The sequence below is a fragment of the Mya arenaria genome, chromosome 10, assembly GCF_026914265.1.
Source record: "Mya arenaria isolate MELC-2E11 chromosome 10, ASM2691426v1".
In the NCBI taxonomy this organism is placed as follows: Eukaryota; Metazoa; Mollusca; class Bivalvia; order Myida; family Myidae; genus Mya; species Mya arenaria.
Genome location: NC_069131.1, coordinates 68,652,673 through 68,716,708, shown reverse-complemented (window position 1 = coordinate 68,716,708; position 64,036 = coordinate 68,652,673). Strand labels below are relative to the sequence as shown.

The window sequence follows — 64,036 nt, the reverse complement described above, 5'->3', positions numbered from 1 at the left end:
GAATGATCTCTTTGCCGGTGCAGTTATGATCATTCAACACTATCAACATCATTTAAATCCATTTAATATGTTGCGATTGTTTGTAAACACTCGTGATCTTGAATTTTGACCTGTGTACTGTACTCTGACTTGCGGAATAATTGTTACATCATCAGATAATGTTCAAATTTTGACCTGTGTACTGTACTCTGACTTGCGGAATAATTGTTACATCATCAGATAATGTTCAGAGACTGATCCATGCTTATGCACGTTTAAAAGTATTTTTATGTTTTGAATTGATATTGACGTATTAAAATGCAATGACTTTGAATATAAACGTACTAAAAAAGTTGAACAGTTTTACGAACTATTTTGGGGCGATTTAAACATGGATACCGAGTGTGATGACGTCAACAGGGAAAAACAGTTGCCCCCCACCCCCCTTACTTTTAAAGATTCTTATTAATTTTAAGGTTTTATAGTGTTTAATTAAACAAAGAAACAGGATAAATAGAATACTAGGTTAGTGCCGTGGATGGAGAAAGTTTATCTGGCTCGGCTGCGGATTTTATCGGGTTCGCCTTCGGCTCACCCGATAAATTCCTCCGCCTTGCAAGATAAACTTCCTCCATCCACGGCACTAACCTAGTATTCTCTATTTACAGTCTTAATATTCCCATTGCCTTGTTACAGAGTAAAATTTAAAATTAGATGTAAAAGGTTATCTCTTACAAGGTCAATGACAGAAGCCAATCACATAATGTTGTTTTGATATAAAAGGTAATCCCTCACAAGATCGCTGACAGAAGCCAGCCACAAAGTGTTGTTTTAATATAAAAGGAAATATTTTACATGGCAGCTGGCAGAAGCCAGCCACATAATGTTGTTTTGATATAAAAGGTACCCACTCATAAAGTCGCTGACAGAAGCCAGCCACATAATGTTGTTTTGATATAAAAGGTAATCCCTCACAAGGTCGCTGACAGAAGCCAGCCACATAATGTTGTTTTGATATAAAAGGTAATCCCTCACAAGGTCGCTTACAGAAGCCAGCCACAAAGTGTTGTTTTTATATAAAAGGTAATCTTTTACATGGCAGCTGGCAGAAGCCAGCCACATAATGTTGTTTTGATATAAAAGGTACTCACTCATAAGGTCGCTGACAGAAGCCAGCCACATAATGTTGTTTTGATATAAAAGGTAATCCCTCACAAGGTCGCTGACAGAAGCCAGCCAAATAATGTTGTTTTGATATAAAAGGTAATCCCTCACAAGGTCGCTGACAGAAGTCAGCCACATCATGTTTTTTTGATATAAAAAGTAATCCCTTACAAGGTCGCTGACAGAAGCCAGCCACAAAGTGTTGTTTTTATATAAAAGGTACTCACTCATAAGGTCGCTGACAGAAGCCTGCCACATAATGTTGTTTTGATATAAAAGGTACTCACTCATAAGGTCGCTGACAGAAGCCAGCCACATAATGTTGTTTTGATATAAAAGGTAATCCTTCACAAGGTCGCTGACAGAAGCCAGCCACATAATGTTGTTTTGATATTAAAGGTAATCCCTCACAAGGTCGCTGACAGAAGCCAGCCACAAAGTGTTGTTTTAATATAAAAGGTAATATTTTACATGGCAGCTGGCAGAAGCCAGCCACATACTGTTGTTTTGATATAAAAGGTACTCACTCATAAGGTCGCTGACAGAAGCCAGCCACATAATGTTGTTTTGATATAAAAGGTAATCCCTCACAAGGTCGCTGACAGAAGTCAGCCACATCATGTTTTTTTTATATAAAAAGTAATCCCTTACAAGGTCGCTGACAGAAGCCAGCCACAAAGTGTTGTTTTTATATAAAAGGTAATCTTTTACATGGCAGCTGGCAGAAGCCAGCCACATAATGTTGTTTTTATATAAAGGTAATCTTTTACATGGCAGCTGGCAGAAGCCAGCCACATAATGTTGTTTTGATATAAAAGGTACTCACTCATAAGGTCGCTGACAGAAGCCAGCCACATAATGTTGTTTTGATATAAAAGGTAATCCCTCACAAGGTCGCTGACAGAAGCCAGCCAAATAATGTTGTTTTGATATAAAAGGTAATCCCTCACAAGGTCGCTGACATAAGTCAGCCACATCATGTTGTTTTGATATAAAAAGTAATCCCTTACAAGGTCGCTGACAGAAGCCTTCCACAAAGTGTTGTTTTTATATAAAAGGTAATCTTTTACATGGCAGCTGGCAGAAGCCAGCCACATAATGTTGTTTTGATATAAAAGGTAGTCACTCATAAAGTCGCATACAGAAGCCAGCCACATAATGTTATTTTGATATAAAAGGTAATCCCTCACAAGGTCGCTGACAGAAGCCATTCATATTATGTTGTTTTGATATAAAAGGTAATCCCTCACAAGGTCGCTGACAGAAGCCAGCCACATATTGTTGTTTTGATATAAAAGGTAATTCCTCACAAGGTCGCTGACAGAAGCCAGCCACTTAATGTTGTTTGGATATAAAAGGTAATTCCTCACAAGGTCGCTGACAGAAGCCAGCCAGAAATTGTTGTTTTGATATAAAAGGTAGACCCTCACAAGGTCGCTGACAGAAGCCCAAAAATGTTGTTTTGATATAAAAGGTAATCTTTAACATTGCAGCTGACAGAAAGCAGCCACTTTATGTTGTTTTGATATAAAAGCTACTCTCTTACATGGCAGCAGACAGAAAGCAGCCACATAATGTTGAATTGATATTAAAGGTAATCTCTTAAACGGCAGTTGACAAAAGCTAGCTACATAATGTTGGATTTAAAAGGTTAACCCTTACAAGGGCGCTGACTGAAGCCAGCTACATAATGTTGTTTTGATATAAAAGGTAATGTCTTACATGGTAGCTGACAGAAAGCAGCCACATAATGTTGTTTTCATATAAAAGGTTATTTTACATGGTCGCATACAGAAGCCAGCCACATAATGCTGTTTTGATATAAAACGTAATCTTACATGGTAGCTGACAAAAAGCAGCCAAATAATGTTGTTTTGATATAAAAGGTTATCTTAGATGTTAGCTGACAGAAGCCAACCACATAATGTTGTTTTGATATAAAAGGTAATCTCTACACGGTCGCTGACAGAAGCCAGCCACATCATGTTGTTTTGATATTAAAGGTAATCTCCTACACGGTCGCTGGCAGAAGCCAATCACATAATGTTGTTTTGATATAAAAGGTTATCTCCTATCCTACAAGGTCGTTGACAGAAGCCAGCCACATAATGTTGTTTTGAAATGACGTATATAGCCTACAAGGTCGCGAGAGGCATTTCCGCCCCGTGCACTCGCTCGTAGGCGCTTTGTCCGGCGTCTTCGCTGATGATTGAAACCCTGCTTAAGCAGAAGGAACGAAATCGACAAATACGGTTTAAATTTACATAACAATTTAGAAAATAATTGTTTGTTTCTGAAAGATTAATTTTTCTTTCACCGAATAAGAACAGCAAAGTTATATTTCTCAAATGGCGTAATATTTACTTTTAATATTCATGAGGTGAAACATTTTGCGAGCTTATTTTGTTTTATGTCTACTGGGCTTGTTCCTTCGGATTCCGTCTTATTATTAATTTATTTCGCAGGGGGGGGGTCAAAATCAAAACTATTTTCCTGTTTATTAGTTTGAATATAAAACATACAAGATACACATGGTAAGTATCAAATACTCACAACAAAACATTAACTATTAACACTCGGGCAATATGTAATAGCTCTACAGATCAAAGGATGAATATACATTAATTGTATAGTCCTTATTCGCATATATCGTTTCAGCCGGATTTGTACTGAAATCGTTTGAAAGATTATCCATTTCTTGAATGTCCGAAGCATGTCATATTATAGAATCACCAGGGAAACAACACAGTGTAAAATGGGGCAACAGATGGAAATACATTGTATTCTCCTATCAGCGGTTTCTTACGAGATGTATCGTGTTTTATGTACAAGTCATTTCATATGACTTCAAAGGGCCACTTGTATTTGCTGATGCTGCCAATTAACTGAAATTGATATTACAGTGATATGTTGAAACACTAGTAAAGGATCAAAGTTTAGGATAAAGCACGGTGAACCAAATAGGGCACTTCATCACAAAGTGTCATTTTTCAGTACAATGGTGACGATGGGGTTATTTGGATACTTCCGTGTGCATGGCAACTTATTTACTCCTTGCAGTTATATCTTGCCTGTAAAGCCACTTAAACACTAACGCGTTAAAACTAGGTCCTCGGTTTGTAAAATTCATGTTATTAATTCTGCTTAGCCTTATTGAACGATGCCATAGAAACTCCAATGATACACACAGAAGATACAATCCAGCTAAATTTAAACATTGGAATATAAACAACGATACACGATTTACTTACATACATACAAATATGTAAGCCTGCAATTATTGTTATTAATAGTTCATACTATTAACTTTGCAACATAGAACGGCACATTCATTACAAAAGTAAATGAATAGACAAATGCATTTTTAGCAATCCATATTTAATGTCCAAACATTGCAGGTTCAGCAACATATTTAAATTGATAGATATATAAAAAGATACATTTTTACATATTTATGTAATTATTAACAATATATTTAAAAGCAACAACATCTGCACTGTAAGTATCTCAAATGTTCATATTATTCACTGTAATCAATATGTTTAATATGAACATACATTTAAAATGTTAACAATATAGTTCAACCCCGACTGCTCGAATTAACTTGGCTCGAATTCCTCGATGGCTCGAACTGCATGTAAATGACGTTTTTATACTGTATGTAAGAATTCCCGCTTGTCTCGAATTTTTCGAGGCTCGAGGTATTTTCGACGGTCCCTGTGAGTTCCAGCCAACGGGGTTCGACTGTATATTCCAAATGTTTAAACGCAGTCGTAAATCTTTAACATAATATTGGCGTTGTTGTTCCCCATTTGGTTATATTCGTGTTCTGATCTTACTGTGAAAAAGCCTGGTTCCCTCTTCACCAAACCCTTTGTTTGACAAATCAGCAGACACTATTAAGACATTACCAAAAAGTTCTGCTCCGACAGATAAGGCCTAAACATTGATATTTATAGTAAATATCATCTACTTGAACCTTCACATTGACAAGAATGTGCAGTATTAACAGTATATATGAAAGGTTTTATATACATCTTAAACAAGCAGCACGGCGACAAACAGGCATTTATTTTTTGGGCAAGTGAGCTTCTTTGCAAAAGTTTATTATCTTCTGTGCCTCAACTCCCTTCATTCCAAAGTCACTCATCAGGTCATTCTTTGTCAACCCTGTAAGCAGAACTCCATCTACATCATTATCTAAGAATTGTTCTGCATAACTACTTAGATTTAATCTTTTTAAGTAGCCAGTAACTTCAGGCACTGTTAAATTACATACATCTTCTGGAATTTTAACGACCGGCAGGCCGATTTGGGTATCCTTTTCGGGAACTCTTGCTACAATGTACTGAGCTTCCGGTATCTGAAATTTGTGTTCGCTTGCTTTCTTGTCAACAGTGATCGGAGCCACCATTGCTGAAGGACGTTCATTACTCGGAACCGCCGTGTTATCTGGACTGAACAATTTCGGTTGCTGAACGTTTTGTGCCAATTTTCTACTTTTCAAGTCCGACTTAGGAAAATTTGTTTTTCCGAGGTTTTCTGGAGGATCTGAACTTTTCAGCCACCCTTTAGGCTTGATGGAAATTTTTGGTTTACTTCCAGGTGCTGGTGGATTCTTCGGCCTAGCTGCTTGAGTTTTCTTTTTAAGCTCAGCTCCTGTAAACATATTGTATTTTTCTTGTGCTGTGGTGTTGCTCTCTGGCTTCGCTTTCACTGGTTTCAGTCGTGCTTTTGCAAGTAGTATGTTCTGCTCAAGGTCGCAACTGCCATCTCTGTTCGGCTCTACATCGCCATGTTTGTTTTCTTTGACTTGATCTAATAGATTCTCGCTGTTCTCATAAATATCAATATCGGGCTCTTCGGCAGGTAGCGGCATAAATGGTTTTGGCTGCTTAATCTGCTGTGAACTTAGTGTCTTTAACTTACTTGTGTTTGGCTTTGTAAAAATCTCTATAGGTTCATAACCATCCATGCCATCAAATGATTCACCCACGCAAATAATTTCATCTTCTTTTTTTGCAGAATTTACGTTTGCGTACGGTTTGTGAACAAGTGACCAGAAATTGATGTACGAACATGGTTCAACGTAAGAATACACAGCCCAATCCTTTGCTGAGAATTGTTCTTTATAGTGTGCCATTTCTACAAAAAAACGTTTCTAAATTAGTTTGTCTGTAATATATACTTTTCCTTGTGCTATTTTAATTTCATGCAATAATGATTGTATTTATATTATTTTGTTTGTTTTTTCTATACATGTATTACACAGGGAATCTGAGGATAATTTTTTTAGCAAGACTGAAATGTTGGAAGTTTGAAGTACAAAATATAATGTTTGCAAATTATGGTTTAATTGAAAAGTGCATTGACAATAATACTTGTCATATAAAATACCTGGATTCCCGTAACATGTATCATAGGAAAAAAAGTCGCAATGATAGGCAAGGTCCTTGAGAAAGGCATGCCATTCGTCTTCAGATTTATTCTTGTGTCCCGTCACAACGGCAAGGCGAAGCTGTGTGAGATATAGTGGCACATGAATCACCACGGTCTCTAGGGTGTCTGAATCTGTTGAGTGGGACAAAATAAATAGTAAGAAATTATAGCTTCACTGTTGTTTCCCATTATTTATCAAATTATTATATTCATTTTGCATATCATTTAGTATCTGTTGTGCACTGCTAATTAACTGCATTGTTTTACGCAGCCATCATTCTCCCGATAACTTTATGTTCAACTCTGTTCATAAATACGCGTCTTTGTCTTAAAACAATTACTCCATCTCTATAAAAAAAAATATGTGTCTAATAATTCCCAACCAAAACCGTGTACGCGCCATCTGGGTTTAACGTGTCCATAATTATACTTTGCCATCTATTAATCATTGTTGTGATATATTTCTAAGGTGACTTCTATAACCGTGACTACAACGTGTTTAATCATGTAAAACTTATATATTATATACATATTATTGTGCTAAATTTCCCGAACCTATGTTGTTTCCAAGTAGGTAAATCTCATCAAATGTGCCTGTAAGGTCAATTTCAGGAATGTTGTCTGTATTTATTATCCGGTTTCCAACTGTTATGCTTTTCTTTTTAGGAAACTCAACCACGCATGGTAGAGTTTGCTCTTGGAGAATTTCAGCGATCGTCCTTTCCTTTATAACTGAAAGTTAATGTAAATTAAAAACTCATGCTCGTCGCAGGGTTTGTACAATGATTTTAGTCCAAAGAAAAGACCAAGATGGCCACAAGGAGCCTTCCAAATCTTTCATCCGCCAATACATTCATAATTACATCACCCATTCACCCATTCATCGATTCATCCACCTTTTTATAAACCCAACCAACCATTATTACACCCATCTATTCATCGACGCCTCCATTTATCCACCAATCCATTCATCCACTAATTCCTTCATTCACCCACCCATTCAAATCCATCCATCCACCATCCATTCATCCATCCACCGACCCATTCATCCACCCATCCACTCGTCCATCCATCCATCCATCCATCCAACCAACCAAGCATACATCTATCCATCCATCCAACCACTCACCCAACCAAAATCCAACCATTCACACATCCACTTAACCATCTATTTATCCATACACCCATCCGCCCATCCATCCATCCATCCATCCAACCGACCAACCAACCATCCATCTATCCATCCATCAAACCACTCACCCAACCAAAATCCAACCATTCACACATCCATTCAACCATCCATTTATCCATCCATACATTCGTTCACCCATACATCCGTTCACCCATCTACCAATCAATTCTTTCAACAACCCATTGATCCATCCTGCCTATTACCCATTAACCCATCTCTCACTTTATTGATCAATCCATTCAGTCATACTCCCACCCATCCATTCATCCACTCTCATTCATCCATCCATTCATCTTTCAATTCATCCATCCACATATTTATTTAACAACCCTCCCATTCACCATTCCCCTATTCAGCCATATACCAACTCCACTTGGAAGTGGGAATTTAACACACAGCATATGCCCAAGACATATGTTTACCAAAATATGGATTTGAATAGATTTTTGAAATTTTACAAAAGAACACAATATAGGCTACGAGTATGAATTTTTCTTTAATTAGATTACCGAATATGATACTATTTCTCTAATTGCACAGATTGATGTGGATGGCGTGATGGGCAGTTACAAAACAAAACAATTTAGTCTTCGAGTAGTACCCCTTTTTAGATCCATGTATATGACATGTTCATATAAATACAGTTATTATTAACTAACGATACCTTTTTTGCCAGTGCCTTTGACACAAACCGGTTGCTCAAATTTCTGTGGAATGCTCACGTGCATTATATTCCTACCCAATCTAAATTGAGCAATGACCCTCGGTTGCCTAGATATGGTCTGAAATCGAATCACCTGAAAAGTAATTATGAATGTTGTCGTAATTTATACGGAAAACATTCGTCTAAGTGAGTGCCCGCTTCCAACACATATGCAAGTTTGTGATAGTATCTTACTTTGAAATGTGGTTTGACAAATACTACATGTTAATGCCTTTCGGTCGCTTAATGTTTAGTGGATGATTTTTGTCGGCTGAGTTTCGAAGGGGAAAGGTGAAACCCGCCACGCGTACTTACAAAGTGATGGCAAAAGCCACTTATCATGTGTTTAGAATAGTATAATCAAAAACCTGCTTTTGTGAAGAAACAATCTACTCTTAACAATGATATATGCTATATTTAATTAGAAAAGCACTAATTTGTTAGTAAGTTAATTTGATTTCAGGTCTGACCCAACATAGATCCAGTGCAACCACATTGGCACAGTCGCACATGCAGCTATTAGAACAATCTCCAGTATTCAAGATTCTATGTGTGTATCGCCAATGTTAGCATGTTTCTACCTCTTAGTTCATATTTCATCATCAGTTACTTAGGAATATAACGTAAGTATCATGACATTATTTCAAATGATAAAAATAGTCTCAGAAAGAAAAATCAAACATTTAAAACAGTGTTTATGTGCTCTTTCATACAACGGGACTTAAAACAGTTTTACCTACGGCGTATTTATGGCGGGCGGCTTATAGTATGTTGTCTGATCAATCACTTTAGAAACCTTTGTAAAAGCATCATCAAATGTCGAAAACATGTGTATAGGCATAACATCTAGGACAAGTTTGTCAAACCAGTCATATTTCTTGATTCACTCAAGACTTTTTGTCCATTTAATTTTAGAAATTGCCTAAAAGCGGTCATGTTTAACCAATAATTTTTTAACAATTTGTCAGACCATAATCAAATTTTGGGAACATGCGTATGGGCATAAAATCTAGGACAAGTTTGTTAAACAAGTCATATTTCTTGATTCAATCAAGAATTATTTTCCATTCAATTATATACATTACCTAAAAGCGGCCATGTCCAACCAATAACTTAAGAGTCCATTAATAAATCATCATCGAACAAGGTCAGAATTTAAATGGGCATAATATAGTAGACAAGTTTGTTACAGGCCATATCGTTCAGGTCACTAGAGAGTCAATACCCTTTAATTATAGAAACAAGCTTAACTCGGTATGGACAGAAGATCTCGGTCAGGTTAAAAAAGGGCTATGACTAATTAATATTTACATCGACGTCCGCTCTCTAAATTTGGCTTAACGAACACCCACATATCACCGCATTTTGTTTCTTTGAAATAGAAAGGCTTATTTTACAATAATTGGCACTTTTTTAAGCTCATGTTGTATCTGGTCAACTCGCTTAGACTAAGATTGTTGGTTCTTCTGTGTCATAACCATGTTTCACTCATGTGCAGTCAAAAACATTAAAGAACCTTCCTTCTTGAACATATTTGTTACTTCCCTTGATTTTAATTCTCTTGATATACGTCTATTTGTTCGAAACTTCCATTTTAAAATCTCGAACAGGATAAAATAAAGTATTGAATGACAACAAATATCAAATTTGTATATAAATATTTATGCGAAAAGCTACAGAAACAAGCTCAGTAGCAAAAAGTTTAAACATAAACCCGGTTTAATGGCACTGGGTTGCTTTTTTTATAAGTTGCTTTTGTATTAATGTGTTCTTATTAATGGTCAAAACTATAATAAACTAAATTTCCTTTAGCTTAAGCGTCTGGCACAGCGCGTTAAGTCCACTGTAGAAATAGTGCAGAGAAATCTGTTGAAGTATCAAACGTTGCCAAGTATATGTTTACATTAGTTGATATAAATATATCATTTATGGTAAGCCATAAGTTGTCTGAAAAAAATGTCAAACGATGACGGATCAATGACAGACAGCTCGATATCGGTCCGACAAGATATCGGCCAGACTCGTATCCGATGGGCAAAGCGATATCGGATCGATATCGTGTACGATATTTATCCGATATATATCCGATATGGGATTGCTGGTTTGGTAACGCGTGTGACACATGTATGGGCTTTCACGTACGTTAATGTATGATGAATCATATTGGCGGCAGTATCTGCTAGGTATTGTGAAAGATGTTTGATCTGATAATAGATTTTAACAATTCAAAAGTATTAATTTGAGTATGTCGTATGAACCCCTTTACCGATACTACCACCTATGGTATGTGCAATGTTCTGCGTTAAGTATTATCAGAACATAAGGTAACAGACCCTTGTGTACGTAAAGGGGTATGTCAGACCTGAAACAGGAAATGTATAATAAGTTAAATCTGTACAACAGTTTAACAACAACTAACTATGATTCTTGAAATATATGTATATAATGCATGAATGTTATTCGCTGACTACTAGTTGGTAGGCGGAGCTAATCAGAACTTGCAGAGCATATCAGAGACCACTACAGTATGTTTTGAAATTGATACCGAAAAGCATATTCATCATTGATCCGTGCTTATTAAAAATATGTATGGATTTACTCTTCGTATAAAATGAGCAAAGCGAACGGTTACATAAATGTAAACCTTATATTTTCAGTATCGGCTGTATCAAAGATTTGTTTACATCCTGTTTCAAATACGAATATATTACTGTGTGTTAAGTCAGACGTTAAACTGCTTTAACGATGTTAATATCTCGTATAATATCGCTGTTTTCGGCTTTACCTTAGTTGCCGTGTGATATGGGTTATTTCCCAATACAAAAGTGCTCATGTGAGGGCATGAGTCAGACGACATGACAAAGACGAAATAAGCAGACGACTGACTGAAATTCCATTTAGTCTTAATAGACAGCAATACTTTTCAAGTCTGCCATACAATTATTTTGGTTTAATATCAGCTAGCTATTTCAAGTTATGATCAGATGAATCAGTAGATGTTAACTCGGCCAATTGACAAAATATTATCCCAAACACTACGCTGTTAATAAGGGTTGTATTCATTTAAAAGCGTATCATTCCATTTTTAAGTATATTCTTTGGTATTGTTGATTATAATAAATTACAAGTGTTGTGCTGTTTAAAATCATGTATAATTATGGTCCCTTTTATATGTGCTGGTTTGATCAATGTGTCTGTTCTCTCTTATATATGCTGATTCGATCCATTTGTACGATCTCTCTAATATGTGATAATTTGTTCCATATTATTGGTATCTCTAATATGTGATGGTTGGATCGATGTGCATGGCCTCTCTAATATTTGGGTCAATTTGTATTGTGTCTCCTATACGTAATGGATGGATACCTGTGATTGGTCTCGCTAAAATGCGATGGTTGGATTCATTTGTATGTTCTCTCTAATTTGTGCTGGTTGGATCCATGCGTATGGTATCTTTGATATATGCTAGTTGGATTGATGTGTATATCATATCTAATATGTGCTGGTTGGATCCATGCGTATGGTCTCTCCTACATGTGCTGGTTGGGTCCATGTGTATGTTCTCTCTAATATGTGCTGGTTGGATCCATGTGTATGGTCTCTCTAATATGTACTAGTCTGATCCATGTGTATGGTCACTCTAATATGTACTGGTTGGATCCATGTGTATGTTCTCTCTTATATGTGCTGGTTGGATTCATGTATATGTTCTCTCTAATATGTGCTGGTTGGATCCATGTGTATGGTCTCTCTAATATGTACTGGTTGGATCTATGTGTATGTTCTCTTTAATATGTAATGGTTGGATCCATGTGTATGTTCTCTCTTCTATGTACTGGTTGGATCCATGTGTATGGTCTCTCTACTAAATGTTGCTTTGATCCATGTGTAAGTTCCCTATAATATGTGTTGGTTTGGTCCATGGGTATGGTCTCTCTAATATGTACTGGTCGGATTCATGAGTATGACCTCTTATATCAGCTGGTTTGATCCATGTGTAGTGTTTCTCTTATATATTCTGGTTGGATCCATGTTAATCCATGTGTATGGTCTCTCTAATATGTACTGGTCGGATCCATGTGTATGGTCTCTCTAATATGTACTGGTCGGATCCATGTGTAGTGTCTCTCTTATATGTACTGGTCGGATCCATGTGTCGTGTCTCTCTTATATGTGCTGGTTTGATCCATGTGTAGTGTATCTCTTATATATCCATGTGTATGGTCTCTCTAATACGTACTGGTCGGATCCATGTGTATGGTCCTTCTAATATGTACTGGTTGGATCCATGTGTAGTGTCAATCATATATGTACTGGTCGGATCCATGTGTCGTGTCTCTCTTATATGTGCTGGTCGGATCCATGTGTAGTGTCTCTCTTATATGTGCTGGTTTGATCCATGTGTAGTGCCTCTCTTATATATCCATGTGTATGGTCTCTCTTATATGGACTGGTCAGATCTATGTGTATGGTCTTTTTAATATGTGCTGGTTGGATCCATGATTAGTGTCTCCCTTATATATTCTGGTTGGATCCATGGGAATGGTCTCTCTAATATGTGCTAGTCTGATCCATGTGTATGTTCTCTCTAATATGTGCTTGTTGGAACTATGTGTATGTTCTCTCTTATACGTGTTGGTTGGGTACAATTCTAATACTAATACTAATACTTATATCAAATCAAATAATAAGAAAAAGAATAAGAATAATACATATTAATAATAATAATAGTACTTATGTGGAAAACTACAGAAACAAGCTCAGTAGCCAAAGGTAAACCCCATTTAATGGCAAAGGGTAAACGACAAAGACATAGAACACAAAACCAAAACAAAATCACAAACAAGAGACCTCACATGCCGGAACATTCCGAGCCAGCCTAAGACGATTTTAAAGATAACATGAATCTGCAAAATTTATAAAATCAAAGGACTGAAAGTTTAGTTATGTAAGGATGCAATATGCAACCTTATATTTTGTTTCAGGAATTCAACTTCAAAAACTAGAAGGCAAGTAATTTTCAAAGAATTGTTTTTATATCCACGGTTTGAATAAAGTCCTAGCAATTCATTGAGTCTATATTCCCAACTACATGCTGGAAACATTTTATTTTTACGAATTTTCTTTAGACATCACCATAAAAATTGGGATGAGCACCCCTAATCAGTCAGCGATTTAAGACTACTATTGTACTTTGATATAATATTTTAATGACCATAAACAAATGTTGAGAAAGTTCTCTTTAATTTATACTATCTGAAACCCGTTTTTTTCGTCGTAAGTTTACCGCGATAGCAGAAATGTTTGACATCTGTACATATTCTTGCGAATCTCCTCAACTGTGCAATAAAAACACCATATAATGGTGAACTAGGAACATCTCCATCTAAAGAAAGGTAATTAATCATTTTAAAATTAAAATCATCACGTTTATCATAAAGATTGATATTCAATATATCTTCCCTTACTTCGAGTTATTGATCTAAATATAATGCTTTCAGATTGGATGTGTTAGATTTAATAAGTTGCTATTGTGAAAGGTATATCGATTTAATATTATTTGTAAATACCGGATTATCGAAACTTTGAATATAATCAATATATCTAAAAGCGCTATTGAAATTATCAACACGGGCGAGGTCTCCAGACTTAGATAATTATATTCACTTTCATAGCTTTGTATATTTTAAAATATTTACTCTTTTAGGATGTAATAAACAGGCTAGACTTCATTAAAATTCAGCCAATTGCATAATCTATCAAAAATGTAAATGCAAACGACACTTCCTTTACTTGTGATACCATATCCTGTTATTAATTGTTAAAACTATAATAATGTAAGTTTCTTTAAGCTTAAGCGTCCGGCACAGCGCGTTAAGTCCACTGTAGAAACAGTACAGAGAAATGTGTTGAAGTATCAAACGTTACCAAATATATGTTTAAATTAGTTGATCTAAATATAATATTTATGTGAAGCCACAATATGTCTGAAAAGAAAATGTTGAAAAGAAGACGGACCAATGACGGACAGCTCTATATCCTGTGCAAATTAGGGACGAAAATGCGCCAGTTATCACAAAGTTGTTCCTGTTTACTATCATATTAAAGTTTAAAGGTAGTCAATCCTTCATTAATTTAAACAATTGCTGCTGGTTAATTTCATTTTGCAGTAACAAAAAGTGAAGTTTGAATATTTGTTTCACCGAGAACTTTTATATATACCCATTATGTTATTCAATCACAATATGAATATTGCTCAATAGTTTTAGTTTATTTGAACTATTTAGTGTTCCAAAGCCAATGAAAGCCTTTATTTTAGCTGGTTGTTTGCTATGCAATACATTAAGACCTATGATAAATGTTTAACATGTATAGTTAAGACGTTCATGGACCACAACATGGCCAAGGCGTTGGTTTTTTTCGAAAAATGTAGTGGTGTTTAAGCAATTGGCAACGCATTTTGAGTTCAGGCACTGCTTAGTGTCTGTCAGAAGACCATATGACATTTGACAAGGCTGCCGTATTGAAACAGCTATGGAAATGCCTGAAGATAACACGGCCTATCTCCAGCCATAAGGAGGGTTGGTCGTCGTTGCATCTGAAGTTACAGTTTTGCACAAAGGGGAAACAACAGAACAGAAAGGCAGCAAACAGGCTAACAGTCAATCGAAACGTTTTTGTCCGTTGAGCGATGATCATGATCATGAAAAATGCTGGCTAAAGAGTCGTGGTGCTATAAATACATAGGGCATTTGGCCAAACGGTGTATGTCGATTAACGAACGGCAAAGACGTTACCTCGGAAAGGGAACATATTCAAATGTGAGCGACTTAATTGGTATATATATCTGTCTTCATATTTAGGTCTGTCCACAAGGAAAATCATTGTGCCGCTTATTCTATGAGATACCAAAGAGATTCTGAGGTATCAATTGAAAATGCAAATGCAATATTGAAGTCATTTTCTGAGAAGAGAATGGAGTTGCTTGGGAAATGCGAAGTTCCGGTGGAATATGAAAGCCAGAAGTAAAAGCGTTCGCTGTAAGTGGCCAAAAGAAAATGACCAGCGCTTTTCGGATGAATGAAATGTGTATGTGACAGGAGTTTGAGCACCTATGGAATAATGATAGTTCACGGAATCTACATATTAAAGGTTTTAAGCCATTTTTCATCAAAGACACAATATAACGCGAGTTTGAGCGGATGAAAATAATAGATTCTTGACAAGTTGAAAAACAGCGAGTGGGCTTTGCTGCTGGTTGTAAGCGAGGAGCAGTATCCAATTCCTAATACAGAGATTCCAAAGATATTGTAGAAATTATTCGAAAATATCCGCTTATAGAGAAGTGTACGAGTACATAGTAATTAAATTTCCATTTGCGTATCCCAAAATGGTTTAAGGTCATTTCCGAGCTATAGTAATGCGAAAAAGTCTATCCAGAACAAACGTCCTGAATTGCAAAAATCAGAATGTAAGTGGTGGGTAATCAAACAAATTACTGAATGGGCATGCGTGAAGATAAACTATTAACAGCTAGACGTAAGTCGACACTGTATGGAAAAACACCCGACAGATTAACATTTATAAATAGGAGGGACATTAGATGTAATGTCCCATGATTTTCTAAAGGTAGAGATGATATACTCGCTGTGGTAATATGACACTACCTTGTGCTTCCAACGTAAAAAGTTTCTATAATAGAACTTGACGTTAATACAATGAACACTCATAGCACCAGAAACGTCTTTTCTTAACAACTGGACGTATACATTAGAGTTTTATATCTACAGAAAGTTCTTGAATCTTTTTTACTGAAAGCAGATACACGAACACATTTAAAACATGATTTGTAAAGCCTTTCTAATGTAAGTAGATATCTTAATACCAAAAAATATCAATAATGTAAAATTGAAATAACTAGATTTAACTGTAAATCGATTTCCATATTTCTTGCCAACAAATGATCAATAAGCTTAGATCAACTCGTTATGTGTAATTATTTATCTTCTTTATTTTCCATTTGTTATGTAGCTCTATAAAATGTTTTTAAATCAAATGTGGTCGAGACATACATGAATATAAAAACTTTGATTGCCCTTTGAAAGAGCATTTTAACTATTCCCTGTACAATATAACCTAAACATTGAGCTGGTGTCAGTTGAGCGTGAAATGGTCTAGCAAAACCACAAAATAATATTACAAAGAGTCCCTAATATGAACATTATTTTACACCACTGTGTAATTAACGTTTGCTCTCACTTGATAGCAGTTGTATATGTATGGTTGACCTACCATTCCCCTGTCAAACGTATCTCCCTGTATTTCCCCGCAGTAGCCTTGTGTAATCATAACAATTATCGGCAACTTTTTGCTGAACTTCTCGTAAAAATCCTTTGGGGAGTATTCCTTCTTCTCAACAATATAATCATCCATGGTTGAGTTGAGATGAGGTGAGCCAGGTATCTTAAAACTCCTTTGAATATCGTAGTGTGAATTAATTATCTATAGGCAAGTATTCGATATCGTTAAAAGTTCAAACTAAAGAGGGTCTTCGTTTACATGCCCTTCAAATGGCCAGACATCATATAACATCTGTGCCAAACACTGTTTTACATCTTCGAAATATCTATCACTGGAAGGATTTGGAATCCAGACAGTGAACACATACAATGTAAACTCCATGGAAAACTCTTAAACTGTCATGAATAATTTCGACATATATGCATGCATTTACTTTATTGTCCATTTTCTTCCTTTTCTATTGAAAGCTGCATAAACACTTTGCATGTCCTATCAAAATACAAAATATGTACATCGCATAGTCTTGAAATCGCCACAGAAACGTGTGTTGAAATGGTTTTTTTTAAATATTTGATAGATGTTAGTCAAAAATAGTTCTACTTGTTTTTGCGCAAAGTGCAAATAGTTGGGTGTTACCCCGTTAAATGCATCGTCTGATACACACGGTTTATTTAAAGCTTTGCTCCGTTAGTTGCAATAATGGGTTAAATGTTTTACAGCGCAGCAACTGTTTACAAAATGTCCGGCCTTCAAGTTAGTAGTAGTCAGTAGTTTACTCAATGATAGCTAAGCTCAATTTCTCGAAATAACCCATAAAAAACCTTCTTTTGTCTTACACATTTTTCCTTCTATTAATATTTAATATAATTCTAATTAGTGTCTTACAGTACAGATTGCATTTAAATCTAATCGGAGTTTCGTTACGTCTTGTGAGATAAGGTTTTTAAAACGCATGAACCCATTTTGGGTTAAAACATGTATATAACTCACCCAATAACTAGCTTACATTGACTTTCACTCCGATGGGAGTATACTTAATTATATTGTGTTGTATTTTTCCACAAGTGTTATTCGCATATGAACTTGGTTAAGCCCCCCACACCCACAAACACACACCTCCCAGAAGTTAACTTGTTTTCAAATGAACGTGTGTTTCACTGATCCCAAGGCGGTAATTCAACCTTATATAGATAAAGCAGTTTTGACGCATGTGATCTGTCTGTGGTATTTGTATGTTTATGACCATTGTTTAGTGTTCTTTGTGTCATTACCTTGTGCTTATATTTGATTATTTGATAATTTGACACATGGTTTTCGCTTTCATTATACTATTCACATTGTTTTATTAATATTGCATTGTCATTTCGACCAATAAATGAAAACTTCAATCCATGCAACTGCATTTTTTCCCACTTGCCTTCTATATAAGGTAGGATGAATGCATAAGTTTTATAATTACTTACATCAAGTTTGATTTATGCGAAGTATGTTTTTGTGGCATTAATCAAATGTCTCTCGTGTTATGTCTTTCCCTTACAGAAAAAATGCATTAAATGTGAACAGTTATTGTGAATAATATGTAAATATTTTGCGAACTATCTGCGAACATGTATCTTCTTCTAAGAATTCATTCGCACAATGTTCACAGAATGTTCACTTTTCACATGCAAATTAGATTATCTGCGAACTCAAATTGCTAACAAATTGTGAACAAATTGTACAAATGGAGATCATTAAATGTAAACAACTTGCGAATATTAAATGTTAACAATTCGCGAATATTAAATGGTAACAACTTGCGAATATTAAATGTTAACAATTCGCGAATATTAAATGGTAACAACTTGCGAATATTAAATGTAAACAATTTGCGAACAGTACATGTAAACAATTTGCGAATAGTACATGTGAACCATTCGCAAACTATGAACCAATAAATGTTAACAATATGCGAACAATAAATGTGAACTATTGGAGATCAGTAGATGTGAATAACCTGTGATATATATATATATATATATATATATATATATATATATATATATATATATATATATATATATATATATATATATATATATATATATATTGTGATACTGTGTGCAAAACTTTTGGAGTCAAATCCTAAATTGCCATTTTGGAGTATATATCAAATGTAAGAAGTGAAAACAATTATTATACAGTTTATTCAAACACAAAGTAATTATTCATTTTGTTTTTGTCTGCATACATGCATTATACCTTTTAACAAACAATTTTTTCTTATTTTTTCCAATAATTTTGTCTTATATACTTGTCAAAAAATTCCATTTAAGTAACTTACAGGTAACCATACTTATTGTTATAACATACAGTTTCAGTCATAATATTGCAGAAATGAGCTGCAGTAAGATTAGATTACCATATCAAAGTTAACAAAGTTAAATTGAAATTTTATCAGTTTTTTTTTTAAAGTGTTATAAGGGCCTGCAAACCCCTGGCCACAGTTATGAAAAAGGTTAAACTAAGAAATAGATTGGCAACCTCCTGCCTTCATAGAATTAAAAGCTTAAGACAGTCAAATATTTATTTTGTTTTGATAACTTTATATTAACATGATTATAAATACACACGGGCTTTACATATTCGGCACTTGAAACCTAATAGTACTTCAATTAAACATTATACAATGTTCCTTACATTTTCTGTAACATTCAAAATGTTAAAATTCTTCACAGCTAGATGAAGGGTGTACTATTGACACATGGAAACCTGTCTCTTTTCTGTGGCTCCCTGTCTTTCTTTAACCTGGCTAAACCCCTAAGAGGTTTGTTTACATAGTTATAGTAAATATCAGTAAGTTTCTAATTCCTGGAGTTTTCTCATACTGAGAAATAATGTTAATACTTATTTCTGAATGACAAACACTAGTCCAAACAAACAGCTCTAAAAGTTAATTAACAGGTTGTACAGTTTGTTCAATGCTTTGGTTGAGACTGTCAATGGCACACTGTCTTTTTAAATGTCAAATCTGCTGTATTATCTGATCTGGTCATGTTAATACCACTGCCATTCAAGATCCATCCCCTTGATGCAGATTTCGGAAAGGAGTTCAGGTAACACAACTACTCTGGTTTTCATCAAGGTAAACTACACCATATCCGATGCAACACACCTGCACTGCACAAAGCCAGGCCTGTTTGCTGAAAGTATGAATTGATAGAAATTATGTCTAGTTCAGTCATATTTTGACATCACAATAAAGCACACAAAAAACAAGCTTATATAAAGATTTAGATATCATACTAGTGTTTTGACAAAGTGAGGAGTTTCTTGACTAGTTAAAACAGCATTTATTTTTGTTGATCATTGTTGAAAATTTGAAATGTAATATAGAAATAACATACTTATGAAAGTTCACATATACATTCGTCCTCTGGCAATAGGTATGCAAAGTTGCATTTTATCAATTTCAACAGTTATTGAGTTATGGTCAAGGTTATTTTTTTGACATGTAACAGATAACAATTAAAAGGCTAACATCTTAAGTGAATACTCTTGAAAATCTAGGGCTCAATTCTGTTAGGTAAGTATTTTCAAAATTAAAGTACTCTACTATAGGGATAAATGTGCAAAATTTATTATCTACCTGCTTTTCCAAAGACCAAAGTGCCAATTTCGGCTTTTCTTCTTTCTTCTCCAAACCATGGTACTTGAAGTAGTGATCATCATGCTCACAGCAGTGTCTGTTCCCTTCCCCGGCAAATCAGTCTCATCAAGCAAATAAACTGCTTGTTATTCTGCAACATTTGATACACGTACATCTTTATTTTATACATGCTATTTTGTTAATCTAAACTATTGCATGATTTCAAAATAAAATATGGAAACCAGTTAATTATTCGGTATTACACAATATGCCTTCTGATTACGCATCACAAGATTGTCATGTGTGCATCCACAAATATTCTCCTTACTTGAAAAAAACTGTCAGTTAATAATTTAATTAGCCGTTTATTAATTTGTGAACTTAAGTTATAAATAACTAAAATGTACCTGAGTGCTCTGCACATACTCCAAACTACGATGACGAGGCATTTCCATATAGTTTTGAACAATATTGGACCAGTCAGTTGGGCATGATGGGGGAAGAAGACTGGCAGGAAAATGTTAACTGCAACATGGGAGGGTGTCGGACAGGGAGCATGGATACTGTCCTGAAATAAGATAGCAATATGATGCATATAAATACAGTTATGTAGTGCACTGTGATCTTTTGTCATTTCATCATTGTTGTTATCAAAACTCATAAACAGATCACAATTATCTACAGTGTTGTCATGGTCAGGATGAGTGTTTCTAGTAAATGAAGGTCATTCATAAGTTATAATACACAAATCATGATGAAAATGTCATATCAGTGTCGTTGACATGTCCATCCGGAACACAGTACTCCCCTGACTACATAAACAATTGACTCGATCATGATGAGAAAGTTATATCATTATACAAATTACCTCATTATTATGGACAATGGTGTATGAAAATTAAATAAAAGCACCATGCAGTTCAAGTCCTTTGTTTACTAATCCGGGTTTATGACTATATTAACGAATATTTTAGTCTTTTTTCTATATCATTTAAACCTTACAAAGCTTAATATTAAAGTTATACAACTGCAATGATATTTACCTGTCATAACTCGACAGAAGCATCCTCGAACAGCAGTAAATGTAGACAAAAAACGTAATTGTTTCAAAATTTCTCGTTTTTCAATTACAAACAGTCACATTTACTCAGGATAACTAAATAGGAAGCAGCATAAAAAATGTCATTAAATCCAAATCGCCTGTTTGCATCTTATGCTTAAACAGTACTTGTTAGGGAAGTGGTGTTATGTTATAAATAAATAGGGACAAGAAGAAACCCGGTGACAATAGCAAAAGAGACTTAACAAAATTATGCATAATGGGGCGGGGGGGGGGTAAACTTAATTACCCTTGCCATCTGGTAATACCCATTTGACGAGTACACTATTATGTCTACACAAATATTAAAAAACAATAACATCCTTATATTAAAAGTTTGGCAACAGTAATTGTAGCGTGGATGCTTTGGATTATAAATTATATAATACATATATCTTAGTATATCTTAATGATTTCGTACCAAATAATAATTCTATTTCCACCAAAAAATAATAATATTTCCGCCCAAAGTAGCCTTATTTTCGATAAAATCATTAATTAATGCTAAATAACCGTCACCTGAATATAAGAATGATATAAACAAAGTTTTTATCTAAAAAAAACAACTACCTAATGACAAACATTTCTAATCTTATTTTCGTATTTTAGTCAACAAAGCTATTTTCGCGAAAATAGACTATTTCGTATTTTAGTCATACCCGGTATGACTAAAATACGAAACCAGTGAATAAGTATATATGTGTTATATTTGAGTTGATTTATGGCAATGATTTACTTAAGCAATAAGTAGACCAGGAATCAAAGATTATTTTCATTATTTATTCATTCAATTTAAAGCACGTACATAGCAATGAAACATATCATGGAGTACAAATAAAAACATTTATATAAAACTTAACATCAGTTTAAACTCACTACAAGTCTATTATCCTCATTCATGAGGACGTTTCGCTTGTCTGCCCTTTGCGTTTTTGCGAATGACCTTAGAACTGTTCCAAGAAACACGTCCATGCCACCTTCCCTTTTGCCCGGGTGAACCAATTAAGTCTCTATCATAATGTCTGGTGAATGTCAGACGCTTCCCCATGTCGACATAATCATCCACAAGAGCCTTTTTAAGTCTTTCATTTACTGATTTTCTGATTTTTGTTGGTGTCATGTTCGTATGTGCCGGAAATCTTCCTCTCTGGACGATGGCAGACACCCACACACGCTCTGTTCCACGCTGCTTCAATTCAGACACTAGCCTCATTATATTGGTAGCGATCTCTTCGGGTCGACACTGCCCATCGATGTCATTTCCTCCGGCGTTCATGAAGACATATCTGGAATAATAAAATAAATAATATTACCTATATAATATAAAGAAAACCAGTGCATACTTAGGCGTGATTCAGATATAGGAGTTGAGAGTTTAGTAAATGGAGTAAAAAGGAAAAACTGTTTGTCAAAGACATACCTATTCAAACAAGACTTCATTCTGATTTTGAAACACACCAACAGGACGAAATAGCCAATACATACCTGCGGGAATATCAGGCGACCACCAAGATAGCTATCCGTAGCACCGGTGATGGCAATTGTTTATTCAACGCCGTTTTTACTCTGTTGGTTGGCGACGAGTCACGAAGCATTGAACTTCAAAACAGATGCTGTCTAGAAATGGTGGTCAATAAATACAAATTCCTCAATCATAAGAAAGCAAGATCATTCAAAGAAGTTAATCCTTATTATATCCATACATACATTTACAAAAAGTAAGATGAATTTGAGCACTGAACAGTGAACACAGTGATAACATTAATTGCTAATTATATTATTAAGGTTGACGAACTGTAAACTTGATATGTTGACGAAACAACTAGCCATTCTGTAAAGTGCTGTGTTCTTTTATGAAAATAACTTAAAGGGTGATCGTAAACATTTCGTTAAACTGCGAGTAGCATTACAAACATCGGTATTACAACTGCTTCTGTACAGCGCCGTAGCCACACTGAGGCACACCGAGGCAGCAGCATCGGTTAAAATTTGCAATGCAAAAATAAAAAAAGGTAATGAAAAGTAATAAATTTGCATCTGAATTCGAGACACCACCACAATATAACAGAACTAAGAACAATTATGCATAATGTCGTAGTAACAGCTATAGATGCTAAGGCAAGTTCAGGCACGATCCTCGCTGTTATTGAGCCTTGTCCGACTCCGTTCGACAGCAATTTTTGCGCGCCATTGTTCAAAAGATCCGCATGAATTTTACCCTACATTGGTAGACATCGCTTCGTACAGGCCAAGAATCGGGGTTTGTGATGGACCTGGACACATTTTGAGTGGTTGGCGCAGACGGTTTTATTGATATGATCCTCTGCATTGTCAAGATTTACGGTCATGAACGTAAGGGTTACAAAATCATTACGACCTGCACAAAGTGATACTAAGGTCCAGGTCCGACAATGATTCATTGAGAAGAACTGCATTTAACTAGTATGACCTATAAATAAAACGCCTGTGTGATGTAAAAAAGTCGAAAGCAAGCAGCACCGGTATTTATCACTTCATGTCGTAACTACTTTGCCTGCTCCAATGTTGTATTCCACATTCTTTACAGTTTGTCCGGATTTAGCAGTTTTGGTCATAAACAGTTTTCGTATGAAGAGATCTTTAACATTCTTAACTTCAATGATAAACTGTTCCAAGTAACCTGCAATTAAACAGAGAAAGTTCAACATTTCTAGGGAGACGCACTGTTACTGGCTACGGTATGCCGATAGTGAATTTGTGTTTGCACATGCAGATGTTAGGCACATAGAATTTAATTGTTCACCATTTAAAGATTGGAAAATGCTGTGTAGGGTTAAAATAGGTATCTTACCAAGTCACAACAGTTCTAAAACACACGTGTATTAAAGAGGTAACCGCTAGTGTGATATTTATAAAAAGTTTGTACAGGAAAAACAGAATCGATAAATGCGTTGTTGAGCACAGCTTATTCCGATAAATTATTCGAAAACAGACATGTTCTTATTGCCATAGTTCACCAAGTTATTATAACACTTTCATCACGAGAAATTCCTCTTAGAGGGAGGTGGTTAAAAGATCAAAACCGCGAGGATAGCAATTTTAACTTCTTTATTAACTGGATAAGCAGACATGATGAACAACTTTCTAACAACCTGAAAAGTAGTCTAAAGAAAGCGAAGTATACATCGCAATTCCAAATGGAAACATTACATGTATGGTTGACTATATACGTAAAGATTGTATGTGATGTTTCAAAATGCCAGTTTTTTGGCATCATAGTTGATGAAATGACTGATATTAGTGTAACAGAACAGATGAGTGTTTGTGTGCGGTATATTGTTGGTAAGGAAATAAATGTTTTTTTAGAACTGCCACGAAGTGATGCAAGGACCATTTCAAACAACCTTATTGAAAACCTACACAACTGGACTTAGATCTAACGAAGTGGCGAGGGAAAGGGAAAGGGATTGATGTTGCATAGATAAGGAGAGGCAAATCTAATTATGCACTCAGGTTCCACCAATTCACAATTGTATGAGCACCTTTCAACATCTTACTCACTAATCTTTAAAAAGGAAAACATAATCTTAACAGACACATGTCGGGTAAAAGCGCAGTGTCGACCTTTTTAGCCGATGCATCAGAGTGTGAGGAGGAAAACGGGGCTGTCATATTTCAATGTGCCTCGAAACGACAGACTCTCCCAACACTCCGTGTTTCATTAGTACCCTGTTGGTTCATTATGAGCATATATATGTACGACGCACTAAATGATACTGTTGAGGAATCGTCTGGCACGTCAGCTAATGATGTGTCAAGTTATTTGTGGTCAATGGAAATAATCGAGATTATTGTGGAGGCATTTTGATCAAATATATATTGGCATTCATAAGGCCACTACATGTCTGTTAAGCCTGTAACTTGTTACGGCCGGGCTCACATTGAAGCTAACAACCTTGATATCCGCAGAGGTATACGAGCCAAATCCGTCTATTTTAAAAATATCTATGACAGGTCAGTGAGAATAGCTGTACGAAAAATTATTGTGCAGTGTATGTTTATGAACTTATTGTTTTGCTCCCCATAGCTTTACAGAGGAAAAAAGGTATATATAGATGAATTTATATAGATTTATCAATATATACTTCTTATTTCAAAATCATGTGGCACGACGGTTGTAAATATTTGAATCAGTTGCAGGCGTACTGATATATGTGAAAAAGAGTGCCGGACGAGATCGTTGAGGATCTGCTTGAGATATGTGGGCAGATCCGCCGTCTCGTCGGGAAGGCGGCACTTAGTAGTGTCGTCGAACTCCTGCCGAGACGTCACGCGTCAGCTGAAAAGCGGCGGCATGTCTTCCTGGTCGTCAATTCCCAGCGGATCAAGACGGCGGCAGTTGTGCCAACCAGGCACATTTCAAGCGACGGTGTACACCTCACGCACGAGGGTAATCGCGTTCTGCTCAGGTGTCTGTATCATGCAGTACCGGTAGTTAAGGAATATAACGAAACGGCCCTTTTCAGGGCCAATAAAACATTACGTCTAACAATAATGTCTTACAATTGTCAATCAAACACCACCAGTTTCCGTTCTATATTCTGTTAATTAAGTCAAGTTTTATTAGATTTGTTCATACAAAATGACATTAAATGGCGATTAATTGGAATATATCAAAAACACTGTCTTTCATATTAATTATTTGTATCCCTTTTTTATACAAAACGGACAAACGCGGACGTCATACAATATATACGTCTTCAATAATAATTCACCATCCTATAAGTGCATTGGATGCAGCGGTCTTACATTTCTCACGACTTACATTTCTCACGCCGTAGTGTGAAATCTGTAAGATCTTGCAAATCTCACGGTCTGATAATTCTCACGCTACACCGGAAATTACGTATATGGTGAAGGGAGATAACTAGGTTGTTATTATTTCTCGTCGCTATCGGTAACATCGTTGTCGGAGAATATGGATATTTTATGGATGCGATTCAACCATGTGTTTTACGTTAATTAAATAAATCTAACAAGAAGAAATGGTGACTTATAACAATTTAAGTCAGTGAAATAAATTAACAAAACTTTAAACACGTTTTTCTCGATATTGAAATTGCCGACTTTGTACTGAATGTATATGAATGTTTTTGACACATTGTTGAATATTTGATTTGATTCTGAATTGTCAACATGCTTAAAAAATAAAGTAAACAAAACGTTTGATATTCTTCAATTCTACATACTGGTAGTTAATATTCCTTTGAAAGGATTTGTCTGAAGGTCATCATCAATAGGTACATGTATGTTCACTTTTTAACCAAGGATAAATTAACACCCTCGATCAGTATAAAAACTCATTTAAAGTGGAATCCATATACTGTTTAACTTAATTTGTTAATCTCTGTGGGACTGATTAGTAGAATTTTACAAGTCACAATTGTGAACATATTGTAAACAGGGAAAATTAACAGAGTGTTTTCCACAAATGTTATTCCTAGTCAGTAACAAAGTTCTTTATGTGAACATTCTGCGACTTAAATGTGAACATTCTGCGAATTGAAACCCTTTCGTTTGATAAACTGACATTTTATATGTTCTAATTGTGAACATTATGTTAACTTTAACATTTTTAAAGTTATAACCGTAAACATTCTGCGAACTATTATTTTATTGTGAACTTATTGCGAATAGCAGTCCTAGGTGTGCGCTGATTATTCGCATAAGCTGCGAACATTCTGCGAATGATACCTGCGAATACTGGTGTTCACAATATATTCACAAATTGTTCGCGAGTTGTTCACAAAAAGGCATTCATTCTGTAAGGGTTGTGACATTAAATGTATCTGGTGTAATGTCTTTGTGACATTAATTGTATCTCGTGTAATGACTTTGTGACATTAAATGTCTCTCGTGTAATGTCTTTGTGACATTAAATGTCTCTCGTGAAGTGTCTATTGGGCCTTAACCCTGTGCAACGAAACAATATCTTCGTTATTTGAGACGCTACTGTGTATTTCTGTGTAGTTTCCATTCTATTATGTCAAAACAGCTTGCCAATGTACTTGGATTACGGCCTTTGCTTAATAGCACAATGAACACTATAACACTTTCGGGACAAGCTCAGAGTCGAAAATAATCCCATTTAGGGGCACAATGCAAGGGCCTAAAGGAAAATGAACTAGAAATACAAACATATAAACACCACACACACAAATACAAACACAACAGTAAAGCCTCAACACATGCCATCTTTATCTTGCCGATAATGATGCCCAATTCTTGTCCATGATTCACCGGTCTGCCTTTTATCTTTGTTTCTATGCTTGTTGATTTCATTCAAATACTGCCGTGATCGATTGTTGCCTGCGCAATATGTGACCAATCCATCTCCAATATATCAGAATTAACTCGTTGAATGGTTGTTTCTCTGTCGTAGCCCACTCATTTTTGTTGGAATTATGTCCAGTCATAGGCTACGTGAGATCTTTCTCAGGCACTGTTGAACACAAACTTTACCCAAGGCGCTTAATTGGTGCGTCTCAAGATTATGATATAATTTAAGCTTTGTACAGAAGAAACTGTCTTAAGTCTTTGCTTGATCTTTTGATAGACTTCTGTTGTTCCACACTGGCTTCTTTTATATTCCATTGTACCCTCTGTCTTGCTAACTTCCAAGATATGTGACGCCCTTTCAATGTGAGACAATGGAATATCGATGTGTAAAGTGCCCTTCGGACAAAACACACATACACACAGAGTAGAATAAACAGCATGGAAAGGAAAATACTAAACGAATGGTAGAAAGGTTAGACAAGGAAGATGGTGTACAAGGGGGGAGCTGGTGCACTGAAAACAGATTATATGCATGATTGTGGTACGACAGAATGACTGATTATAGTACTATCCCTGACTGCGAGAAACAAATAACAAGAAGAGGGTTTGGGTGAAAAGTACTGTCAACTTATATAAAACAAAAATATTTTTTTATTAATATTACTATTAAACGACGTGTTGGTTTCTACTTCCCACCTTGTGTGTTTAAAGATGCACTTTTACTCCCAAACATGATTTACCACAATTAATAATATTGTTTTAAAATTCCAAAAAAAAGATTAATTAATGTCATTGATATAAAAATGGCACCAAGTGTCATGTCTTGTATAGTTTAGTATTGTCTCAATACTTTAGACCGATGGATAAATTAAACAAAGAACTATTTGTTGTATATTTTAAGTCAATACTTATATAAAAAAAACTACAGAAACAAGTCCAGAAATCGAAAGGTTAAACATAAACGCCGTTCAATGGTACAGGGCCAAAGCCAGAAACACAGAACAACAACACACACACTCACTAACAAAACATTACATATGGAATGTATACAACTAGGTGTGTGCATCAAGGATTACTGGGAACCGCCTTGGAATGGTCAGCAAAATGTATTTTTACTAGTTAAACTAGTTTTTATTTACTCATTCCAATACATTCATAGATAAATGATGTAATATCAAATGCCAACTATCATATAGAGGCGACCGAGTGAAACACGTAGATACATAAATATGGTTTCTTACAGTACAAAATTTGTTTTCACCATACATCTTATAAAAAGTAAATTGTCAGTGTAACATTGTTTGTCTAATTTTAGACCCGTATAAATAAGGAGAAAGAGTCAATAAACTATCATAATATAGTTGAAAACATTTAAAACCATTTTACAGTATTAAATTAATTATCATGATTGAAATTATTTCATATTTGTATTGGGAAATTTTGTTTAGAATAATTTGAAGTTAGAATCACGGTATAAGCACAATTGAGTAATGAACAGGAGCAAATACAAGTGGAATATGTTCTGAACTATGTTAACAAGCAGTTCACACTATTATCTACTTAGTTTAAAATAAAATTGCTTTAACCACCTTATTAGCTTAAACATCTGGATAAATTTAAATAAGTTATCATTTGGTTCAATGGTACTTATTGGACAAGTTTGAATGATCAATTAACATCTTGGCTAAAATTAACAAAACCAAAGACTTTGTTAGGTATATACAAATGGCTGCTGTCTTTTATTCGCAGTATTCATAAGTTTCTATTGTTTAAACCCATTCCAGTATCTGTAGAAGCATGAATTCAAATATTTCGTCCTTTCTCCATCAGAAAGATTACTCTTTCAAATATAATGAAACTGACTGGTCTATGATTTTTTGTCCGAATTTCAATAAAAATGAAATAATTCAACCTGTTGTTTTTAAAGTAATGTGTCTCTTTGCCGAACTTAGTTTAAAATATTCTGTAAAACGCATTATACTAGATGTTCAAAATCCATTATAAAAGATTTTTTTTAACTTTTGCCTTCAGCCATTTTGGATTCACAAAGTCTTGACTTCCCCATATATTTTTTAACATTTACTGCAGACAATTTTCAGATGATAGATCCATGGGAATTTTAGGTGTCTTAGTCGATAACTATAGTTGACTAAATAATAATGCATTTTATTATATACCTATCATAAATCCACACGCAATACATATCGCAAAATACGGTAGTCCGTATTAAGATCCAGTGCAATACGGCCGTATTCCACTCTTGTGACGTCACGTTTTAACAAGTATCGTTGCGCGATGTTAAAATGACGTCATAAAACAAAATAGTGCGTCGTTAAAATGACATTTATTATGAAAAATGTTGCTTTTAAGTGATCTAACCAGTAATGAATATATTAAAGGGTCATTAGTACTGCGTTTTGATACGGAATGTCGTATTCGACTCTCGTGGATTATTGCAGATTTTGATTTCACTCGGCTTGCGCCTCGTGAAATCCGAACCTACAAAAATCCACTCGAGTCGAATACATCCTCCCGGATCAAAACGCAGTACTAATAACCATATTGTATGTTGGTGTCATTGGGTTTCGGCAGTGCAAAGGTCGTGAGGGACAAAAAAACTGATTTTTTTTAAATATTTCGTTTTTTATTTAGTTTTGAGGTTTAATATATAGCAAGCATAATACATACATCCGTTGCCACATGTGTAGCTGTAATTATGAGTTGAGCAAATTATACGAAAGAATATTTTATCATATTTTTAATCAAAAGGCATTTGATTTTTTTGCGGAAATGTCTTTATACAAAATGGATATGTTTTTGTGTCAAGTTCGTCAACACTACCCAATCAAAAATATACTGTGGCTTTTTGAAAGATATTTCCATTTATGTAACCAGGACATGAATTTAATCCACAAGTGTTCATGTTTTCATTTAATATCTTTCTTTAGTTTTTAAACTTCAAACTATTGTTGATTGGGTACTCTGTGGCACTTTGACACAAAAAATGGGTTTATATTGTCGACAGACTTTTCCGAAAATTTGCAAATGTTTTTTGTTCCAAATTCTGATAAAAATCTTCCTTAATTTTTGGTCAACTCACCATTACCCAAAAACATATCACAAAGAGTGTAGTCTTCACTCCGGAAAAATATTGTCCCCTCAAAACTAAATAAAACATGTACTTTTGAAACATTTCATTTTTTTGGCCTTCCCCACCCACTTTTGCACTGTGGAAGACCCTTAAAGTGAACTTGTTTACTTATATGTGAAATGAATAACTGAACGTGTGGAAAACATAAAGTGACTACAGTTGCTAATTTGCTTTTTATTTCAACTGAAATCGGGCGTCAATTTACCTAATTTGCAATTCTTAAATAACAAAAATACCTTGAGATATAGATTTTTGGTACATTGTATTTTCTTTTTCTATCCAAAAACTATTTTCTGTTAATACCAAAATGAGATGGGTCACCAGGCATACACAGAACACATATGTGTGTATTAGATACCCTAATAATACAATGAAAAGAACTAAGAGTAGCCCTGTGGTCAATTATACAATAAGAATTTCAGGGACAAGCCCAGTAATCGAAAATTAAAAAAAAATGTTTCGGGGCACAAGGCAACCACAATGAACAATAAGCACAACTATATGTGAAAAGCATGTAAGCCATGCCAGTGCCCATTTATCACTGTATGAGCTGTACCCAAACCTTGCTAATGCTGAGAATAAAATTCCAAACTGTGGACATGTTAACATGCATACTATGTCAGACATGCCTGAGAGCCCCATATTGTGGCTGAGTCATACCCATTCTGGTTACAAGTAATCACATTCAGTGGCCATTAAATACCTAAGAAGTTTTGCTTAAAATGAATATGCCATAAGACAGTTGCATAGATAAGGTATATTTCATCCATCACTGATACAATTAGTTGAGGCCCTCAAAGTCAATCTACAGATGAGAGCCTTAATAAGCGTGTTGGATTTATTTTCATATACCTTGCGCATATAACAGTAAAAACAATGAATATACTATTTACATTACATAAAGAAGAAAAACAAATCTCAGGTATATTACAAAGTGCCAAATGAATCCCAGGCATTCAATACAAAGCCTATTCTATAAAAAATACACCACAATTGGGTTCTATTCAGTTCTAACCCCACAGGCGCAACACTTATGCCTATTCAGTATGTACAAAACAATAGAACGTTTCTATCCATACAACGCAGTATCCAATGCATACTCTTTTTCAAAGTTGGCTCTTTCAGTGCCAAGTACACAAAGTGAGCAATACACTCTCGTTTGACAGGAATAATACCCAAACAATGCAAAGCAATGTCTATATATTCCATTTCCATGTTCAGCAAGTGTGCAGCACCTCCAGATTGGATTTCAGCCAAACACATCAAGCGCCATCCTATTAGTTTGTGACATGGTCGTGTCCACCCCTGTTCAACAAAGCAATATATGGCTTTTCTATTGAACCGGTTTAATACCAAACAAATCAATAATGCTGTTACTTTGTTTAAACTAATCGATTAACAATCTTCTAGTGAATACACTCAAAACCAAATACAAATGTGGCAAATAACATATAAGTGTTCACACTAGCCAACCAGTGTCCAACAAGTCCAAAATAGAAATATTATAAAACAAAGCTATATTATTACCGCATGCAGACTGTTGTGTGTTTAGGATTATTTAAAGAAATGTATTTTTCATTCCGTAACATAATGATGCATTTTACGGATCAACCCCTTTAAGAGCTTTTCGTTAGAACTTAATACACACACACACGATGATTAATACAGTTCGTTGGTGAGCATGTTTGACCACAGCCTTTTTAAGGCTGAATATTAATATTCACAAAAAGATACTATAAAATGGCAAACATTACACATTTTTTTACACAAAAACACACATTTTAGGTAACATACATTATGTAATGGCTATATCATGATTTTTTCTATCATCCTTGATGTATTAAAACGGCATAATATATTCAATAATTTCATATTTCACGCGCCCAGAACATTACTTTTTTTAAAAAAATACGCAAATTTCTTTCGCTAACACATTTTTTTTTCAGACAACGTACATAAAGTTACTGCTTAAAATATATATTAATGAATCAAATAATAATAGAGCATTACGACATCAATTATACACTTTTTAAGATTATTTCTCTTCAAAAACTTGAGAAAGTTTATTTTCAAAGAAAACATACACTCTAATTAGCGTAGCCCGCCGGTTTCATGCATTTTTGTTTGATATCATGCTGTAACGTAACGGAGCGATGGTTTGTGAAACAAACACCCGTTTCCACTTTAACATTGATACATGAATTAAGATCCAGAATGGTGATGGACATTTCAGTATGTCTGTGTTTAAAGGAAATCGCTCCGATCGAAATGGTGCATTTTGGTGCATTTTGCACGTTTTCTCTTATGCACCAGTCAATTGTAACCCCCCCCCCCTCCCCCCAAGTCCGGTGGTATAACGGGGGAAGCGGGGGAAATGAACCGTGATTTACCTTCCAAGTGGCTCTTCAGTGTCGATTGAATGCGCTGGTCTTGTTATCTTGTTTACAAGCAGTTTGTCCCCGCAGAACGGATTTTACCTGCTGTTTATATGGACTAGGATTGGCTGGACCGAAAGTCAAAGTCCCCGCTATTCCCCGGACCTAAAGGGGCCGTGGTTACAATTGACTGGTGCACTACTATGGAAAAAAGTTAACTTGAACGATTTTAGGGGGAGGGGGGCTCCGGGTGCACACTCCCCTCTCCCTTTGGACCCGCTAGTGGTGCCGATATGTCTCTCTAAGAATGCGTTTGGGGTTTTTCATGTAATAACTAGAGGATATTTAGGTTTGCTTGTATACATGTGAACATGATAATGTCGTGGAATCATGATAAGTTGTTGTATGATCTTGTCCCATAACATGCTGAACAGATGAATCATACATTTGGTGTCTGTGCACTTTATTGAACTATATCATCATCATGCTTTGAACATTATTGATTTACATCGCAGCCAGACATATGACGATATATTACATCATAATCTGACATGAAGAACCGGCGTGATAATGGGCGGGCGTATCTGTCAATCAAGCGCGCTCTCTTATACCCCGTATTGTAATCGATTTGTAACGTTTTAACGTGTAGTGCTGGGAACCAATGCAGATAGACAACTCTAATTGGAATTGAGTAATCAATTTTCGCGAACATCATATAATTGTATGAATATTCATTTAAAAGCTGAAAGTTGAAATCAACTCAATGGCTTCAGAACGAAAAACACGAATTTCTGAAAACATGACGGTGGGATTTATAGGGGCTGGACGGATGGCACAAGCCATGGCGAGGGGTTTCATTTCCGCAGGTAAGGGAGTTAATTTTGATTGCCAATGTGTCTACCTTGAAAGTCGTGTGCATGTTTGTTTACGTTTTCGATCGGTCAGCTGATTGCTTTCAATGACTTCTAAGCTGCATTTTACATCGAATACTGTCAAAAATTAAATGTCTTTCATTCAGAATAGCAGTTTATGTTAGAAGAATATATATTAGGGCTATTCATGGAAATGAAAACTTCATTTCTTTTTCACACACAAACTGCATACAATGTATGATACATGTAGGTTGTATAATAGACTGGCCGCATGGGACTATTTCAGGACATCAGTTGGAAATTTCTGCAATTGTCTGGAAAATCTACTGGGCAGGTGCTTTATTCCGTCTTAATTTTGGAGTTGTTTATTTTTATTTTGTGTGAGTTATTGAACAAATTCGTCATTCTAAAATGCCGTCCAGGCTTCTTTTTTTAATGTTTAGCCTGGACATCATTAAAAAAAGCCTGGACGGCATTTTAGAATGACTACTGAACATATATATATGCATGAAATTTTGAAAGAGCAATGTTGGGTCCTATATATTGACCGACATGAAAAAGAATAAAAGATAAGATAAAGAATAAAAGAAAAGAAATTTGTTATTATATAATTTCCTGTAAGAAATGTGGACATAACCGACGTCCCAAAAACAAGCATTCAGAGCCTAAAATTTTTTGATTTTTTTTAAAGAACACAGAAACATCAAGTCAATATACAGATATTTAAATAGAAATTTAAATGACAATCATGCAGTAAATGTTTAACCTGTGTATGTATTTTATACTTCTCAGAAGTATTGGTATGTGTGTTTTCTGCCTATAATTCATTTGTCCGAATTTGCAAAATTTTGAAAGTACCAATCTGCTTCCTTTTAGCTTTGTTTTCGCATCAAATGCTGCACAACACAAAAACAATGTCAATGGTATGATCAGCAGTTTATTTACTTGATATGTATTTTAAATAATTTTTCCCATCATGCTAGATGATTGATTATATGTCACAAACTTTGTAAAGTAGGTCTAGTAATAATTGTATTTAAAGATATCCCTGCGGAACCTCAATATTATAAATACTTGCGGGCATATGACATCATCCCCCACGTGACTAAATTTTGACATTTGGAGAAGCGAAATTTAAGAGGTATTTATTTGAGTCCAAAAAGTTTGCACTTTTACTTTGAGATCCTACACTACAACCATATCACCAATTTCAGACTAAAGTGTGCCTAATAGAGTTTAAACATGGCCGCAACTACAATTATTGCTTCTACTCTAGATTTACAACAAATAGAACCATTGACTCCTAGGCTATTGCAATATGCCAATAAGATGTTAGCTGTTAACCCATGACTTGTACTCCTGACAGACTGACACAATGAAAACATGGAATACTGGTCTAAAGGCTCATTTCCAAAGAGGCCCAGTACCCAAGTCTGCAGACTTTCCAATCCCTTTGTGAAATCAAAGACTTTTCAACCCCTTTTTCATTTCAATCCATAAAAGGGCTAAGACATCCCCTCCCTAAAACACCAACTTTTCAAACCCTAAGAAATGAAGGCTTTCAACCTCTTGATTTCTCACAAATGTATTTGTTAAGATAATAAGAAAAACAATAAACAATTTCTTAAGGTAATTGTTCTAAGTTGCAACTGTTTCATTAAAAAAAATCATAGAAATGAATTATTTTAACAGTCTTTTTTCAAACATTCAAGGCCAAAAAGAAATGATTGAACATCCGAACACAACTTTTCATAGCAGAAAATGTTTATCATAAGGACACAATACAGGTTTACATGCAATCATGGAATGTCTCTGATACAGGTTCTACAAAACTCATTTTTCTTGTCAACTCAAAAACTAATTATTTATATTTTAACCAAGGATCCTACCAGACATGAAAAGTGACAGATGTTTTGAAGATTGAATAACTTTCTTACACAGTGTTAAAGGGGCACAGTGCAGGTTAAAAACTTCATAGATGCAACAATAATATGTTTTTGATTTTAATGCATTTATTATGTTTCACTTACTTGACTTGAATAATCAAAACAAAAAAGTGTATGATTTTTGTACAGTTCAAATAATATAAGCAATATTTTGGCGCTTTTTTAACTGGGGAATTCATGGTCAAGGCGCTTTTTTAACTGGGGAATTCATGGTCAAGGCGCTTTTTTAACTGGGGAATTCATGGCCATGTAGCTAATTAATAATTGATACATTTTTATCTGTATTCAAATCTTATGAATGCTTAAGACCTTTTTTGTTTTAATCATTGCAGTCAAATGAGTTGACTTAATAACAAAAAGTGTTTGTATCAACCTATATTACAAGTGCCACTTTAACATGTGGTGAGTAGAAAATAAAAATTGATTTAATTAAAAAAAAAAACCAACAACATGAAATTGGAAATCTTATGTCCACATTTTTAGGGGGAAAATGTATTTTTTTATGTTGAATCATTCTGAATGGGGCTGAATTTATGATATATATAATAGTAGTTATTAAATTTGTAATAATAATTATTTTATCAAAAATATTTCAGGTGTCATAAAGGCTGAAAACATAATGCTAAGTGATGTGAACCCACATATGTTAAACAGCATCAAAAAGGTGAGGCATAGATGAAAGTTGTTTGTTATTATGTAACTATGGAACAGATTGATGTTTAAAACAAACAAAAAAACACATGGTAAACAGGAGTTTGGAGAAGTGGGGGATGGATGTATTGACTCCTTTTCCCAATTTCTATCAGACAGAAAATACCAGTTTTCTGTAAAATAGCCTCTCACAAATACACTTACATTAAATTGTATTGCCTCTTTCTAAAGGATATCTCTTTGAAACAAAAGTTTTAACAAATAGTCTTTCTTATTGTAGGACTTGGGAGTGAAAATAACAGAGTGCAACCGAGAGGTCGTGACTCGAAGTGACTTGATCGTTCTGGCCGTCAAGCCCAACGTTGTGAGCCCAATATTGAAAGAGGTATCCTCAGATGTTTCCAAGACAAAGCTTTTAGTTTCCATTGCAGCAGGAATACCAATCTCAGCCATCGAACAGGTATTCACTTCTGTGGTATAGTTATCCTTTTACGCTTTTTTATGTTTTGACCATTTATATTCGTAATATTTTTATTATGATCAAGCAAATTATATTCATAATGTGCTGGCCCCAATTTCTCAAAAACTCTTTAATTAGCATAACTTACTAAAGTGTCTTATTTCACTTAGCAAAATTTCTTACTGAAATATGATTTTATAAAACAAAAAGGATGTTATTTTTCTCAAATATTGTTTTCTTCAAAAGGCTTGAAACTCCTTAAAAAGGAAAGATTTCTGTATTTATACCAAATCAAAAATAGTAAGCTGAACTTGATGCTCTTATAAGGGACTAAAGATGATTGGAGAAATTGGGGCCTGGATAGTATGGAGAATGTAGCGAAAGTAAAAATTGCTTCAGTTTTTTACCTCAGGACTGGCTCACTTCAGTTATAGCAAGGAGGCTGTAAATCTATTCAAAAGTAGAAGAAAATATATTTATATTGCACTGAGCACTGGATTATTATAAGGCACTCTAGCTATGAAAAGACCATATGCCACACTTTTCAATGCAAAATTTTTAAATGAAAGAAATTGCTTGCTAGAATGTTATTTTACAAATGAATGTTTTGATCTTTCGCCCACTTTCATTTCCTCCAATACTGAATAACAAAATTAATGAACACATATCAGACCTTTCCCTGCCATTCTCACAGGTCAGAATGTCTGACCCATCCCAATGCCAAATATGTATTTTTATTTGACATTTAAAGAAAGAAATCCCAATTGAGATGAAATCTTTGCCACGAAAAGCCTGGCTTCTTAACTTACACAGCGACCCATGTTGCTGGCGCAGAGTTTTAGTGCGGGAACAATTCATTCATGTATTTATCAGCACTTTTAAGTGACCATTATGATTCATGGTTAAAATAACTGATTTCTGTGACAAAGTTGCTCAAAATGATGATTTTGTTGATTATTTATTTCCCATTTTGACAATTATTACATGACTTGAAAAATCTCAAGCTGGTACTTTTGCAGGTATTTTATCTAAAAACTGACATAACGGTCTGAAATACCTTCCATAATTTACTACGCAAATTTTCCCAATTTGTTTAGAGGGTATTTTTTCCAAAATTGGCAGAAAAAGCCCTGCATTTGATACATTCCTTAATTAATCTCCTCCTGTCTGTAAGGTGATCTGGGTGATACCTCGCTTCTGTAATATGATCTGGAAGAACCTCGATCCGTCACATGATCCGAGTGATAACTATTTGTATTTGGCTTAATAGGAAGCAGCAAGTTTATGTTAAAGTTTATCTAACCTTGTAATAATGATATAATAAACAAAATCGCCCCTTCCATTGCCTTCTGCAGCTACTTACAGGCTCACTAGTTATACTGGTGATGCCCAACAACCTTCAGCTAGTCAAGCCAGCAGCATCATTGGTTGCTCCTGGTTTTCCTGGTAATACCTATTCAAAATAGCATTTAGGGAAACATCAACATTTTTAAACTTGTATGCCTATTCCTATACTAGATATTAAACTTTGTACTATACGCCTCCTCCCTATTTCAGTTACTTCCGAAAGGATCCCGAGTTATCAGGGTGATGCCCAACACCCCGGCTCTGGTCCTGGCAGCAGCCTCAGTGCTCGCCCCTGGTCAAGCGGTTGTGGATGGGGATACAGACCTTGTTATCGAGCTGTTGCAGTGTATCGGAATTGCAGAACCTGGCTCAGAGAAACTGCTTGACGCTGTGACAGGGCTGAGTGGAAGTGGACCTGCATATGTAAGCTAAATACAAAAGCTAATTTGAAAAGCATGTCAGTTTTTGAAAAAGGAATTGTGATAGCCTTGGTGTTGTCAAAATGCATTTGGCTTTAACCCCCAAAACATCCAAGATATTTGAATGAAACTTGGTACACTTGTTAACGGAGACAAAACATACATGTTTGCAAGGCGGCTTTGGCCCATAGTTCCTTCTTTAATTATACACAAGTTATGCCACTATTCAAGTTTACACACAAGATGTTCGCTTGTCACCATTCTTGTTTATACATTCTTGTGTATGTAGTCATGTGTGTATGTTTAAGACGTTAGTGTTCTTTTCACTATGCGAACTTGAAAGTCAATATGACTGGTATTTTGTCTCATATTAACTGTCTAGTTCTGACAGTGGTTAGAACACTAACTTCCCACTAAGGCCCCCCAGGTCTGATTCCTAGCCCAGGCATACATGTGTTTGACACTAGGCCACCAAGCCAGACTTTTAAGTGGGTTTCCTCAGAGTACTCTGGTTTCACCAACATCTTAAAACCCCACACTCAGGCAACACCATGCTAACAAAATGCCAGTTGAGATTTGGCGTAAGTTAATACAGTTTTTTTTCACAATTGTTGTATAATATAAAGAAAAGTTTAAAATAAAGTCTAATTTTAGACGAATATGGTGATTGAGGCCCTAAAATAATCTTTTATTTTGAGACAAATATAGAGATTGAGGCCCTAATATTAAAGTTTAAAATGTTGTCTTAGTTCAGACATATATATTGTGATTGAGGCCCTTAAACAATGTCTTTTTCAGACGAAGATGATGATTGATCCCTTAAAAAATACCCTATTTGAAATGCATATTTGGAATAAGGCCCAAATTTCTTATTTCAGACATACATGGCTCTTATAAAATCACTTATTTCAGACGTATATGGCGATTGAGGCCCTTGCAGATGGCGGTGTAAAGATGGGACTACCTCGAGACTTGGCCATGAAACTTGCTGCTCAGACAATGCTGGTATGTAATTAACATGGCCTTATTATACAATGATTGATTTTTTAGCTTACCTGATATTTGAAGGAAAAAGAAGGAAAGAAATATTGTCATTGTCATCCTAAGGGTGGTTCAATGATCAAATTTTAGAGAGAATGTGACTTCTCAGCTCATTCAATGGTGAAGTCAGGATGTCCTTGGATATTTAACTTCAACCTTTTCTTGTCTATTGTGAATTCAATACTGGATTTTGCGCAAAGATTTCAAATTGTCAGCAGACATCAATTTAGTTCTTCAATTATACTTTTTTTAAGTGAATTAGTTAAGGTCTTACAATATTTCACATTATTCACCAAGTATCAAATGTGTCACATTTTTTATTTCATGTTTCTCAATCTTTAGCGAGTATCAAAATAAATTGCTTGGAATTTTTTTTTACAATCCTAAGTGTCAGAGCGTAAAAAATAGTGCTTGATTTATTACCTTCAGGGAGTATAAAAAATTATGAAAAATCTTCATTTTTCACAATCTTCAGGGAGCGGCAAAAATGGTTCTGGAAACGGGTAAACACCCAGGACAGTTGAAGGATGAGGTCTGCTCTCCGGGGGGCACAACTATCGCGGCGCTACACAAACTGGAAAAAGCTGGCTTCCGAGCCACGCTTATAGACGCTGTTGAAGCTGCAACGTTACGTGCACAGGAACTAGGAGATATTAACAATTAAATGAAGGTCATATCGCATATCTGTGTTTAGTTCTGTTTTGTCCAAGTTTTACAGTTTTCAACTCTGCGACTGAAAAGTCATGAAGGAATGTGATCAACTTTAACTAGAAGTGTGTTTAAACAATAGAGGATTTATTAGTTGGTGCATGGAAGGTTTAAAATCTTACTGTATCTGTTCACCTGAACCTTGTTCTATTATTTTTAACAGTGAAGCATTTACAGTGCTAAGATCTCGCAAATACAAATCTGATCAATAACTGTCAGGTAAATTTTTTATTCTAAGGTGTTAATCTGGTAAATGTTAAGTGTTAATAAATATCAGGTGAATGTGTAAGGTGTTAATAACATTAATGTGTGTTAGTGTGTTACTTTTTGCATAATAAAGTATAGAGTTATTTACAGATGATGAGGTATATGACCTGTTTTATGGACCATAAAAAGTGATATTCATGTGATATTCATGGACATTGCGGCCCAGTGTGTGCTTTGTTAATATATGCATGTTGGAATGATCTGTCAGGAAACCTTTTTGAAATCATATTTATTCAGTACACCCAAAACCTCAGAAATGACATAACCAATGTAAATTCTACCTCTGGTCTTTTTTTTTTATCAAAGAGTAAAACAGAAATGACATCTTGTCCTGAGTCACTTGTTGGTTTGTGATATTGTTAATGAATATGCCCCTATCACTTTCTATGATGTGTCATGTGACAGCCTTTTGACCAATGAAATGGGTGGAATCTGACATGTACCGCATGTAGTAGTGCATTATTATTTGTAAATGATTTTTGGTTTTCACTTGTTTTATATCAAACACTGTGCATTTTATTTCAATTTTTCAAATGTTTTTGTATGATAGTATAAATACAGGTACACTAAACTTGCCATAAAATGCTGATCAACTTGATCCAAAAATAAATAAACAGTATTGTGATAGTTTTCTTTATTGTATTACATATTGTAATCATATAGGTCCAAATATTGTAATGGCCACATCTGATTCAAGAGTTTAAAGTCTGTCAACTGAAGGGTGCATCATGCATTGATCATGAAAATGTGCATGCTGGTTCACATTAACTACCAGTAGTAGATGTGTGAGATAGTATTACGCAAGACTAAATGTGTGAAGTCAGCATTCTTAATTTTTTCTCTGCTAAGTCCTTTGTTGTGTGAGGATAAAACTCTCATAGTATTCTGATATAAGTTGTGGTGTTTGGGGCGCTGCAGCCTTCTCCTGCGAAAACTTTAACTTGGACGTAATGAAAAACAAATGTTGAAGATTACATGTATAATTCAAATGAAATTCAAGACCACTTGTTGCCAGTGACGGTGACAGTTTACTCATGTGTATCAATATCCATTGACCTGGCAAGGCACCCTAGTCTGTAGTTTCGCAAAACTCTTTATCTTAGCCATAACCCAAAATGTATAATTACACATAAAACATAGTGCACACATAGTACCAATATTAAAATGAACATGTGTTGCAAGGTCTGTTATAACCTTGGCCATACCTTATCAAGTTGATTGGCCTTAATTACAGCGGTGTTGACTGGCCTTGACAATTGACAAGTTAACTGGCCTTAATTATAGTGGAGGTGTCTGCAGATTTGATTGGTCTTATTAAATGTCGAGTTGACTGGCCTTACACATAGTGGAGTTGACTGGCCTTAATTATTGTCGAGTTTTCCCTCGATTGACTAAAAGACAACTGATCAGCATTGGCAATGATCATACAAGCAATTACCAACTTAATGTGCATAGCATTTGCCTGCATGCATAACTACCAACGCACCAATGTTGCTGAAAGTGACTTATAGCAGCATTATTTTAAGAACTTCTTAAAATGCATAAATATCTGATTTTCTGACATTACTAAACTGCAGTAGTCCATAGTTACTTTATGCTAAATCATTGGTAGGAGTGAACCCTTTGACAAATTTGAAGAAAAAAATGAATGTTTTAGTTGAAATGTTATTAAAATGTAAAGGTCATATGACACCAAAGCAGAAGTTCATTCCCACCAAACTACTGTGAAATGCATTAAAACCAATGTTCAGTTATCTCACAATATATGATGATGCAAGACTGGAAACAGCATTCAAGGTCAAGGTCAAAACAAGTTTGTGGATGTATATCAAGTTGATGATATGTTGCATCAGTTGAAAGGCACACCAAGATAGAAGTGAATGATACATATTAGGTGAAGTCTTAATGATTAGGAATTGACTAGTCAGTTATAATTAGCCATTCTTTAAGTCAATAAAAGTTTAATTACCTTTATATTCTAAATATCTTAGATTGTAACCAGTTATTAGCAGGCAGGTAACAAAATTATGATGTCATAATTCTGTTGAGTTTTAGAACTACAAATCTTATGATTAAGCATCATACTCATTGAAGGCTTTCTGGTGATTTATTGACCTGAAATGTAGATGACATAATCCAATATATACTTATTTGTTAAAAAATATTCATTTTATCATTTGGACAAACAAAGTGTAAGAAAAATGGTTTATTAAAATATATGGACATGAATATTTGATTACATTTACAATGCGTAAAAAAGGAACATGAATAGTTTTGTATGGAAAAAGAATAAAGTATATATATATATGTACAATGAATCACAATGATACACCAAGCATGGCATAAAACACTTTGTGTCCATCACTAACAAAACAATTTCAGCAAAGACTTAGTTCAGATTTAAATCAAATATCAAGAGCCGACTTCATGTAGCTACCCTTTAAAATCCTGGAGCAGTATAATGTACTAAGTATTCATTTTAATTCTCAAACTTATTTCTAATGTCTGGTTCATAATTCATTGAAATTATTTGAGGATCAGTCCAAAATGTATATCACTCATGAATCCTAATTTTTAATATGTTAAATCCAAGATATAAATGTAATTTATGTTATACAGCCCCAGAATTAAAATAGTTCATTTAATTGGCTAACATTTATGTTGAAACATAATTTTAAGGTAAAATCTTAATGATTAAGGAGTCTGTGAAGTTAGTGAGAATTTCTCCATCATTAAGATTTTACCGTATATGTTCTTTATGTCTTACATTGTAACATATGTTCAGCACGCTATAAATCAAATTATGATGTTATGTCTGCTAAGTTGTTAAACTACGTATCAAATCAATTATGGATGTTGTATCTCTAGGCTGATAGGCAATTTCATTATGAAAACATATATTTCAGTGTAAAACTGTATGTCATCTTTAGTACATTGGCAAACATGTGCATACATCACAAGAAGTTTTATTCTGTGAGAAATGAATATAGACAGACATTATTATCATAGATCAACGCTTCAATACACATCATAACTATAGATTTATACATCATATATGAATGAATAAACCATGGTGCTTCAGAAAAACATACAGTTGAATGGATTCACCAAGTATCTGTAACTATTGCATATAGCTACTGGCTATGAGTGAAGGCTTAGTATGTACACAAAATGTTCATGATTTCAAGGAAACTTTCCCGATCCATGATCAGCGCCTTAATAATTTATTGATATGGTAATAGAGTGTTTCAAAAAATGTAAAATGTATCAAAAAATCTTTAAGCCCAGATTGCAACATATTATAATTTTCTATGACAAAATGAAAGCATTGACATGTGACTTCAATACTTTGCTAAAATATAGTTGCGGAAGAAATATCAACAGTATATTGTATTAATTTCCACTTATAAGAAGTGTGAATACTGTGATGATATCCAGTAAGAAAAGCAACATTATAATACACTAAACTTTTAATAAATTTTGCTTTCTTCTAAATGTCAACATCCAACGTGTTTTTAGCTGAAATACAGAAAGTGATGAGTGATTAAAAAATGTTCTTTTATGAAATCAACAGGAAAATACCATGCTTTCCTATTATGATTTAGATGGAAAATAAACTTCTTTGAAATTATAACAAATTAAGAAATAAAGGTATGACTTGCTGGACATCGAATATACCCACTTAAGCAATTATTGTTTGAATTCTAATGATATTGTTTACAAATATGCGGAGAGAGATTGTTATTGCTATGTTTTACCAAAATGTATGTGAAGTTTACCTAACATTAAACTAGAAATGAAGTATAGCATGGGTGAATAGCATATCTACACTGTATTACATACACTGTCTATTTACAAAGTGTGATGAAAAAGCATGCAGGTCCAATATATACAAAGAAGGTGACCTAAGAACCTGAATGGATGACGCAATACAAGACCATTGTAACTTCTTTTTATATACATGTATCATGTGTTGTCCATCGTTCACTGAGCCCTCGGTATGTATTTAGTTTGTAAACAATGAATCAGTATCTTTCTTTAGTATCGTCACTAGCTGCTTTCGCAAAAGCCCCAGCAGCAAACAGCATAAACCATCCGGAAATACACGCGAGTCCATAGGACCATGACAAGTAGTTCTGGTCGGGTCGCGGCATCCAGCCTCGGTCTTCCTTCTTAATCCCCATAAGTATCAAGGTGATGAAGATCAACACAGCTGAAATATAAAAATAACAATCATATATTCTTACAGAATTAATGCCTTTAGCATTCAATGGATTTGATTTATAACAAGAATGCGTTGGAGGGAACACCATTGCTAATCTTTCTGGGGTGTTTTATTAAAAAAGGGGCACAACTCTATATTTATAAGAAGTTATATTTATACAGTTATCTGCCATGTTAGTCATGCGTGTATTGTCTCTGTTAAAACGTGTAAAAAGTCTTTTTGAATATCTTAAATTGTGAACTGTTATTAAGTTTTAGCCAAGGTTAAGGTTTTTGCACAATGGTAATGCTGATGACACTAAGGCTACACCTTCATCAAACAGACAGGTAAGACAAAAATGACCTACTAAAATCAGTTAAAAGATCAATCTTTAGGTTTTACCAGTCTGTCCTTATAAAGGCTTATGTACAAATCTAATTCTAGACTCATGTATTCACTGAGAGAATGCAAAAAAAAATGTTTTCCAAGACATAAGAGGTTTTTTTTAATAAATTTAAGCTTCAGCAAAAATGTTATATCATATAATTTTGAGACCATATCTGAGTACACATACATTAAATCAATTCTAACATTTATTGGTGGCAAGAAATCTGAGTCTGACTCATTTAAACTGCTTGGTCACCTCTGATCATTTCATTTTACCAAAATGTAAAGCCAAAATGTGAATTGAAAATTTATAGGACACTTAAATTAAATTACAACTTCCCTTGATAGTTTGTAACCTACTGTTTAAGGAAAAGGTAAACTGGACCCAAATACAAGTGCATTTATTAGTTATCATACATGTTACTTAAAAGTAAATCAGTCCATAATTATGGTTCGCAGGAATTTGGCTCTGGTGTTAAATGAAATGACAGAAATTAAACACCGACAAAAAAATAATGGTTTCGGACAAAACCGGGTCACTTACACTATTCATAAAATCCAAAATCTTTAATACACTGTTCGGACCAAACACTAAATCAAATTTAGCTGTGTTATGGTTTAACAGTTGTAAATATATATATTTGAGGATGGTTTTGTGTCATTTCAATTCTACATATGACACTTACACAGATTAAAAATATTTATTTTTGTTTGTTGCCTTTTATGGGCAAATTACTACTTACTACAGAGCAAAGCCACTAATGCTGTCCCCATATAGATGATTTCCTTCAGGTACATGGGCAGACACCGCCAGTAGGCCAGAGTGGCCACCACACACGAGACCACTTGGAACAACAGGGTTACACTGATCATAACTTGGCATCCGATGAACCATGCTGGAAGTGGAAATAAACAAAAAATGTCATGATAAGGTATTTTTATACGCTGACTTTGTTGATTGATAGATCCACTGAGCAAGAAGAGTTGAACAAGTGGCTTCGACTACCAGCAGTGTCAATAACTTAAAAATAAATTTTGGAATTAATGTATGCCAGCTGCTGGACGTGAACCCATGACTGCCCAGAACCCTAGCATCTACGACTGCTCTTAGTCCACCTAAATGGCCGTCAAAGAGTCTTTTGACGTTTTTTTTACTATGGCAGACTCGTTACAGGGATACATAAGAAAAGTCAAAATAACAAAAAAAGTATCCCTGATCGCTCATTATTGATGCTACGACTGCGCTTAGTTGACTGCTAGTTCTTACATTCTGCATTGTCGATGCATTAGGGTATGGCACACAGTTGTCCGTAAGTACAGGTGACAGTTAGCCACAATAATGAGCATTAAGGGAACTTTATTTTACATTTTGGCAGTCATTATTATTGCGGCTGTTTATATGGACTGAGATTACATAATGTAAATTAAACAATGATTTGATTTTCTCAACTAAGTTCTTGAATTTAGAAACTAAAGGACATGTTCCTCAGTATGAGACTATGAGTCAACATTAATAACAAGTACACTTTCTGACATGCTCATTTCCGGTATTTTCAAACACAGGTAAATTACAGGTGTTCACATGGTGTCACTGATAATACATGTTTAATGTAAGTAAAAGTAAAATACGAAACTGAGTTTAAAGACTTATATCTTACGAGGAGACAGCCATTCCCAAAGTGGTCTATACTGATCCGAGAAAATGTACCAGCACCCCAAAAACCGCTTTCCGTTGTAATCTTTCCAAAACGAATAATCATTGAAACAGAATTCCCACAAGCCACATTTCACAAATTTGTTGTCGGACTTCTCAAAGCTTTCCACCCAGTACGGACTTGCGAAGGCGATCAACAAACAAAAAATAGCGAAACACAAACAAAACATGGCATAAGTCCCCTTCTCCATCTTTGAAAATTTGTCCGACTCACACCTGTAATTAGGTCATCAAAGGTATTTCATAAGGGAATGAACGGTAAAATCCAAGGCGTGCCGATTGCTGTCAACAATGTGGAATGGTCCATTTATTAAGATGGGTCATTCGAAGGTGAAACACTATCGGAGATATCAATAACGGTTTGTAAAAGATAAAATGATGGCCATCAGATTCATCATTATATATTGTTTAACCACTGACGACAAAAGTATTAAAGTTGTTTTTTGTACGTGAAAACTAAATCGGGGAAAAAAAATTAACCTTCCTAGGTAAAATAATGGACCGTTTCATTAGAGTTTGACAGGTATTTTCGTGGCTGTTGTTTTTTTGTAAATTAAAAAAACACTATGGGCTTTGCCAGCTGTTGGTCAATTTTTGGATTTTTAACTGGTCTGTTAGGAAGTCTCCTTATTATATTGGCGTTTGCCACCCCATATTGGATTGAACCAGACCAAGGACATGTTCAAACTACAGGCTTGGAAAGGTGGGTTCTTTTACTAAATGTACAGACTCAGTCAGATGCTGTGTGAATATTATGTTATTGCGTTAACTTATTTACTAATTTAAATCAGAAAATCATCATCTTTGGTTCTTTTACTAAATGTACAGTCTCAGTCAGATGCTGTGTGAATATTGTGTTATTGCGTTAACTTATTTACTAATTTAAATCAGAAAATCATCATCTTTATAAAAAAAAATGGGCAGTCACATACATATGTGTGCTAAATTGTCCTGTTCACTAATGAGTCATGTTTTGCACCGGTATCTAATATAATTTCTTTATTGCCAGCATTTTTTTTTCTGACTATTTTTTATCGCTTGTGGTTTAAGTTTTGTTTGTTTCTTGAACGTGAAAGACATGTGCAGAGTTCACAGTTTTTAGTATTTTACTAATATACTGCACATTTTTATGTACATGTGTATATAACCTTCGCCTTTTTTAATCCCAGCCTACCTACTTGGGCATTTTTATGCTCACATAATATTATGCATAATATTATGCATAATATTGTTTTTAAAAAAAGATAAAGTACAAATAACAGTTCACAGACTATTCCCGCCAGGGGGAATAATTCTCCTATTTCAGTTATTTTTAAGAGGAGGGGCGTTGCCATATGGGTGTGGCATAACAATGCACGCTCACATACGCTGCCCAGGTGTGAACCTACCTGACCTATATTTATTGAAAATGAAATCAAAACTATTTGTTCTTTTTTTTTTTGCATAAGTTTCATGAGATTTTAAGTTGAATATTTAATATGATAAAATGAATACAACATTAATAATTTTATAATTTCAGATTGGGGTTGTGGGAGATATGTTTTTCCAGCTATTCAGATTACAGAGATGGGCTTGGACGTGTTTACAATGGATGCTGGTGGATCTTTGCACGGGAATATGATGCCATCAGGCAGTACATCATTACAAGTAAGTTGTAAATGAGGTCTTATAGTAATGATTACAAGACAAATCATATCACTACAAAGTCGTACCAGAATCGGAAAATGCCTGTTTGTGTGTTTAATAAAGTAAAGCGTCATATTATTGAATACAAGATTCAGTATATATTAATAGAATAATTTATAATTGTAAAGAAATGTTTGAATGTCCATAGACTCGTGCTACTGTTAAATTTTAGGCTCCAGTCATTGTACTCGGGGAAATACTTTTTTTTTAAGGAAACATATCTCATCAATTTTGTAAAAAATCTAAGGGATTTTTCATAAATGGGCAAGAAAATGAAGATTTTTTAAACAAAGAAGATAAAAAAGATTATTTTAAATTAAGACCAAAAAAGCTTCAAAACCTATAAGACTTAAGCATTGATTATTTTATATATTTTTTTATAAATATTAATTTATTATAACATGATAATGATATAAAAACATTATGAGGCAATGTTCTCATTTGAATGGAATGCTTATGGGATAATTCATGGGTAAATACATGTATCTCAAGATTAGTCAGAGAAGCACACAGAGACTTGAATATATGATGCAGATCCCAACAGCTGCCCCTGGCTTACTTTTAATACTAGTTGCCTGTGGCCTCAGTTGGGTAAAATCAGTCTTGACCCTGAAAATAAAGAAAATACAACTTTTTATGGACTGCTTAACACGTCATGGAACACAATTCAACTATTAAACATGATTTGTCGACGATATTTCAACTTTCTATAAAATCAAAAATCCATTGGGGTTATATATAATTATATGTGGATATATATAAGTTATTATGTGGAGAAGCACACCCTCTTTGGAAATTTGATATTAATAAAACAAAGAAAGATTGGCTTAAATAAGAAAAAGCTTTGCCTTTGAGACACCATTTTTTTTCGAATTTCAGTGTTTATTCAGATTTTATTTTCTAAATTCTAGAAAAATAATAATCAGCTGTTAATAACCATCTATAAGGGCTAAAGTACATTGTGCGAAACATAAATTGTAGATACATGCATGCCAGCTTTCTTCCCCAACCTTTTAATAATATAATGTTTAAATAAGCCAAATTGGAATAACATTGCATTGTGAAGACCTACATTATTACTGTTTTCGATTTATACATCATCAATAAGATATGATCGCAATTATGTTTGTATTATGTTTATATTCATTTACAAGTGTTTCTCCCATTCCTCTCTTGCAAGTTTGGTTTCTATCAGTCCAGAGGCATTGATGACCGTCAAGCAGTTGTGACGATGATAATTAATATATCATTTTTTCTTTTCAGAATTTGGTTTGTGGCCAGCCAGGCGTTAATGACAGTCCATGTGATTTTGACAATGCTGGACAATCTATTATACTTTATCTGCCAGAATGGCTTGATCAAAAACCTACTGTTCTTTTTCTACCAGGTTGGTTTGCGGCCAGCCAGGCGTTGATGACAATCAGCGTGATTCTGACCATGCTCAACAACTTGGTTGGTCTCCTCGTTCTCATCAAGTGTATGCCCTCCACCCAGCAGAAATATGCAGCTCTTTACCTCCTGTCTTCCAATCTTATTATAGGTAGGAGACATACATAAACTTTGTTTAAAAAGATTTAGATTGCTACCATACATGCATTTTGGTAAATCACAGTCAGCTTTTATTGATTTTTAGCAGCTGATAAAGCAAAATTTTGGCTCAGCCAAGTAGTAGACATAATATACTGTAGAACACTAGTGGGTATTGTAACTATAGAAACATTAATCAAATCAATGTGGTCACCAAAGTGCAATAACAACATTTGATTTGATAAAAGCCTACCGGTATTAACAAGTGTTTTATGCTGTACAAAAGTCGATGAAATTGAAAATACTTTTCTTTGACTTGTATTTTCACTTAAAATTTTCGAAAGTTGACCAGTTTAAGAGCTAGCATCCCATTGGGAACTCCTTGGCCATTTTTATTGAAACCAACCTCAGATGTATTCTGGTACATCAGTGAGAGTAGTTCATAAAATTTTGAATTATATTATTAAATTAGCTTGTATTTGTAGATCTAAGTTTTAATTGATTGATTGCCAGTTAAGTGTATTATTGCAAACATTCCTAAGAGTAAAGTAATAAAGTTTGACTGCTAAATTGAAATTGCTACGTGATCTACTAATGCAGTGTAGTTAAAGTTATTAAAGTCATTGTAAACCGTCCATATATACATCAGAGGTTGTTTTCGATAAAAATGGCCGAGGAGTTCCGAATGAAGCGCATCCTTTATATTAGGTTTCTCTATCTAATGTTATAAAATATACATAATAATAAAATAGAAGTAGTAAGTAAATTTTGTTCCAATGCTTGATATTTCTTTCATAATGATTTATATCATGCATTCTTAGTGAACTCATCTACAATAGTGAACAGAAAGTATTTTTAGCTCTAATTTTAGCTTTTGCTTTTCGTCTGCTTTTTTGTAAGAAAAAGGTTAAGGTATTGTGATCAATGCCTCACAAGCCTCATTGTCGGCAAAGCATCATCATTGTCGGCATAGCATCATCATTGTCGGCATAGCATCATCACTGTCTGCATAGCATCATCATTTTCGGCATAGCTTCATCATTGTCAGCATAGCATCATCATTGTCGGCATAGCATCATCATTGTCAGCATAGCATCATCATTGTCGGCATAGCATCATCATTGTCGGCATAGCATCATCATTGTCGGCATAGCATCATCATTGTAGGCATAGCATCATCATTGTAGACATAGCATCATCATTGTCAGCATAGCATCATCATTGTAGGCATAGCATCATCATTGTCGGCATAGCATCATCATTGTCAGCATAGCATCATCATTGTCGGCATAGCATCATCACTGTCAGCATAGCATCATCATTGTCGGCATAGCATCATCATTGTTGGCATAGCATCATCATTTTCGGCATAGCATCATCATTTTCAGCATAGCATCATCATTGTTAGCATAGCATCATCATTGTCAGCATAGCATCATCATTGTCGGCATAGCATCATCATTGTCGGCAAAGCATCATCATTGTAGACATAGCATCATCATTGTCGGCATAGCATCATCATTGTCGGCATAGCATCGTCATTGTCAGCATTAAGCATCATCATTTTCGGCATAGCATCATCATTGTCGGCATAGCATCATCATTGTCCGCATAGCATCATCATTGTCCGCATAGCATCATCATTGTCAGCATAGCATCATCATTTTCGGCATAGCATCATCATTGTAGACATCATTGTAGACATAGCATCATCATTGTAGACATCATTGTAGACATAGCATCATCATTGTCGGCATAGCATCATCATTTTCGGCATAGCATCATCATTGTAGACATCATTGTAGACATAGCATCATCATTGTAGACATCATTGTAGACATAGCATCATCATTGTAGACATCATTGTAGACATAGCATCATCATTGTAGACATAGCATCATCATTGTAGACATCATTGTAGACATAGCATCATCATTGTAGACATAGCATCATCATTGTAGACATAGCATCATCATTGTAGACATAGCATCATCATTGTAGACATAGCATCATCATTGTAGACATCATTGTAGGCATAGCATCATCATTTTCGGCATAGCATCATCATTGTAGACATCATTGTAGACATAGCATCATCATTGTAGACATAGCATCATCATTGTAGACATCATTGTAGGCATAGCATCATCATTTTCGGCATAGCATCATCATTGTAGACATCATTGTAGACATATCATCATCATTTTCGGCATAGCATCATCATTGTAGACATCATTGTAGACATAGCATCATCATTTTCGGCATAGCATCATCATTGTAGACATCATTGTAGGCATAGCATCATCATTGTAGACATCATTGTAGGCATAGCATCATCATTGTAGACATCATTGTCGGCATAGCATCATCATTGTAGACATAGCATCATCATTGTAGACATCATTGTAGACATAGCATCATCATTGTAGACATCATTGTAGACATAGCATCATCATTGTAGACATCATTGTAGACATAGCATCATCATTGTAGACATCATTGTCGGCATAGCATCATCATTGTAGACATAGCATCATCATTGTAGACATAGCATCATCATTGTAGACATAGCATCATCATTGTAGGCATAGCATCATCATTGTAGACATCATTGTAGACATAGCATCATCATTGTAGACATCATTGTAGACATAGCATCATCATTGTAGACATCATTGTAGACATAGCATCATCATTGTAGACATCATTGTAGACATAGCATCATCATTGTAGACATCATTGTAGACATCATTTTAGACATAGCATCATCATTGTAGACATCATTGTAGACATAGCATCATCATTGTAGACATCATTGTAGACATAGCATCATCATTGTAGACATCATTGTAGACATCATTGTAGACATAGCATCATCATTGTAGACATAGCATCATCATTGTAGACATCATTGTAGACATCATTGTAGACATAGCATCATCATTGTAGACATCATTGTAGACATAGCATCATCATTGTAGACATAGCATCATCATTGTCATTCTCATGCAAAACTTTTACCATAGCCATAACTCTGAAACCATTCTAGATATTCTAATAGAATTTGGCATTCATGTTGCCAAAGACATTATGCACACTGTAACAGCATAATTAGTAAATGTCAAAATTAATGCCCTTTTATGACTGAAAAAAATAAAATCACTCCGATCTCCCTTGCTTAATAGTGGTTCAAGAAATTCTGCTCATATACTAATGTCTTTATACAAATTTGTAGGTGTGCTGATCGCTGTAAGCAGTATATATTTTGGCTCACACGCTGGCACGGACAGGTCTTGGCTGAAGCAGCCCCGATTTCGACATCTCTCATGGTCGTTCTATCTGGCTGTGATGGGCGGCATCGCTGCTTTATTCTCTTGTATGTGTTACTGTGTATACTACATTATGATACGTAAAGGGGGATCCACATCAACTGCCTACAGGGCCCATGAGATGAGAAGTTATAGACATCATGAAAGTGCGAATAGATACTATCGGTGAGGGACTATCAGTGTTTTTTGTGACCATGCAATTTTGGGCAGATATTCCGCCCCGATTCCAATATCAAACATACCTGTTTATGTTATAGAAAAAATGGACCACAAATTGCTTATGTGTGGAAGTGTTAGAGTATTCTTTAAGAAACATACTCAATTACATTCTTTTTATCTTTACAGTCTATATTTTTAAACAATTGTGTTGATTCTATGTAAAATTGTACTTCTCAAATTGAGTCAGAATGACGCCTTTTTTTCCAATCAGAAAGACCCCGGCCCTGTTCCTGAAATGCAGGGGGAGGGGGGCAAAAGCACCGACTACTTTTGACAAATTAGGAAATCTGAATATTTAAAATAAATAGTTACAACTATGCTCAGAAAAATATTTTGATATGAATATCATTGGTAGAAGAGCAGATTTTCAAGCTGTATACAATTACAAACCAATCAACTGGTAACAAATATAACAGAACAATGACCTGAAGATCAACTCCCATGTAGCCAAATCTCATACATATGATTTCCTTCTAATCCAAATCCATGTACATATGTTTGTCCAGGGTTTGTACATATTTTTCATTGGTTAAAAGTGGTTTAAGTGAATATCAAATCAAGAATAGATGGTTAGATTTCAAATCTCAGGGGCTGATCCAGAGTTTATTGTAAAGTAATAAAACATGCTCAAATGTACCATTTCGGACTTGCATTGTTTAAATCTTCTTGGGCATGTCAAAAGTATGTGCCCCTATTAGTTATGGCACATAACTTAGAGGCACAAATTTTTGACATGCGCCCCTTCATCTGAAACATAATTGATATGGTTTAAAATGTATGCATGGGGGTTGGGGTGCAAACTTTTGACATGCCCAAGAAGATTTTAACAATTCAAGTCAGAAATTTTTTCTCCAATAATTGACATAAAAAGTAAACGTGAATGATTTTTTTGGGGGTGGAGCCTCCCATACTAAAACCAAAAGGGTATCTAGATTAGCTATGATGATGAAGCCCTATTTGACCATTATATTTTTTTCATATTTAATAGATGTGCATAATTCTATGTCTATATTTGGAGAAAAAAAGTTACAGCCTTGTTAATGGAACAATATAAAGTCTTTTTAAAAAAAATGTTTTTTTGTAAATCCATTTTTATGAGCCACGCACATTGACCGCTTACACTGGGCCCATAAGATGAGAAGTCATAGACAAAGCATTCCCACGTTGGGTGCAAAATGCAGTTTAAACTGCACAAATTCCTAGGGATCAAACCCATGACCACTCGCTAAGTAGCTCTGCAGGCGGACATTTTTAACCGCATTGTTATAAAAACTAGCTCTATAGGGAGACAGTACAATTTATAATGAGCCGCTATATATATATATATATATATATATATATATCAAATGCCTGTTTACACTTATGAAATTTTTGTTATGATTTATTTTACTGATTTTAAATCACTGGGAACCCAATTTGACAATTATAGATTTTTTTTATTTCATAGCTGTGCATTCAATTTTTCCACTCTTTATAAATGCCTTCGCCCAATTTTCTCTGGTGGAGATCATACAAAAGATTTTTTTAAACTGCTTGATCATAATGATTTCATGAATATATTGTATGTTATTTGTTTTTTAGATGTAGAGCATCTGTTGTTTAATTGTTATTAAGGCTTTTTGCATACATATCTTGTGGTTTTTTTATTATTTGGCATATTGGAGTAGAATTATAATGACAATGTTTCTGTATTTTTTGAGCAGAGATTGCATCTTATAATCAATCTTGCATATATTTAGGCATATGTAATACGGCACCCACAATCCAAGTTATTGAGATTATAAAAGAGTTCTTCAGCGAGGGTGTATTATTTCAATCAAGAATGTTTCGGGTGATGTTACTGTTTGGTACCAATTTTTTTCAAGGACAACGCTGAAGTAAACAACAAGCAGTATAAGTAAATAGTTTGTAATTTATGGCGTTACGCCCATTCTATGTGTTACCATTCCATTACTGGAGTTCCGAAATTTTTTAAAAGAGTTTACAAAAAAAAGAGTCTCCAACATGGTACAAATAAAGTTTCATGCTCATTTAAGATTTTACCAGACGAGTTCATTTCCTTATTTTTAGACCTTTATGTATTGTTTTTAATATTGTTGTAAATTTATGTATATATCAATCCAATTACTGCTTTACCTTATATGTCCGAATGGCCTTTGTTATTGTTTCTTCATATATATATTACATTTTACAGGGCATAAATAGATTTAGCATATAATGCACCGCCATCAGTTATTTTGTATATTAAGATATAAGGCCATGCTTAATTGATTCAATGTTTACAAATTATCCAAAAGCTTACCAAACTCTTAAAAAGAAGAAATATGATTGGCTTCAACTTCATAATTCAAATAACAATGATTTGAGTCAAGGCATTTATCACATACAAGAATTTCCTAGAAGTATTTACCTGCAATTACACAACTGTATAAAAATAGATTTATATAAGTTATCCATATGTTATTTTTCGGCTAGTTTGCCCATTTAAGCAATTTGATTGGTCATCAGTATGTATTAGATAAATATTGACCAATCAATAAAGGTTTTGGCTTACTTTAACCGAACCAAAGAAAATTTATGCAATTGGCTTCAGGTGCTTTCTTATGATTTTCATTGGTGAACACTGCTATCAAGGACTTTCTGTTGTTAAGAGAGTATTAGATTTTTTCATGGCACATTTTTTTTTCATACCAGATAGGTTAGTTTTAAAATTGAAATCTGAAAGTGATACAAAGAATCAATTTTTTATGGCCTTGTCTTTGTAAGGTAAATGTATTAATCACCATTTTATATTGTTCACCTAGAATCTTAAAGGTTGGTGAAATACCTTAGCATGTGTTTAACTGATGTAATCTTTTGATTATTTTCTTATGAAACCTGTCTTTATTTTCATAGAAGAAAGAAGAGTGTTATTGTCAAAGCCTTGGTGTTGTTGGCCTATAAGTGCAAACATTTGCCATAACTTAAAAACAGTTAAGTTATTCTCATTAGACTTGGTACAAATGTGACTAGCTGCAGTATACACATGTGTAATAAGGCCCACTACTCTGGCTTTGGTCATTGTCAAGTTATGTCCCTTTTTCAACTGAAATAAAGTAACAGACAAATGTTGGCATTGTGTTTGCTTTGTGGCACCCTTCTTAAGTAGAATATTTAAAATTTAGGCTTACTTTTTAAGTACTTATCAATGTTATTATAAAACAAATGGTTTCCATAGTTCAGACAAAATGAAGCATATCTTCTATTTATATTCTTTGTATTAGTCAATGGACTTTTTAGTGTTGTAACAGTATGTACGCGTGTATTACTAAACATATTATGAAAATGGTCGCATATATATTGTATATATGTACCTTATTAATGTTTTTATTATTTCCTTGAACAAATAGATTTAAGATAGTGGATGTATATATTTATGAAATGGCATCTGCAGTAAGATTTCATAGGGACCAGCGATAACAGAAAAACATACCATAGTTTTAAATAAACTTTGTTAAGCAGTTTGGGGTGCATTTTCATTGTGAATTGAAATGTGTAAATATATTAAAAAGGTTTTTATATAAATGTTTATACATGTTTTATTAATTATTTTTTATTAACATGATTATTTATCACACAAAGAATAGCTGTGTCACATAATTATTTAAAAAAAGATAAAATGAAACATTTTTAGCTCTACTGGCCAAAGGCCAGAAGAGCTTATGCGATGGTAATGTGAACGTAGTAAAAAAAATCAGTGCGTCTATAAACAATTCCTTGTTAACACGATACAGCCTTCAGTTTTGATTGTATCTTGATGAAACTTGTACAGTATCTACATATCCATTAGAGCTCGGTTCCTTTCGAAAACCAGCCAGATCCCATGCATGCCTAGATTATGGGCCTTGATATTATAAAATATCAGTGCGCCTGTAAACAATTCCTTGCGAACATGATACAGTCTTCAGTTTTGATTGTATCTCGATGAAACTTGTACAGTATTCAGATATCCATAAGAGGTTGGTTCCTTTCGAAAACAGTGATGTTGACCACACAAACCCAGCCAGTAGAGCATAGGCCCTTTTGGGCCTCTTGTTTTTAATGCTTTAATTAATTGATATTTGTAATAAAGCCGATTTCTTGTTATTTGTACTGCTTATTATTATTCCGCTAATCGAACTTTAGAGTAATACACAGTTATTTCAGTTCCATTCTAAAGACAGCAATTCAAGAGTTGATATTAATCACTCTGGAGTCCATTTACTGTGTAGAAACTAGTATTAGTGTTCATTTTGAGAGTTCAACAGATTTCAACCGGAGACTCGAACCCAACATTTCTTGGGCAACACCTGAATAATAAATATGACCATTTTCACTTGCAAAATGCGTTCGGTCCGTCGGCCTGTTTTAATGATATAAAGATAAATTACAGCAACATAGCAGCTGATAATTCAGAACACCGAGAGCACAGCACAAGACTGACGTTATTTCTGTATATATTTTGGGAGTTGGCTCCTTCTTGCGATAATTCCTAGAGGTATATATTGTGGTATTATACGAGGATTTGAGAAAGGTAGAAGAATTACATTGCAATGGGATATATAAGAGCAATCCCAATATACCAAAACTCACTCATATTATTTTGTTTATGGTCTTGTTTGACTACACACACATCACAATTTAAATAAGAGAGCCTATGTGGTTAGCCTCTAATCGCTTACCGGAGTAAATGTTTTATCAATTTGTTGGATATTTAAAAAAGGTTTGCAGTAACAATGGGTGGACCCTGATATGTTTATGGGTTTTAGCTCATTATGGTCCACATATGTGTCGATTCTGTAGCTTTAAATATAAGACAGTAAGTCAAAAGGTTAAAGTAAAGGTATTATGAAGACGCTGGTGAAATATGTTTGTAAAATTGGATACACCTGCCTTAACTTATATAACACTATTGTAGGTGAAACAAGATAATGTTATACAAAATACCTCCTGAACTTGGACAATGTTGACCCCAGGGACATCTCTGGCTTGTGGATCTGAACAAAATGTTTTAAAGGGTCTCCTAATATAATCGTGTAAGCAAATTAACTCCGAGCTGGAGCCACTTTAGTAAAAGGTGCATAATCTGGAGAATTTGGTACGGAACCACTAGATCATGCTTCATACCAAACATCAAACCTCTGGGTTTTGGGGCGAGATTTATAAAACTATCTTTGGACAACATATATTTTGATGGTCCCACTTTGTTTGAAGGCCACCGAAAGAGTATTCCTGTAAAGTTTGGCTGAAAATGGTCAGGGGGTTATGAGATGATGTTAGTTAGATGCAATTGCTGACGGCGGACAAAGATCTTCTCAAAGTTCATTATGAGAGCAAGAACGGGTGGAAGTATCAGTTAGAGATGGAGAAAAACTGATATAATTATATATATGATCACGTTCGTATGTTCACAGCAAATGCACGGATTGTTCAGATAAAGATGAAATGCGTTGATTTCAATGTAAGATTGTATTTCATTTCAATCTTTCAAATAACATGATTCTATGATCACGAGTGCAATTAATACGATGTAACACTGCAATCAACAACTTTTCTGTTTATTTTATGGGGGTTTTATTGGCGATTGATAGGTATTTCATTTACTTTTCCGAATGTCCCCTTTTTGGAATACCCGTTTGCCTCCCATAACGCGTAGTTCTTGTTTTATTGCAAACATTCTATAAACGTTCATCAATAACATTTTGTCAATGCATTAATGCTCCTAATAATAACAGCTGATGCATGAATTCTTTTTAAAAAGAACAGGGCATGAAAACATTGACCAAAGTACACTTTAAACTTAAGTTGTTTTACAACTATTGTAAAGAAAGTTATATCAACTTTAACTATGTCACTCTCTTTGGCACGTTCGTTCAAGGGAGTGTGGTCTTGTGTTGTGGAGGGTATCGGAGAACCCGGAAAACCCTCACTTGTCTGGGTTGGTGACCACAAACCAAAAACCAAAAATACAATGGTCGCCATTTACAAAATATCTTTGAAATGTCGAAAATGTAAACAAAACAAATGTGAATAAACATCTGATCAAAAACAATTTCTAAATTTTAGAGTTTGTTTCATAATGCATGGTTTCATGATACATTGATATAAAATCATCCTCACTGTCAGAGGTTAGTCTTATTCACTTGTAATCGGGTTGTTTCCGAGATGGAATGAAGACCACGCATCAATGTTAACTTATTTTTTACGTATGATGAGGTTTTCACGTTTATTCGATATTGTTGTGTGAATTGTCCGGTAAGTTGGTATTACAAGGACAGACAGTTTGAAAATATTAACTAGATAATAATTATAACATCAAATTTATGTTCTAACATATGTTTGTGTCTAATGTGTTGTACGAAAGCAAATGTTCAAGCATTCAGCTTCATAAATCGTTTAAAAATGTTGATTGCAATAAAAAAGTAGTTGTGTTTATTTCCAAAAATATTATTAATTCAAACATATGTAAAAATATTTGAAGACCAAATAATGCTTAAGACTGATTCTTGAGAGAGGTACTCAGTTTTGATCAAAAGGTACAAGTAGTTGATATCGCCACTTCTTCGTTTTCACAGCTGTAATTGCACTGATAAAACTCGATATTTCAACGAAAATCATGAACGAATGATACGTATAATTAATTGATCAATGAAAACACGTAATATTTCTTCAATTATTTATTAGATTTTTTTCGAATAGGTTTAAATATTCGAACGAAGAAGTCCAATTCAAATTCGTCCGAAGCATTTTACCCAACAATGCCACTCGATCCACACTGGCAATTTTCGATATCTGCAGGTCTTAAAAAGAAGAGTTTTCAAAATGTTATAAAAACACAATAAGGATCGTTACTGGAAAGGCCTATCGTGTATATTTTAAACGCATCTCAGAGTAAACAATAATTTTCTAAGCTTTTAAGCAGAAAAAAAAACATTTCGTGAAAAAAGTGCCCACAAAAAGCTTTGTTAACAATTCGACTTTTAAAACAAAACAAAAAACATTCTTGACAATTGGGATGCCATCGGTGCATATTCGTTTTGCGAAGAAAGTAAAAGGTACCTTTTTTCACAAATAAATGGGAATTGGCTGCTGCACTGATAGTCGTTCCATGTAAACTCGTTTGGTACGTAAAAGTGTACACAGTCTTGAGCGTGCGAATCGTCGTTTGGTTGTCCTGGAAGCCAGTCTGTATATTGTTTGAAACACCAGACACATCGATTACTAAAGAAGTTGCTGACATGAGTGTATTGCCATTTCCGTATATACAATTCAATCATCTTGGGACATACGTGTTTCCCCTGCAGCTCTCTAATTATATATATTATTGTCATGGAATTATAGAAAAAAGAATCTTCTTTGCTTATAAAACATTTTTTTAACTTTGTCTAATTCCTGAACCAAAGACAGTTAATAATAAAGTCAATATACCTTTTTCTATGATCACGAGTGAAATTAAATACGATCTCACAATGAAATCAACAGTTTTTCTTTTTCTTTTATGCTTATTTTAGGAGTTTTTAAAAAAAAAACTTCTCCGATGTTTTTCATAATGTTTTTTTTTACGAAACTCTTTAAATTAAACAGGGCATGAACACATGACACATGAACACAATATTTAGATAAACAATACAACCATACGACATGAATATATGATATTTATTATGGCGAGGTTTGACACAATGCAACTAATGTTTAAGGTATAACAGTCAATAAAGCCACTTCACCGACATATATATGTAAGAATTATAAAAGTACGGTTTAAAATCAAGAAGCCGTTTTTTAGCCGAAAAGGAGGCACAAGTCTCAGATATGGGTAATGCTCTATATGTGCGTATTGTCTCTTGCTAAATGTGTACAAAGTTTCATTTGAATATCTTGAGAGGCATTTTAGTTATGGCAAATGTTAATGCTTAAAACACTACGATGACAGTCCTATGACAATGACTTCGAATAAAAGACGAGTTAATACGTCCAACTTTTGCTTATCAAACCTGTGAAAGCCCCGCTGTCCAGTATCTCATCTGTGTCCGTCCATTTAAAGATCCCTTCTATCTCTTCATCACTGAGACCCATCCACCAACTCGTATGAGGATCTAGAAGATAGGACCATTCACTTCATAAACAATGTTTGAGAATTGTGGCGCACACATGTGTGTTACAAATACATCATAAGTAATGTAACTCATAACATTTTATATTAATATTGTATTCAGTGTGTGGAGTTATGTGCCAGTTGTCTTACAAATCAGACAGGCGTAATGACCATTGACCTTGACGAACAAATAAAACCTAATAGGAATGTGGTTCAAAAATTTGGAATCGTGCACCTCTGTTTTTGCGTCGGATTTCACCAAGGAGTTGTGGCCACTGACTTGGTGAACACGTTGGTGGCACACACATCTCCAAATGTAATTGCCCGTTACTCTTTTAAAAACTTCATGGTCATGATTGGCATAAACTACAAAGGATGTAAGAAGAGGTTGAGCTGGATCTTTAAACGATATGATCTGATGAACAAAAACCGTGGTATATACTCCGTTAGGCCAGTATCCTGTTTGAAAACCGAGATTTTTATTTGAGGCTCACTGATCAAAACCAAACAAGGAAAACAAAGCAAATGGCAACGAAACAACAACTATAACGATATTGCATTCATGTACTTGATGGGGTAATCACATTGGAACGGTCTTTGAAACTAAGTAAGAACTTTCTTAGCGCGGAAAACCCATAATTATCCCAATATCTATTAATTCGTCATAACTAAACATAAAGTAGATAATGCAATGAAATCTAAACTAGGGCATCATGAAGAAAATCAATCACGAAGACTAAGTTAAGAGGAGAAAGATCGTCAACCGAGAGTCAATAAAGCCTAGAACAGAAACATCATATCGACACATAAATTTACTTCAAGTACTTTACGATCAGCCAAAAAAACATACTTTGATGCGTCAATCTATCTTTCAAAAACTTGTTCTCGAAGATGTTGTTTACATGAACAAGATGGCTGCCATGTTGAGTGCAATAGTGCTGGAAATAAAGAAATGGAATATGCATGCGTATGTGTTACATTTCTTCAATGTATGTAATGCATTTGTTTGGCAAGATTAGACTGGATTTTAACAACGATGATACAAGCAACTGATCTCGAATTTGAATCTTATTTGCACATTATGACATAAGATGTGAGTTTGTCAAAACGGAGTATGTATCTTCATATTGTAGAAGAAAGCCGTTCAGCACAGCAGTACATTCACGACCTGAGATGTACCAACATCGTGAGAAAGGAAACCATAAACACGTATGATATTGAACGTGAAATCCTGAAATCGATTAATTGTATGACTGACTGGATGCATAGAGGTCAAAGAACAGGAAGCAGTGTGCCACAAACCCGTATTTCATACCCTATATACTAAGTTTTATTTTGTAATATTACCTCAGCCTCTGTGAATGTTTTTGGGTCATGATGAAGGAAGTAGCAGGATCCCTGAAACCTCACCCATCCATCTGGACATATCTCTATAGAGTCTGCAATACAAAACCGTATATGAATATATACACGGTGTTTGTTGAATTAAGGGGGTGATAGGAATGCAAGATAATATGTTTATTTGGTGTGATAACATATAGTTGGAATATCTTATCTTATTAATGCTTTTAAGATAATTACGTATTTAGAATGATTTTGACATTTATCTATAAGCAGTCAATTGATCCATTATATGATAAAAGGAAAGCACACAATAACATCTTACCAATGTAACTCAAGCATATGCAAATAAAGAAAGACAAACGTAAAACATCTAACTCCGCCATGTTGTTTTCAACACCGGTTTGAAGAAATGTAGGCCAGTCTTGATAACGACGTAAACACTCCTTGCAAGTACTG

At 34.6% G+C, this 64,036-nt stretch overlaps 4 protein-coding genes and 1 long non-coding RNA gene across 5 annotated transcripts; 2 read left to right on the top strand and 3 right to left on the bottom strand.

The window, feature by feature from the left end:
• Positions 1-3,628: 3,628 nt before the first annotated feature.
• Positions 3,629-17,844, bottom strand: LOC128205877 (uncharacterized). The gene is made up of 5 exons (XM_052907910.1): positions 16,770-17,844; positions 8,439-8,571; positions 7,138-7,314; positions 6,541-6,714; positions 3,629-6,288 (listed from the first exon to the last, which is right to left on the bottom strand). Exons 1-5 carry the CDS (start codon positions 16,908-16,910, stop codon positions 5,213-5,215), a joined length of 1,701 nt encoding a protein of 566 aa, XP_052763870.1. The 5' UTR covers positions 16,911-17,844; the 3' UTR covers positions 3,629-5,212.
• Positions 17,845-18,937: 1,093 nt separating this feature from the next.
• On the bottom strand, positions 18,938-21,541 carry LOC128206668 (uncharacterized). Its single transcript, XR_008256529.1, has 4 exons — positions 21,450-21,541; positions 20,814-20,974; positions 20,407-20,557; positions 18,938-19,960 (listed from the first exon to the last, which is right to left on the bottom strand). It is a non-coding gene; the product is annotated as an uncharacterized LOC128206668 (long non-coding RNA).
• Positions 21,542-34,019: 12,478 nt separating this feature from the next.
• LOC128206040 (uncharacterized) lies at positions 34,020-41,687 on the top strand. The gene is made up of 6 exons (XM_052908171.1): positions 34,020-34,215; positions 36,764-36,831; positions 37,099-37,278; positions 38,836-39,048; positions 39,957-40,049; positions 40,561-41,687. The coding sequence occupies exons 1-6, from the start codon at positions 34,113-34,115 to the stop codon at positions 40,747-40,749; spliced, it is 846 nt and encodes a 281-aa protein (XP_052764131.1). The 5' UTR covers positions 34,020-34,112; the 3' UTR covers positions 40,750-41,687.
• A 1,566-nt stretch (positions 41,688-43,253) lies between these two features.
• On the bottom strand, positions 43,254-47,600 carry LOC128204185 (uncharacterized). Its single transcript, XM_052905562.1, has 3 exons — positions 47,310-47,600; positions 46,395-46,547; positions 43,254-45,273 (listed from the first exon to the last, which is right to left on the bottom strand). Exons 1-3 carry the CDS (start codon positions 47,554-47,556, stop codon positions 45,086-45,088), a joined length of 588 nt encoding a protein of 195 aa, XP_052761522.1. The 5' UTR covers positions 47,557-47,600; the 3' UTR covers positions 43,254-45,085.
• Positions 47,601-47,874: 274 nt separating this feature from the next.
• LOC128206959 (uncharacterized) lies at positions 47,875-58,251 on the top strand. Its single transcript, XM_052909715.1, has 4 exons — positions 47,875-48,068; positions 48,885-49,012; positions 50,439-50,591; positions 53,814-58,251. The coding sequence occupies exons 1-4, from the start codon at positions 47,932-47,934 to the stop codon at positions 54,074-54,076; spliced, it is 681 nt and encodes a 226-aa protein (XP_052765675.1). The 5' UTR covers positions 47,875-47,931; the 3' UTR covers positions 54,077-58,251.
• The last annotated feature ends 5,785 nt before the right edge of the window (positions 58,252-64,036 follow it).

Coding starts and splice junctions, on each gene's coding strand:
- LOC128205877 (XM_052907910.1), bottom strand. CDS start 16,910: ATGGATGATTATATTGTTGAGAAGAAGGAATACTCCCCAAAGGATTTT. Junction 7,315..8,438: donor CAAAGGCACTGGCAAAAAAG/GTATCGTTAGTT, acceptor ATTAACTTTCAG/TTATAAAGGAAAGGACGATC. Junction 6,715..7,137: donor CCTACTTGGAAACAACATAG/GTTCGGGAAATT, acceptor CCCACTCAACAG/ATTCAGACACCCTAGAGACC.
- LOC128206040 (XM_052908171.1), top strand. CDS start 34,113: ATGGCTTCAGAACGAAAAACACGAATTTCTGAAAACATGACGGTGGGA. Junction 34,216..36,763: donor GAGGGGTTTCATTTCCGCAG/GTAAGGGAGTTA, acceptor AAAATATTTCAG/GTGTCATAAAGGCTGAAAAC. Junction 36,832..37,098: donor TGTTAAACAGCATCAAAAAG/GTGAGGCATAGA, acceptor TTCTTATTGTAG/GACTTGGGAGTGAAAATAAC.
- LOC128204185 (XM_052905562.1), bottom strand. CDS start 47,556: ATGGAGAAGGGGACTTATGCCATGTTTTGTTTGTGTTTCGCTATTTTT. Junction 46,548..47,309: donor TTGGGAATGGCTGTCTCCTC/GTAAGATATAAG, acceptor TTCCACTTCCAG/CATGGTTCATCGGATGCCAA. Junction 45,274..46,394: donor ATTAGTGGCTTTGCTCTGTA/GTAAGTAGTAAT, acceptor TTTATATTTCAG/CTGTGTTGATCTTCATCACC.
- LOC128206959 (XM_052909715.1), top strand. CDS start 47,932: ATGGGCTTTGCCAGCTGTTGGTCAATTTTTGGATTTTTAACTGGTCTG. Junction 48,069..48,884: donor CAAACTACAGGCTTGGAAAG/GTGGGTTCTTTT, acceptor TTATAATTTCAG/ATTGGGGTTGTGGGAGATAT. Junction 49,013..50,438: donor CAGGCAGTACATCATTACAA/GTAAGTTGTAAA, acceptor TTTTTCTACCAG/GTTGGTTTGCGGCCAGCCAG.